This window comes from Phaseolus vulgaris, chromosome 9, assembly GCF_000499845.2.
Source record: "Phaseolus vulgaris cultivar G19833 chromosome 9, P. vulgaris v2.0, whole genome shotgun sequence".
NCBI lineage: Eukaryota > Viridiplantae > Streptophyta > Magnoliopsida > Fabales > Fabaceae > Phaseolus > Phaseolus vulgaris.
This window is the reverse complement of record NC_023751.2, coordinates 31,044,190-31,115,916: the sequence shown is the minus strand read 5'-3', so window position 1 is coordinate 31,115,916 and position 71,727 is coordinate 31,044,190. Positions and strand designations below refer to the sequence as shown.

Genomic DNA, 71,727 nt, shown 5'->3' with positions numbered 1-71,727 from the left:
TCTCATGAAATACACTCAGAAAATTATACAACAGACGAGTGTCAAGTGTTTGTTAGGGTTCTGTGGTCTGGCCCAATATTTTCTATATCTGGAAATGCGTTTTGATTGATTCTATTGTGGGTCTTATCTTATGTGATGTATCCCACATATACTCTTATGTGATATACTGCATTGGTTATTAGATTTAAACTTTTAGAGGCTGTATGCCACATTTCTATTGTAATGTTTCTTATGAAATCATAGACTCATGTACATGCTATATCATTAAAAAATATCATCAATTTTGAGTAACTTTATTGTCATCTAGAATTTCTATGTATACTCTATGATATGAACTAAAAAAATGTTTCAGAAAGCAATTTTGGGGTCGGCTGCAATGCGCCACTTTTTGAGATTTAAAATGCTGATATGTATCCTCTGTATTCTTCTTTCTTTCCTTATTTGTTTCTTTTATGTTCTTTGTTGCTGGGTTATTTAATGAGAAGCTTGCTCCTCATGTGATATCCCTAAAATCTGCAGTGAAATACCAGATTCTATTAGTTTGTCAATAATACTATTGGGATGATATCTGAACATGATTGGAAGATACCCTTTAAAACTACCTACTTTATACTGATGTTGTATTACTATTAATGATGTAAAGATTGGTTAAAGGTTTAGAAGAGAGGGTGGATCTTTCCACTCAAACTTCAAGAGGCCCAAGAGAAAGTTAGGAGAAAGAACCTTGCACCTATGAAGATTTGAATTGGGTTCTTGGAATGTTTATTATGACTAGGTTTGGTTCTGTCAAGGTCTTGGGAGGTAAGTGATGACGTCTAACCAAGGATTAGGGAGAATGAATTGTTTTTGACATGTCCACTGAATGATTAAGAAAATAGAAAACATGGAAGGAGATCAGATAATGAAGAAGACACCACAATAAAAATTGATTAATAAGTCAAATAAGATTTGTCACATTGAATTAGCAATTCATTAGAATCAAAAGTTCTACTCAAGAATCTAAAGAGAATTTTTCTCACAAAGACTACTAGGCTCATCCACTAATTTTACCTATCCAATAAGGAATCTAATTAACTAATAAATATAATGTCCATAAAATCCTCTAATTATAAAATATAAGAATAAATACAAAGGCCTGATAAAGACACAACACAAAAATAATCTTTTTATTCTAACTCAAGCCTTCTTCTTGGTCTTTTATCCATGCACCTATCATACTAAGAATTCTGACTTCGGATTTAGTTTTTTATTACCTACAAACATAAAAAAAAAAAAAAACCTACAAACATAAGTGTTAGGCCAATGTTAAGTGATCTAAAAAATAAAATCTATCTAAATTGAGATTTGAATCGTATGAGAGACAAATATCGTATTATCAATGTGTTTGTAGACCTTTTTCAGGATAAAACGCACCCTATAAAAAAAACTCAAACAATACTAAAATTAATGGACTATTTTCAAGTTTCACAACTAAGTCAATCCAATGCAAATATTAGAAACTTCCTCAAAAGCAACAAAAAAAATCTAAGAAAAATGTTTTTTAAATTCCATACAATGTTGGTTAAATTTAAGGCTAAAGGACTTGGTATTTAATACATATTCATCCATCATCTAGCTTGGTTCTTCTTTTATCTTCCTTTCTTCTCCAAATTATTTTGCTATTGCTCCTTAATATACAACTCTTTCCTTGGGCAATAAAACAAAAAGATTTATATGATTAGTAATTTCAAATATAAGTTAGATTCATAATTTGAAATAGAAGAAGTGATCCAAATTTTGCAGTCCCCTTTAACAGAATCTTTTTCAATAATGTCACTAGAGGACTTTAAAGTAACTTTTCCACTTCTCTTGTTTTTTTCTAACTTTTCTTTTTCTTCTTTTTCTCTAAACTCTTTCTCTTCCCCTCTTTTCTTTTTCCTCTTCCTCCTTCTCCTTTCTTCAGTTTCTCTTTTTAGCATTTCCTCGTTTTCTCTAAACTCTTCTTTCATTTCCCTCTCTTTTTCATCAAGTTCCTTCAATTTTTGTATTATTTCTTGGTATCTTCTTTCAAATCTTTTTTCTATCTTCTCTAATTTTGTCATACGTCAAATGAAATTGTCAAGAAAAGTAGTGGACCTCACCACACTTCTCATGTGTTTACACTCTAATGGATGGTTCCAGTGTGTTTACACTCAAATTGGCTTTTCAGTAATGCAACACTCTTGCCTTTTTCCTATTGTTCTCCACTTAAGTTTCTTATGATAATCAATAAATCTATAATTAGGAATTACTTTTAAGAGTGGCAATCACAAAATTTAAAACATAATTTTAGCACCAATGTTGAAGATCTCACATCGACTAGAGATTAGGACATTTCATTGTATATAAGTGGGTGCAAACCTCAACCCTATGAGCCAGTTTTATGGGGCTGAGTTAGGCCAACAAAAAAGTAGCAAAGAACAATTTGATTATCAACAAACAAGACAAACATGATTCCTATGGGAGAAAAAAAATTAGAGAAGACATTTGACGCTGAGGATAATTGACACCTTAGGAAAACAAGACAAACAATTCGGTAACCAGAAGATACACTAGAGACACTACTAGAACAAGGAAACTTAATTAAGATAAATTGAGTTCACTAGGTCCAGAAAATTATAAAAAAAAAGCTTCAAGAACTTAATTACCCCAAATAACAAATCTTCTAAACCAATTTCAAATGTCACCGGTTCTTCCTTTCTTTTTAACATCTACAAATTTCGGCCAGACATTATATAAATTTCAGCACCAAATCAACCCCCAATTCAAAAATTTTAACTCTCAAATTTGGCTTCAAACAAGCAGTTAATATTAGGGTTTTTGTAACACCTACTTGGCAGCCAATGTAATGACTTCTTGCAGCCTTCAAGCAATCAAGTTTCTATGGCTTTTTTTTGCGTTTTTTTTTTTTGTAGAAACGGGATGTTAGCAGCCCTATTTCCCACTAAATTGATGCCCAAAAACTAGCACTAGTAACAAGCTCTTATACCAAATGATGAGGTTTCTTCTATGCCTCTGAATTTCAGATCTAAGACATTACAAAACTCAGAATTGGGTGGTTCTAACACGAGGTGAAAGTTCACGATTTGATTTGCAATTTTGACCCCTAAAACACTAAAAAGGGCTTTGTAAAACTCAAATTATGATTGAAAGTAAATTGGAGAAATATGAACCCTAAAATTGCAATATTGGGAATTAAAGATTCTAACTTGTACAACTGCAATTAGAAAGAACGAGAATGTAAGGGTAGGTGCCACAAACAAAAAGATGTTTGATAAGTCTTGAGGATCGTCACAAAAATTAATAATTTCTTGATAAGATCAAATTGTTGAAAGAAGAACCCTAGCAAAGAAATTTCTCACACTCAGTGATAACTAAAACATGTTAATTCCATTCATTCCCAAATTATTTACACAATTTAGTTCTCTTGCACTTGGAAGTAAATACATGAAAAAAAAATTCCAACATTGCAAGCATAACTAATATGCCTAGCTGGTTAAGTGAGACATAAATAAGCTTGAGGCTAGGGGTTCCAATCTTACATTAATCATTTAATATTGGTTTTTTTTTCTGCACCTCCATAGCTTCACCTCCTTACATGGATTTTACAATCCAGTATACACGAAAATAAATAAATAAAAAATAAGCGAACAGAAAATGAACGGTAAAACACCATAAAACTTACATCCACCACCATCACCGGCAACCAAGAGCACTTGAAAATAAAGAACACACCCCACTCTCCATCAAACACAAAAACCCATACATATACTTAGGAGGGTAGAGTTGGAATTAAAGAAAAAATATGGAAGTGTAGGGATAAGGTACATAGGTGCAGGGAGAATTTGCATTAATATTTTGTACACCTTTTAGCTCTTGCACTTATCATGGACAGTCTAATATTTAATAAGCCTTGTATTAGGTATTGGGCTTCCATCTGGTCATGGGTTTGGGCTTGGTGTTTAATGTTCACTTCAAGTTTGTTCGCCTTTCTTATGTCTTGTCCCTATTCCTAACACAAAACCTCAACCAAAATCTTGTATTATGATTGTTATTTTTTGCTTAATTTTTCCTGTTAGATGATGATGATCAACAAATTACATACTGTACTTCATTGCAGTTCATCCCAAAGAAAACTGGGACTCCAAAAAAAAATGAGATTGTGTTCACTTCACCAACAGGAGAGGAGATCAATAACAGGAAGCAGTTGGAAAAATATTTGAAAGCACACCCTGGTGGTCCAGATGTATCAGAATTTGATTGGGGCACTGGTGAGACCCCAAGAAGGTCTGCAAGAATCAGTGAGAAGGCCAAGGCAGTGTCTCCAACAGAAAGCGAACCCCCAAAGAAACGTAGTAAAAGAACACCAGCTTCACAAAAAGAAACTTTTCAGGAAGAAAAAGAAGAGGACACAAAGGAAACGGATATGCAAGCAGCTGATGATATCACCAAGGTTGATGAAGATATAGAGAAGGAAAAGAATGCGGTAACGGAAAATCAAGATGACAAGAGTGCGGAGGATACAAATATCAACAAATCAACTCATCCTGGAGATGCTAAAGCTGGAGAAAATATTAATGACGAGGAAAAATCCAATGCTGATGGAGAACTACACGCATTGGAAGATAAAGTTGTTAACAAAGGAACTGAGGGTGCTGAAGTTTCTCTGAGAAAAGATGAAGAAAAGATTGGGCAACCACACGAAGAGAGAAAAGAATATCACAGATCTGGGGAGCCAGAGAAATCTGAAACATGCACTACTGCTGACAAAACAGTTGAAGTGGAAGGTGTGAACAAAGAGGAATACATCAAGAGTACTAGTAAACTTGAAGAAGTTGAGAAAATAGAAGGAACAATAGTGAATAGTGAAGAACATGAGAAGCTTGATGAGATAAATAAGAAGGTTGAAGCTGAGTTGACTGAGAATGGAAATCATGGGAGTTGAAGTGGTGAGGTCAAAGGCTGGAGCAGGCAATAGATTAATAAGCTCTAGGCGTCTCCTCATTCTGACCCTTTTAAATCTGTTTGATGATGACTGTAGTTTATGTTGATGTTACATAAATGATTGTTTATTGAAACTACAATATACAGTTATAGAGCATAGCCATGTAATAGTTGTAGTGTGTAGTTGCTGTTGTGACATGAGGTAAGATGTATGAATTATTCTATTTTTAAACCTTTAACTCACAAAAATCTGTTTGAACTTGTTCTGACTCAAAGACTTTTATGTGTGTCGAGTGATTAACTTCTCCCTTGAATTAGCCCAAAATAAAATTTGATCTCTTTTTCTCTTAATGGGGTTTCTTTTTATAGACGATACTAGACTCACATAAATTCTAGAAAAAAAAATAACATTAAAATAGATTAAGTATCTTCTAGAAAGTTGGTTGGGAATTTTTGTACTTAAAAATTATTAAGAGGTTGTTACGAATATAACTGAAATAAAATGACTTTTATTTTTGTGATCTTTTTTTGACCTGTTCTTACGATATCCAATGTCACATTGGAGTTTTCTGATGATATCAAAGTCGTCTAACTCCTCATGTGTTTGCTGCTTTCTTAAACTTGTCTAATCTTCCACACATAATTGCATATGCATGTTTTGTGCTTGTTGATGACATAGCTCAAAAATAAATTCACTCGGACAGTCAACCACTTGAATGAGAGAAAACCAGTAAAAAAATATCTAGATGGTTAACAAGGAAGAATCAAGAAAGAAAACACTCAGAAGATTCAAGGTGTTAAATTGACCTCAACTCCCACATCCATTCCTCCTCTTGCCATCTACCCATACTACATTGTCCTTCCTATTTTGTTGAGTTTCTAAAATTTCTGTGATATTTATCAATAAGTGATTCCTTTCCCAACCACCTATCCTCCCAAAACACAGTATTCTTCCCATCCCCTATTTCCCATTCCAGTTCTTCATCAAACCACTTACTCCCTTCCATATCTATCCACCATCCTGACTTGTTTGGAGACTAAAATCATATGATACCTTGGACTTGATTCGCACAATTAGAACTTTTCACACTAAAATGCACATTTAGAGATTCAATTGCCACAAACATTTTATAATAGCCCATTCAGGACTTGTTGATATGATAAAAAAAATCCATGTTCTTAAAGCTTTTGCAAAAGTTGGTTCAATAAAGATGCTAGATTTGATATCTTCTTTAGATTTCAGTCAGTCCAATAACCATTTTAAGATGTGATCTCATGTGCAGCCAAGAAAGGAATCCTGGGAACACTTCTGCTTCAATTGGCAAAATTAAGTACACTAATGAAAAAGCAAAAAAGGAAAGGCAAGGACATGTTGCAATTTTTTTCTTTCACAAAATTTTTGCTCTACCATTACTAATCTATGTGGACCTAGATTGTTGTTTCACACTTCATACTCGTAAATAAATGACATGCATCTTGAGATGTAGAATCAGCAACTGATTCCACATTGTTTGGCATCAGGTCCTTTGGTTTTCAACACAAAAGGGTCAACTCTCACCCAAACCAAGGAGAAGATAGAAGCCAAGAGCACAGACCATATGACAATAAGAGTTGGTGTTCTGTTCTGCCTACCCATTAGACCTTTAAGGAAAGGGTACAAATGGACAATAACCCATAAAGAAAAGAAGAGTTTCCCAAGCAGTGCTCCCCAAGAACTTCCACCACTGTTTATGGAATCTGTGAAGCCAGCCACAATACCAATGAGGTTGATTATTATGATGGTGGTTGGAGGTATTAGAAGTGCAGTCCATCTAATGGTATAGAGTTCACGAAACTCTCCATCATCTGGTGCCTTTGATACAATGCTGAAGTTTGTGTTGACTCTACCCAGTGGCAGGGCTCCCATAATGCCTTGCACAACGGCAAAGAGGTTTGCAGACACACTGCCAATCACCCAGAATTGCTGGCTTCTCCACCACTCCTCAAGGCTGACTCCACTCCATCTCAATTCAAGAATCGCCGAGGCAAAGATTGAGATGAACAATGAGATGAAAATTAGACTAGCAAAAGTGCCAACCTGGAAATCAATTACTCTTCATCAGGCAATGACTCTTTGATAGGAAGGAAAAAACAGTAAAGAAATTATTTTTACACTACGTTTTGCACCATTTAAAAGAGCATCTTTCACTTTCTCTCCAATTATTTTTTAATATTGTTTAGGGAAAGAAAGGGACATGTATAAATGAGTGTTTATACTATTTAGTTAGGTGTTCATGTATCACTGTTATTTACTTTTCTTCATTATGATTTGAGATTTTATGCGGGGTTTGAAAAATATGCAACAAACATAAGCATTAGAGTTGATTTAATCTAGCATGCTCAATTGAAACATATCTTTCAAGTTGGTATGTTAGAGGTTACTGATTATCCAATGACATATAATGTGTCTTTTTTCTATAAAGCAAATGAAAGTAATGATATAATAAATAAAAGGAAATAATTGATACCGATGGTGTGATGAATTTATCAGTGAGCAAGCATATAGCAGGAATGATACAATATATTAGGAGGGGTATTGAGCTGAAGGGGTCGACAGTGCTGTTAATATAGGCAATCCTTTGGAGTCCCTTGAGTTTTCCACCATTGAAGCCATACAGAAGAGGGCAATGGCGGCTGAATAGGATCTGAAGTGATCCCACTGCCCATCTCAGCACCTGGTTGAGTCTATCTGTGAGGTTGATAGGAGCTGTACCCCTGAATGGATCTCTTTTTGGCATGCAATATACAGACCTCCAACCATGAGAATGCATCTTCAAACTTGTCAGAGTATCTGCTGCTATAGATCCATAGCTTAAACCCTCCTGAGCATTCAAAAAATATTTCACCTCTTTTATCTACCACTTGAAATAATTTTTGTTATATTGTTTAGTTTCTTCAACTTTTGTCCAGAGACAAATATGAACAGTGATGATGACAAATAGGTAAGTTGCAAGTTTTTCTTTACTTAAAATGAGGAAAAGAATAAATAATACTTGACAGTGTAAAAGGCTTTTGTTTTGTCATCTAATTACAAATAACTGATAAATTTGATGACTTTTCATATTATTGTCATATCAAAGATAATTTAGTAACTGATTGGAAGTGTTAAAACTTGTGTTTAAATTACATATAAACTAAAATATTTTTGAAAAATATATCCATTCCACTTTGGATTTAAAATTTGCATTCTGTAATAATTTCATAAGCTGTAACCTTGTCTAGACTTCAGAATTTAAAATATGAGATATCCATGCTGGGAGGGAAGGGAAAAGAGCTTTCTGTAATACCTCATATCCCCAGAGAGTTCTGTCTTCATATTTAGAACTCATGACATGAATAGCTTCTTTAAGCAGGACTTCCTGACTGGAAGAAGGATCAACACCACCTTGTTCTGTTAATGAAGAGTTCATGGAAAGTGTGGACTTCCTAAATTTATTTTCATCATCCGTCTGTGACTTCAATAGCTCCTTTTCCTCATCTGTTGCTGCTGCAAAGGAAGAGTAGTTTGAGATATAGGAGATAAGAAAATGATTCTTTTGTGTGTTTTTGATAAATATAAAGGAATGTGATCACCTGTTATGCTAGCTTCTTCTCCATTCTCATCCTGTTTTGAGTGTACTTGCACCATACTTGGGCGTTTTGAAGACATTGGTGAGTCACAGCCAGTTAAGCATTTCCTTCTGAAGATACATGCTGAACCAACATAAACAGGTCCCTGAATTCCATCTAGGCACCGTAAGTTAATCTGCAGAAAAGCAAACACAAAATGCACCATATCAAATTTTACTCCAATGAAGCAAATAAATGAATTTAGAAAATAGAAAAAGGGTGATATAATGAGAATTAATTCAGTGCCAAAACTGTTGCACTCACATCAAATAAAACAGTGTTTTTGTTGGCATAACGATCATTCCTATCTAGGCTGTCAAATCTGAGTGGAAACTGTACAAAGCCAATGCCATTCCCAAGTTGTATGTCCATAAAGAAACACATGGCTTCTCGCACAACTTTGCTGTTATTTACATAGTGATTGCAATCCAAGTTGAGCACAAAAGGAGCATTGCTTAGCACTGCTGATACTCGAAGCTGGAAATTCAGAAGCAACATTTAGACCAGAAATGAAAGCTTGTTTTAGCTTCATGTCAAGAGAATGAGAACATGTAATCTTGAGAAATTATGGTGCTTGAACTGCTTACCAGGGCGTTGATTGCGCCAGCTTTGCCGTGGTGCTGAAAGGCAGGCCTTTTCTCACGAGATGTGTAGACAAGACAAGGAAGTTCATTACCTACATTGTGAGGAAGAAGGACCTGTATCATACTTGGATGATCTTTGGAGTTGTTTCCTGGCCATGGTGTCTCATCTTTCATAGTCCACCCTTCTGGGGGAACTCGCATAGATTTAGCCACTAGTGCATTTATTCTCACCTTAAATTCTTCGTATTCTCTCTGTCATGCAAATGCACACAAACAATGAAACCTTGTTCTTCCCATCGAACTAGTATAAATCAGTAGTTTAATTGCTAAATTAAAAGTTAGTTCTACCCTATATTTGACCTTTTCTAAATTTAGTTCTAGATTGTTACATTGAAAAGTTTGGAGCCTTAGCGTGTGACTACACAAAGACCTATGAGTATATTCTCTTTTTTTTTCATAGGGATCAAATTAAAAAAAGGGTAGACAAAATTTTCAATTTTATGTTTTAAAAGGAGAAATTAAGTTTAAGACTACTAATGCTAACCTTCATAGTACGGCGTTCTTTTACGTAAGTGGATTGAAGCTTATCCTTTAGAAAATCTATTTTCTCAGAGAAGTACTTTTCTGGTGCTCTAGGTTCTATAGAGAACTTCTTGCAGAAAGGTACCCACTTTCTGGAAAACTCAGCAGTTTCTTGAAGAGCTTCAAAGGTAAGCATGGAAGCTCCGTCATCAGAAACATAGCATGAGATTTTGTCAGCAGGGTAATCCAGGGCCAAGATTGAAAGAACAGTGTTAGCTGTCACAAGAGGAGGTTCCTTGATTGGATCCACAGTAGTGACAATGATATCTATGGGAGAAAGCATATTTGGCTTGTTCTCTTGTTCAAACCTGCAGTGCAAGTTCTAGACATTTAGCTTATCAATTTAGATTCCAACTCTTATAAAATGCAGAATCCATCATATAAACTCCGTTGTATTCTTAAGAATTATGAATAAGGAAAATACAGTGTCATGAACTTTGAATTATAACCTGACTCAATCATTATAATTGTTTGCACAAAGTCTTTCTCTTGGAAGTTACATGAAAATGAAAACTAGCTCCATTTAGATTACAAGTGCAGAGAAATTAATGACCTGATTGAAAGACGATCAAGATATGTCTCGCGATCAATGGGAAACCATTTGGGAATCTGATCAATCAACCAGGATAATGCAAGCCAGATTTCACACGTTACAGATATGAACCATAGTCCAACCGCATCAGGTACAGGGTGGAAGATTCTGTACTGAATGAAGAGTAAGAGAAGGAGGAATCTAGCCACAACCATCATTCTGTAAGGACTGAGTTTGCCTGATGGTATTGCTACTTTCCTTGACAATGGCTCTTTCCTGCATCATGGTTTATCACATAATGTTACATTAAAGTGGAATCACAAAGTTCCTTAGTATGAAAGGTTATTGTGGTGCTTACATGGCCTTTTCATGATCAACTGAGGAATCAGTTTCAGGCCATAGATTCCCTTGGCGCAACATCCACTCATCTATATTCTCCTTGTCATCCAACTTTGCACCTGCTTCTTATGAAGATATGTTAATCACGATAAGCGTCTTGGCTTCATTCTATTTCTCTTTATTTATCCTCAAAAAGTTCCATGATATCAAATCACAAACTTAATAGTTATATATATGTACATGGTTTGGTTTGGTTTATAAACTTTAGCTCAACAAAAGGTCACTGCATGTACTCCACTTGGTTCTTAATAAAAGAGAAGGCAAAAACATACCTGGTTCTCCCACACTAGTAGAAAGCAGCTCCCCATTCACCTACGTGTTACAACACAATTAATCTAATAATTCAACCAAAATAAAAATGAAAATCTCAAAGTTATAACTTTATACATTTGTATGTGCATTAGAGATTTCACAGTTAACTAAAATAAACTCATTTCATAGACTTAAAATTTGTAGAATACAATTCTTTCCTACTTCTTAGACTTACCTTTGCTAAACCTGATTTAGAATTCCCATTATCATCTCCATGGATCATGTGTCCTTTCTGCACCTGTTCATTCTTGAATTCATGTTCAATATCATCCACATCGTCTTCATCCTCATCTCCCTCCACTCTTGGACTTCCTTTGCACATCAAGAAATATCAATCAAAACTTAAGTTACAAAATATAAATAAAAAAGCATACATTATTATAGTAGAAAAAATTCCAATCACCTTTGATGCGCTTGTATCTTGTATGACACTGAGGACAAACTTGAGTCCCTTCCCTTCTCTCATACTCATAGCATGGCCTGCACACTGGGAAACCACACTCTTCACAAGCTACAAATAAGTCTCCTTCCACGGTAAGTCCCACAGAATCACCACATATCTCACAGAGCTGACCATCTAAGTTCTTCACCGGCTTAGGCTGCAACCAGTTATGTTTGGTTTATGTTATTCAAACATACAGAAAATGTTACCTTATAATTATGAAAAAAAGTTATTTTCCTTGTTTCTCTATGGTTTACCTCATCGGGTCCTTGAATGGCCACAAGCTCTTTGCTGTTTGGAGTACCTGCAAAAAGTCCAGTACTAGCTTCCATGGTGAGTGGGGAATGGAAGCAGTGCAAGTATGTGTGAGAGGTTGGGTTTTTGCATATATACCTATTCTCATGAATTAAGGTAAACTAAAACATACATGTCTCCGTTTTTCACGTGTCCACATAAGGTTGCTATTGATGGTTGTGGGGTTAATATTGATTTGAAGGGTTGAAGTTATACTGCAACAAAAATAAAAAACTGAAACTATAGGGTTAGAGTTTAATTTGTGTACATGAAATAGAGATTAATGCAGACACATCTTTTGCATCTGTTGAGATGATCTGTGAATGTTCTTTCCTTGTTAAGGTTCGTAGGTAGAATAAGCATATCATGTTTCATGTTTCAGTTTCAAAATATTATTGTAGAAACTTACGTTGTTCCTAATGCTTGACGTTTTATTATGCAAATTAGCTACCATTATTTAAATTTCAGATCATGCTGCTGCATAGTTTGAAACTCAATTTTTTTCAGGATTCTGATATCCTCTGTGGTGTCTGGTAACACGAAATTGATGTGTAAAACAACCCCACAAAACTACTAATGTGAGGGGTAAGTTTAACCATTGATTTGTGAAAATTGAGATGTGATAGCAACATTTAAAAGGATTCTGCGTGAAGATATGCATATGATATGAACCCATCTTCCGAATTTAGCAACGTCCTAACCCATTGAGACAACAAGAATATGAATGTTTTTTAATTAATTAATAAAGCATATACAACTTTCTAGACTTAGGCTATGAATGTTTAGAGAAAATCATATTGATTTAGTGAGAATGGTTCATTGAAACGTGTGCATTACATCTCATAAACAAAATACATAATGTTTTATTATTACTAGTAAAGATATAATCTCAACTGGTATGATATATGATATTTGTATCACGTAAAATTATTTCCTATGATAAAATTATAATATATATTTATATATTAACATGATAAAAATAAAACATTTTTAATATATATATATATATACACAAAATATCTACTAACTAGAATAAGAATAAGTGCAATGAGTTATTTCTTAACCTGTACTTTTTATTTTATTTTATATTAACAATTTAATAATGAAGTAATAGATGCAATTTAATTTTCTCTCATGAGAACATATTCGTGTCTTCTCTCTTCTCCATTAATATATATTATAATTCTAAATGCTTTTTAATTTTTATAATCATGTTAAATGAAAAATTAAATAATAACATTAATAAATAAAATATTATAATTTTTTGTGGCAATTAGTTATTCATATTTCAATTAATAAATTAAATAATGTTAATTATTTGTTGTAAAAAATAAATTATGTTTGTCAAATTTTTTTATAATATATATAAACACTTTCCAAATCAAAATATTATTATTTTTATCTTAATACATATTAATAATGATAAAAATAATAGTTAATAAATTATTATGGCCTATAATGTTAATATTATTGTGGACTTAAGTACTCATGCTGAGATACTTCTACGATGGAGTATACATTAAGAGGGTATAAATGAGAAAACAATTAAAGTAAAAATATAATCTAATTTATCTTAATTATTAATCTAAAATAAAATAGAAAATTTAGATATAAAGTTAATCATTGAGTGATAAATCTCTATTCACTATTAATAAATATTTATAATAATAATATATTTATAAAATATATTATTACAAGAAATTTGTTTATTACGTGGTGATATTTATATACTGATCTAAATTCCTATGTAATACATGAGTTACATACGAAATCAGATTCTTATGTAAATTGTTTATGTAGTGATCTTTTCGTATTTAACAATAAATAAATTTTGTATAATTTATTCATAGAAAGAATTTGTATGTAAGGTTATTGAGGTGGGAACATTTTTTAAAGCTGAGATCTGTATGTAATTATAAGTTAATCTGTACATAAAGGAAGACATTTATTACATACAGATATTGTATGCGGATTTTTATAAATTATTAAAAAAAATAAAAATTGTAAAGGTTATCTTTCAAAATCATTATTGTGAGTCATTATGTTTTTTTTCGAAAAGTTAAGCCATTACCCAAAATTCGAGTTTCTCCAAACTCTTAGATGGAAAAGTGGTGTGGCCATAACCTAAAATCGTGAAGCTAAAATAATGGTGTGTCCTGGGCGATGAAGCTTGATCGATGATCTCCTCAACACTAAGCTTCGATGAGAAAGTTGATTTCATTATCCCTGGAAATTTGTATTTCTGAAACTACTATTTTTCTTTTGTTTTAGGGTATTTTAACACTACAAGAAAATCATGAAATAGAAACTAATTTTTAGTGACAAAAAATAATTAGTTATTATAGTGACTAAATTAAAGACCACTTTAGATACTAAAAAAATTTGATTTCTAAATTAGTTTAAATTGGTAGTTAAAACCTTAGTAGCTAATTAGATACCAATTTAGAAACAATTTAAGGATAATATAAACTAATTTAGAAACCAATTTTTGTTTAGTTTCTAAAATAACCTCTAATTTAATTACTATAACAACTAATTATTTTTTTGTTTGTAAAATTGGTTTCTATTTTATGTTTTTCTTGTTGTGAAAGTTGTGGAAAGTGACCATAGAAAAATCAACCATCAACCATGACGAATGCTTGTTTAGAGGAAAGTAGTTGTATAATCCGATTAATTTTCTCTATTTTTTTATCTTTAATTTTTCACTTTTTCTCATCAAATTGATTGTCACCCAATTTTCACTCTCGGTAGTTGTTTGTAGGTTGCATTGAAAAGAAAAACAATTTTCAAACCTCTAGGATGGGTTGTCTTAAGCTAGCTTATGTGAGGTGTTGTAGCTACAATTGAGTCTACATTTAGTAAGAATTTGCAATATCACCACCATTTTATAAGGTATTGCGTTTTCAATATTATATTTTAGTGCATGTGTTTTCAATATTAGGTTTTTAGTGCATATTTTGATGAAGAATAAAAGACTTAAAGTTTAGAAAAGGGAATGTCTGAAAGCTTCTCGCTTCTCATGTGTGTGGAAATTCATAGTATGAATTTGAGAAATTAAATGTTTATCCTCTCATATTATCTGTTATTTAGTCATTATAGTAACTAATTATTTTTTAGAAATTAAATGATTATCCTTTCATATTATATATCTGTTATTTAGTCATTATAGTAATTAATTATTTTTTGTCTCTAAAATTAGTTTATATTTCATGATTTTCTGGTAGTGGTTGTTCTATTTGGAGTTCTACCAAGTTTCTTAGCAATTTTAAAGGGACTTGCATCATCTTCTTTATTCTTTTGTTCCCTCAACATTTCTCTTCTTCCAACATTTTGTCAGTCTAAAACTTAAAACAATCTTGACTTCAATATCAAACTGTTTAAAACGATATATCATCTTTTGTCTTGATAATTAATACACTAATTGAAAGAATTATTCCATCAAAACTCAAAATTATTTGTTGTACTCAAAATATTAATGATATTCAAGTCTTATCTTGATTGAACTAGATTGTTAGGATTAGACTCTTATACTTATGCACTGAAGTTGTGGGTGTCTTTATCTTTGACACTTAGAATCAACTTGAAAAGTTTGACTCCAAATTTGATAAATGTTCTTTAAGATATTTTGATAGATACAAATCTTATAAGTTAAAGGAAGTATAAATACCTTTCTCTAAAGACATTATTCTTTGGTAATTTAGAGATTCAATGAGATGGATGACTCCGACATCTCTATTTGATATATGGTTTTTTAGTGCTCTGAAATCTAATTAGATGAATGATAATCTAATATTTCACTCCTTCTGACTTACTATTATATGACCTCTCTTACTTGATGAATTTAAGGTAGATAAACATATGTACTTGTCAAGGAAAGGACTTTGTCTCTGCATTAGTGATTTAAATAGATACAAACCATATTATTCCATTAGGCCTATCAAATAACAATCATTATTAGGCAACTACTCCTCAGTTGTCCAATTACTATTTTATCTTTTAGTATTAATTTAATTACTTACACTATAAGAAATTTTCAAATTATCTTATCTACGAATTTGGATCCATAAATAAATTAAGACTTATCCACGAATTTTTTCGTATATAACAATAAAGTAATTTAGTGACAACAATCCATAAGTAAAATTCGTAATTTTAACGTGTTGGGATGAAAAATTTAGCTACAAATTTTATCCATATATATCATTGTAATCGAATCCGTAGATAAGTAAACTATGTTACTTACTAATTCTATATATGGATTATAAAGTGACTTGTTAAAAAATTAATATTAATATTAATAATAATATTATTAATATTTATTTATTAATATTACTATTAACAATCTTAATATTATTGATCCTGCCGGTTGACCTGAGTGCAAAAGTCTTGCCACGCCAAAGGTCTCTCCTCTTGATCAGCTTCGCACCACGTTAGCCTTTGCTCCTCACGCCCTAATTCCTCGCAAGAACCTGAAGAAAACAAAGTGGCACCGCTGCGGCCGATCGCGCTCCGACGCTCAAGTCAGTGACGAAATCACCAAAAACTCAGAGAATATCTCAACTCAAGGAACCGTGCGCAGTGAATCTCAATGTACCTCAAAATGTACCTCAAAAGTCTGTTAAGTGTTCCTTATATACCTGAGCACTTTCTCTCTCCTGACGGTTACACCTCTGGACACGTGGCTCGCATCCAGCTGTACACGTGTCACCATCTGGAGCTCCCTCCACTTGAGCGTCACCTCTACTCTTCAAGCCATTCGACTAAGTTACCCATACAAGGAGTAACTTGGTGCAGAGCTTACCTTGGAGCGCGACCCCTTAAGTGGCGAGCACGGGGTGTCACCTTGCACACCTTCTCTATGGTCTCGCCTGCCGCTATCACGATCTGCTTCACTTGCATACCATGCATGTTCTGGGAAGCTGTTCCCTTGCCCCGACCTCTAGTTAGGGAATGATCATCTGATAACCTCATCCTCCCCTGCTGCGTGACAAGCATATCGCCAGTCCCCGTACTTGTACCCCTTGGAAACCTTAAGCAAGCTTTCCTAATCTTCCGGCGATGTGCCCCTTTTGGCGGTCTCTAACCACCTGATCTCCTAGTACTCACATATGGCGACTATGACGCAACTCTGGTGACCGCGGGTTACACACACTAGAGATTGGAGAACGCCAAGTCAACGATCGGCGACTACACAGACTTCCTGATGTACTTCCCTTCTGTCAACCAGGTGCCCCGTTCAACACGCCCATATTATCACTTGTTGCCACGTCATCACTCCCGATTACCTGATCGGTACAATTATTAATACCAATAATACTATTATTATTATGAATATTAATATTATTATTATTAAAATTAATAATACTATTGTTAATCTTACCAGGTAGCAAGATTTCTTGATTTTAATGCATTTTGAACCAGATACATCAAGTACCGAGGTCTCTGGTTCTTGTCCAATTTTGACGGATACAATATTATTATTAATAATATTATTATACTATTATCATGAATATGATTATTCATGTTATTTTTATTGATAATAATAATTATTAGTATAATTATGATGTACTGATTAAAAGTTTGTTATCTCGATTCCCTCCACAAAATGGTTAACCTTATTAATAATATTAAAATTAAAAAAAAAATATTCATCGATATGTCTGTACACTGTATAGAAAGGACAAATTATGCTTCTTCTACTTCAAATATTGCTCTACCGTACTGTTCTATATGGAATCTAGTGAATCTCACCAATAATCTACCTATTTTAAAGATATTATTATCATATCACACAATAAATAATATAATAACTAACATACCATATTTATAAAATGTTAGTTTGTTGTCGTAGTATAACATGATACAGATACTGTAGCCTCTTCTATATGATGGGGCCTACTATTTACAATGGTTATGGTTAAGCTTTTGCTTTCTTCTTTTAATCTTTCTTTGTTTCACGATTACGCTACTTCTTCCTTTGTTCTTTATGTGCATGGTTTTTAATTTGACATTAACATACCAATCTTGCAAGCAAATTTTGATTTACTCTACAATCCAGGGGCAGTTTCAGCCAAACCATATATGGTAATCAATATACTTTTGAGAACATTTACAAAAATGATAACAATGGTTTATGCTACACAAAATTTTCACTCGTTCCTTATTCATCCTTGTTGGTTTGTTAAACCATGAATTACCCTAAAGACATCTCTTAAACATGGTTTAGCAATGAATACTACAGGGAAACTAGTCTTTCAGCAGTTGATTCCACATAGTTTGGTATCAGGTCCCTTAGTCTTGAGGACAAATGGATCAATTCTTACCCACAGCAAGGAGAAAATAGAAGCCAATAGAACTGACCAAATCACAACAATGGTGGGTGTGCGGTTTTGCCGACCCATCAAACCTTTAAGGAATGGATACAGATGGACAATGACCCAGAAAGAAAAGAAGAGCTTTCCAAATAGTGGGCCCCAGGATTGGTACCCATTGTTTATGGCATCTGAGATTCCAGCCACAACACCAACAATGTTAATGATCAAGATAGTGGTTGGAGGAATTAGGAGAGTAGTCCACTTAAAGGTGTATAGTTCTCCAAACTCCTCATCATCTGTTGCCTTGGATGTAACAGTGAAGTTGGTGTCAATTCCAGCCAGAACCTTTAGCAGACCTTGTATCACAGCAAAAAGATGAGCTGATACCCCACCAATCACCCAAAACTGCTCATTTCTCCACCATTCTTCAATGCTCACTCCACTCCATTTCAACTCAAGAACACCAGTTGCAATGATTGAAGAGAAGAGAGCAATAAAGTACAAACCCGCAAAGGTGCTTATCTGGATCATCAGCAACAGAACAAGTAGCATTATGAGTAAAGAATCTTAGTACACATGTTGTAAGCTCGTTGAATTAGGATTGAAGAACTTATCCTTTCAGCTATAATGGATTAAAAAGTTAGTCCTACTACATAAACATGATTAGCAAAAGTGGAAGGTTATACCTTTATACGAATGTCATGTACAACTAAGTTCATAATAGGAAGGGGAAGAATAAGATCCTTACCGGTGGCATGATGAATTTGTCAGTGAGTAAGCAAACTGCGGGAAGAATACAATAGGCAACAAGAGGAATGGAGGTGAATGGATACACAGTTGTGTTTGCATAGGCAAATCTCTCAAGCCACTTTAGCTTCTTTTCCTTGAGGCCATACCATAGAGGGCAATGGTGACTGAAGAAAATCTCAATGGAACCAAGTGCCCAACGAAGCACCTGATTGAGACGATCTGACAAGTTGATTGGAGCAGTTCCCTTGAATGCAGCTCTCTTTGGCATACAGTAAATAGACCTCCACCCGCGGCAATGCATCTTAAAGCCTGTTAGAATATCTTCTGTAATAGATCCATAGATCCAACCAAGCTGCACATTTGAAAAGAAAAAGTATTAATTGGATATGCTAATTCTCCTAATTAAAACACATCATAAGAGACATGTTATTAGCGTACCTCAAGTCCCCATTCAGTTTTATCTTCATATCCACAGCTGATCACATGAATGGCTTCTTTAAGCAGTGCAGCTGGACTCGAAGAAGGAGGCACACCACCCTCTTCCATCAAGGTAGAAGTCACAAAGATAGAGGACTGTCCAAATTTCTTCTCAAAATTCATATGGGACATCAGCACCTCTTTGTCATCATCCATCCCTATTTAGTTTAGACAAGTGACACAAGGTTGGAAGTGGTAAAAGGAAAGAAATCAACTGAGACAAAAGTTTATTTGTAACAAGAAAGACTAGTGATTTAAATCAAAACAAGAACCTTTTAGGCTTGCAGCAGCCTCTCCATTTGCATCACTCTTCTTCTCCTTGTACTTCTTGCGGCTTCCAAAACATGGGCAGCAATCACAGCTTACCATTTTTGGACGCTTGGGACCCTTTGGAGGATTATAGCCATACAAAGCTTGCCTCCTGAAAACACACCCAGTCCCCACATATGCAGGTCCTTGAATACCATCTAGACCCTTCATGTTAATCTGCAGAAAGACGAAGAAAGTTGAATGATCAAATATTCTGCTCACAATGTTTAAAGAAAGTCATTTGCAAGGAAAAAATCCTGCTAGCTTTGAGTTTCTTACATCAAAGAAAACTGTGTTTCTGTTGGCATAACGATCATGTGTATCAATACCGTCAAATCTTTGAGGAAACTGAACATAGCAAACCTTCTTCCCGATCTGGGGGTCCATCAAGAAGCACATGGCCTCTCGGGCAGCCTTGCTGTTATTGACATAGTGATCACAATCCAAGTTCAGCATGAAAGGAGCATTTGTGAGAACAGCAGATACCCGAACCTGTAAATTACAGCGTAGGGTCATCACATATTTGCTATGCATAAAGGTCAACGAGCTGGTGATGCAAGTAACAAAAGGTGTTCAGTTCAGAAACTCTACCAGAGCATTCATAGCACCAGCTTTCTTGTGGTGTTGAAAACCAGGTCTTTTCTCTCTGGAAACATAAACAAGACGAGGAAGCTGGTTTCCTTCAGTATCAAGACCCCCATTGCTTCCAAGAAACACTTGAATCATGCCAGGGTGATCCTTAGTGTTGTTTCCTGGCCATGGTGTCCCATCCTGCATAATCCATCCTCCCTGAGGAACTTTCTGGGCTTTTGCAACAAGTGCATTGATCCTAACCTTAAACTCTTCGTATTCCCTCTGCCATTTACACGATCCAAAGCAAATCAATCTCTCTAACAGATATCAAAAGTTTGAATCAAATGAGTTAGTACCATAGATACAATTCAATCTTCACCACATCAGTCCCTAAATGATGGAAATTATTTTGCGGTTCCTTAATATGCTTTTAGTTGCGAAATTCATGATGTGAAAACTAGTATATCATGTCAAAACTAAACTCTTTGATTATTTATTTACATTTTTCAACATTCTTTTATCTTCAACGAAAATTGGTATGGAAAAGCATCACTATTGATTACGATTCCAGCTAGTTCTCATAGTAATGCAAACCTTCATGGCTCGACGCTCCTTAACAAAGGTGGGTTGCACTTTGTCCTTTAAGTAGTCTATCTTCTCACTGAAGTACATCTCAGGTGCCCGAGGTTCTATAGAAAATTTCTTACAAAACGGTACCCACTTCTTAGCAAACTCTGCAGTTTCTGACAGGGACTCAAATGAACACATTGAGGCTCCATCATCAGAAATATAGCATGATATCTTATCCACTGGGTAATCCATGGCCAAGATTGAAAGAACAGTGTTTCCCGTAACCAGAGGAGGTTCCTTCATTGGATCCACGGTACTAACAAAGACATCTACAGGAGCAAGCATGTTTGGTTCACCTTCACGCTCGTACCTGAAAAACATGTTGGTAAGCAAGAAGTTTAAGATTTGAGGTCTCAACATAATTACCCTATAGAACTCCGTGTATAAATTTTACACACCCAATCACAACTTCAAAAAAAAATCAATTTTCTACTGAAGACTGTCTCTAAAATAACCCTTCATCTCAGAGCTGTGAATTTTTGCAACCTTTACCTCATGGAAAGACGGTCAAGGTAGGTCTCTCGATCAATGGGAAACCATTTGGGGAACTGATCCAGAATCCATGAAAAAGCAAACCATATTTCACATATGATAGAGGTAAGCCACAGCCCCATTGCATCACGTACAGGATTCATAAGTCTGTATCTGAGGAAGAAAGCAAGAATGACAAGACGGGCCACAATCACCATTCTATATGGATTGATTTTGCTAGATGCTATTGGTACTTTCCTTGAAAGTGGTTGCCTTGCTTCCTCTAACCTGCAATGCCCAGAATATCAGTAAAGGGGTGGCCATCATGGGTATATATTATTTCGTTCATGGTAGTTGATTATCAATAACTGCATAAACACAGTTTTCTAAAATGTAGTGCAGGAAGCATACATGGCTGCATCTGGATCTTCATCAGGTTCAGGCCCCAAATTGCCTTGCTGCAACTTCCAGTCCTCCATCCTTTCTTTCCATCCATCCTCTTTCTTTTCATCCCATCTGGCACTCCCTGCAGTAGTCATCATAGCATGCCACACATTGAAGAACACTAAGAAAAACATTTCAAGGAGCTGCATATATTCATGAGGAAAAAGGTTTCTATGCTACTAATAAAGAGGGCTGGCAAAATAGACCACTAACCAGGTTCAGACATTGGATATGGATGCACTCGTTTATGCAGTGAAGAAGACAACATCTGCTCCCCATAACCATTAGATGATATTGGGAACTCCCCACTAACCTGCATTCATGCATGCATGAAATTTTATAGTTGTATGAGTGAGAACAAGTTAATGGAGAGAAAATGGTGTGAAATCTTACAGGCCTAGAACGGCCCCCAGAAATGACTGGTATTGGGAACTGGGAATTCTCATCATCTTCAGGACCTCTTCCATAGCTCATTTTTCCATGAAGCATGGCCTCTGCAGCATGGCCATGCTTGTCCTTTTCGTCATCAATATTGAACTCATGCTCAATGTCATCCACATCCTCCTCCTCATCATCTCCCTCCACCCGCGGGCTCCCTTAATGAACAAACAGATCAAGATCGTATCAGGCTCCCTACTTGTTTTAATCACGAGTTCAAGTTCAACCAAATCAAAATAGTTGGAAAATTTGAGGGCTATTCTTGAGCTTATGCTTATTAAAAGAAAATGAAATGGTTCAGTTTAAATCACTATTTTATTCACTCTCCCTGGTCATGTGTTAAAATGTTCAAAGAAAAATTCAGTATCTTTCGAAAAAAGGATGTAAAAGGTGATATAAAAGCAGTATCATTCGAAAAAATGATGTAAAAGGTGATATAAAGTCTATCATAGCAAGATTTTGTATATCACTTTATAATGTGTAAACTAAACAACATCCAGTTATATGTTATATGTTATATATTATGAAATTTAGTTAGTGAGATCTCCAAGAACATGCTCCCTGCTCCCTGGCTTACCTTTGAGACGCTTATATCTGGTTTTGCACTGTGGGCAAAGCTGGCCCCCTTCTCTCCTTTCATACTCATAGCAAGGCCTGCACACTGGAAAACCACACTCATTGCAAGCCACAAATAAGTCTCCATCCACCGTGAGTCCCACGCCATCACCACAAATCTCACATACTTGACCATCCAAGTTCTTCAAAGGCTTGTGCTGCACCAAATCCCCATGACATAATAGTACTGTTAATCGAACTGTTCCACGAAAACAAACACACACACTCACAAAGAAAAGGGTCTTTGACAGCACTTGTTCTAGTAGTTTTCTTTCACTATTGCTACTACCACAACATTACCTCTTCATGGCCATGAATGACAACGAGCTCATTGCGGTTATGTGAACCAGCGACCAGTCCAGCGCTGGCTTCCATGTCTTGGTGGTGACTTGGTGAATGGGACAATGGGATATGATACAACACAGCACAATGGGGTTCTGTAAAGCTGAGGTTTGTGATCAAAGGTTTGTGTTTTATGAAGGAAACTTGGTGCTGTTGAACGGCTTGGTATCCCTCACCAAATATGTCCACATAAGGGTGCTATTGTTGGTTGCAGGGTCCCCATTGCCTTAAAGCTAAGCTTCGTCTATTTTTCAACCACCATGGCTTCGAAGCCTTCTCGAACAGGCTACGTTGGTGTGTATCTTTTTCAAAGCTTCCAAAAGAAATTACAAGGCTCTAAATATGTCTCTGTTATTTTCACCCTTTGATCAAATTTTAAGTTGATTTTTGCACAATGTTAATTTTTCGGTTGCTCATAAATCATAGTACAAGCTTAATTACTAGTGGGTAAGACGTGATAATGTGACAAATCAGTCTGATATTGAAAGATAGACTGATGTGAAAGGATGGTTAATTAGTATCAATCAAATTGAGTTTTTTTCTCCTTTCATGTTGGTCAGTCTAAGAACAAGTTATTTAAGAAATTTAAGCAAAACACGGATCAAACGAAAGTAATTTCAGGTGGGTCGAAGTCATTAATGTAATGCATGAATATTATATATAGATAGATAGATAGATTGTTATTCATTAGTATGCTTCTATGGTCAAAGACTTTCTCAACATGGAACGAATGAAGTTCATATTTATCTCATCAAAGGTATCGTATTTAATTTCTATTACTTATTGTATGTTAATTAGTATATTTTTTTTATTATTTTAAATGCATATAAAGGATAGATGGGAAATAGGATATACTTGGCACAGTTAGTCCTTAAAAGACTGAAAAAAATATTTTAGTCATTAAATGTGTAAAAAAATTAAATAAATCTTTAATATTAGTTTAATAACAAAATAGTCTCTAATATACTATTAATTGAATATAAAGATATTTTAATAACAAAAGTAATCCAACAAAACTTAGCTATAGAATGTAATTGTAAGACATTTATACATTGAGAAAATAATTTATATATATATAATGACTAAATTGGCATCATCTAACACATTTAAGGATCATATTAGTGCTTATTTATTCTTAAATAAATTTTAATATAATGTTTTTCAAATTAACTTATGTGACGAGATAAATTGGTGATTATTTATCCTTAGATAAATTTTAATATAATGTTTTTCAAATTAACTGATGTGATGAGACAAGTATAATCAAAATGTTCACATGTATACATTTTGATCTTACTAAAGGGTAATTATCATCATGTAATTGAGTTATGGAACGAACAAATTTTCCTCTTCCACCTAGTGAACTCCCTTAATTTGAGTTTTGGTTGTTTCACTAAGTAGTTGATGGATAGTTACAAAAGATTTTATAACAACAACAAAAATATTTGTTGTCACATAACTCTTCAATGAAAAAATTTCAACATCTTCATAAAGGATAACTAAATTCAAATATCTCTCTTCAGAGCAATTTTTCCAACATTAGACACTTTAGGGAGATCGTCTAATGGGTGTCTATGTGAAAACGTCTAATAGGTGTATAAGTGAGACTGTCTAGTCCTTCTTCAGTGAGACTTTCCAGACTTTAACGAGTTGTAATTCTTCATCCAAGTTATCATTAATAAGGTCTAGAATCTATGCAGATTGTCAAAATCAAGATGAGAGCAAAATGTATTTAAATACCATATTTAAGAAATTATTCTAACTATGATTAAATTTCATCCAATTACACAAATCTCATCTACATAGTGGGTTTTACTCTCAATTACAGTCTTAGAAGATGCTCTAAGAGTGGATAGAAATGAATTCATCGGTCCCTCTGTAGTTCGACTAGACACGAGTAGTGGTTGATGAAACTCGAGATGCTATTGCTCGAGTGTTATTTTTGACTTGGCCAAGACATTTGGTCATGTCAGTCTCAACAAGGACAAATGTATTACGTTGTTTTATTTTTTGTTTGTTTTTCATTCGTATAATTTTTGTCAATGTTGAATTAACATTTCCTTTGTTTAGAAATTTTTCTATCGTGATAAGTAGGTTATGAGAGATAACCTATTATTGATGATGATAAGATGGTAGAAGCTCATGATGATCCAATATCTAAGATTTTGACCATATGGAAGAAGAGTGATGCAAATAATGAAAGGAAAAGGTGAAGAGATGAAGAAAGCTTATGAAAAAAGGAGCAAGGAATCACGCCACTTGAAAGGTGAAAGAATTCCAAGATGAGTGGTGAGGAGTCACCACTTGAGGTGCACTACTCTCAAGATAAGACCCATGAACAATTTGTTTGATTCAAAGAAAACCCAGCCAAGAAATGAAAAGTTCATTAACGTATTAAGTAACATATATCATTACTAAAGTTAGAGTTATGCTTGACACAAGCATTTCAAGTAGAAAAAGTAGAACAAAGTCATTGCAATTCATGTACCTTAAGGTTAGACAACTTTTAATACATATAATAATTATTTTATATATAAGTTGCATGGAAATAATTTTGTCACTTGCTTCTTGTTTTAGTATCATAAGCAAGCACATTTATTTGAATGTGACTACTACATCATGTACTGGATGAGAGTCATCACTTATACAAGTATTGTTGATTCTTGGACAAATGTAACTCGTTTTGACATTTGCTAAAATATATTTTACTTTTTTTAGTATTGCATAATAACATGAGTCAAGTGTCTTAGTTATTTAATGATCAATCTTCATTGTTCCAAGATGACATGCAACAAATAAAAGAATGAAGGGCAACATTTCTTCTCCAACATAGATAATGTAGTTAGGTTTATTATGTTGTTTGGCTCATTTAAGTTACATAGAGTTTTTTATTCAACTTTTAGTACAAATTTTTGGACTATATTGCATTTATATCTAAACAAGTTTACTATGTATTTTAGGTTCTCATTTTAAGCCAAAAGTAATTGAATTTTTTTTTTTAAATAGTATCAATTTTTAGGTCAAACTATGCAATGTTTAATGTAGATTTATGTCGAATATAGTCTAGTCAGATGTAAAGTTATGTTAGACATTACATAGTCTAACATAAAAAGGCTCTATAATTATCCCTTGTATGATACCCACTTACGGCTATTGTGGATTAGTCCAACGTAGAAATGCACTTTTTACTTGTTAAACGTCTAATGTAAAGTTATGTCTCTCACATCCACGTTGGACTTTTACATGACGTAGTTTGCCTCAAAAAAATTATGTAAAATGCTTCTATTGTAGTAATGATAATAATAATAAGAAGAAGTTTGTGTAGCTTCTTTGGACAATAACGACAACAAAAAAGCAATGGTAAAGAACTCTCACAGGCATCAAACTTGTGACATGTGGATAAAGGAATCTCGTAGCGACATAGAAAAACGAGACATCACGATAGTGAGAATTCACAAGCAGACAAAAGTTGAGAGTGAAATAAAACAAGTGAGAGGCACGCAATGCATTTGAGGGGCAAAATGAAGGCATATTATATCGATTGTTCCTATCAATCAATGTAAAAGCTCAATTAAAATAATATTGCATTGGTTTTGTATTCTAACCATTGTAATGTAACTCTCCTATGACATCAAGGACACATTTTACATCAATTACATGAGTAATCGTTCAATATTATCACTACGTCATTTTTCACTTTCGACCATGCTGACATGACAACAGGTAAAAAAGCGTTGTCTAAACCTAAGTTCACGACGGCATATTTCACGCCTGAAAAAACGTTGTCTAAAGTTAAGGCAACACTTTTCCTACCTTAGGCAACATTTTTTAGTTGTTGTCTAAGATTAAAAAAAAATGGTGTAGTGTATAAAATTGTCATTGTGTTTTAATTCATATAATGATTTCCTCCTATAAGTGACATAATATATCGATATAAAAGTCTATTTCACATTACTAAAGGTTCGTAAAAAAATTAAACTAAAACAAAGAAAGAAAATTTGAAATTCAAATTTCAAAAATAAAATATAAAAAATTGTCTTTCTAAAAAAAATGCTCTTATGCTTTGATTGTTTTACCTTACCGCCTTAAGAAAAAACTTTTCTTACTTTGATGAGTTCCCTTTAGTCAAATTTTTCTATTCTTTAATGGGTTTTCTAACTAGACTTCAATTACGATGTGTTTAGTTCTAGGAGAGCACTCTTCACATGAACTAATTTGAAGTGACTCCCCCGTTTGTTTCACACGATTTACAAAGATTTGAGATAGTAGATCTGCAGGTGACCCCACTTTGGAGTCCCTCGTATGTGTGAGCATATTTGAAGGGAAAACCAGATAGATAGTAGAGAGATTGTGAATTTGTCTTTCTTTTCTACAAGCTTTATCACTCTGCATGACAAAGATTCTTAGCAATGCAGAGATTCCTAAAGGATTCTTGAAGACCAATACTTATTGTGTTGATCACGGGTAGGTAAGACTTGTGTTGATCACGAGTAGGTGAGACTTTTACCATGACATTAAAAACCTATACTGATTAGTGTGTTGGGTTCACTTTGAACCTTCAAATCTTGACATGCAATGTTGTGATTGGTGTAAGGTGCTTTGTTCTATTGTCATCAACATATATATTACTTGGTTGGTAATGATAACTTTGAAGATAGATAGTACTAAAGGTGTGTTGATGTTGTTGTGTGAAGACGAGTTATTGATAGAACTTGATGTCAAAATGAATGAATAAAGTGAGATTCATGATTTCGTGATTCATAGATGAAGTTTGATGTGTTTTGTTGAAACAAATACACAAAGTAATGAAAAGCATAATCGGTTGTGAAAAGAAAACCATACAATTCATTCTCATTCTCATTCTCATGTAGTATCTTACATGTTTATCACCGTACAAATATTTTATATCCAATAATCAATCTTTATTAATCAAATTTATATTATTAAATAATAATGATAACAGACACATTGTGCATAATGATGTGAAGGGTTTGATCTTTTAATTCTAAACACCTATTATAACGAAAAGTAAGTTAGGAACGAATATTATACGAAAACATTTTAACTATAATAGAAACGAATCCTCAACAAAAAGGCTTTAACATCACAGCTATAAAAAAAAGAGTAAATTTGAGAATCAATGGTAGATTCCAGAGAGAAAGAAGAGAAAAGAAAATTAATAAAAACAAAAACAACTACTATAGTATACAACGTGTTGCTTTAAGGAGACTACGTTGTTTGCAAGCTAAAAAACATGTCAGCATTCTTGGAAAAGAAGCACTTAAAAGCTAAGCTACCCTCAGATCATTAGGTACGTAAGTTACAGCTTCTACATATAGCGATTGAGTACCCTCTCTCTGACTCAGACCACAATATATATAATAAAAAAAAAGGCATATGAAGAAGTTTTATTGATCAGAAAATGATGTTTTCCCAGCAAATACGTACACTTCTTGTGATTTAAGACTAATACTAGTCACCAGTTTTGACATGAACCATTGAAAACTATCAATATTACACTAATTTCAACCATTCAATGATAATAATGATGAACATGAATAACTTTCATAGATGATTGATTAAACCAACCTTAATCAAACGAATGTGAAAGAGCCTATTTAACTTCACACAAAGTTTTCAGTTACGATAGGACATTGGATATTTTTTTTTAATAAAACTCATGTTAGGTGGTATGTGTTATTATATGACAAATAATATAAAATTAAAATTATAAAAACATCAAAAACTAGATCAAATCTAATATAAAGGAAAACAAATAAAACAAAATTTTATCTTTTTTCCCACCGACAATTTCACAATTGATCTTACATTTGAATACTTTAAACTTGAACTAATTTTATTTTAAATTATTTTTTTTAACTCTTTTATTTGAATGAAATATTTCACTTACCACCAAATGTAAAAAAGTTGTTTAAATATTAAATAATTGTTAATAATTAAAAATATTATTGATGATTTTCTTTAATGGATTGTGTTGATTTTATTTTTTAGTCAAAAATTGTCAAGATTTTTCTAACTAGAAACCTTTTTTCGGATTGATGTTGACGAAAACTGTTTTTAATTATATTAACTATTATTATTATAAAAACTTATTAAATAACAATAATTTAAAGATAAAAAACAATTTATCATTATATTAATTAATTTAAATATTATTTTATAAATTAAAAAATTATTAATATTTAAATTAATTTTTATTCCGAATAAAAATTTATAATATAGTTAAATTCTATATTTTTAGTAGCGATGATCATAAAAAATATTGAAAATTATTTTAGTCTCTTATTAAGATTTACTTAGAAACCATTTTTTAAGTTATATTTAATCTATTTTAGAACTAATTTTGGTCAATAAAAAGAATAAAATTAAAAACTAATTTTTTGATTTCTAACTATCATATTACTGAATACTTAATTTTTAGTCATTCTTGTTTGGATTTAGATACTGGTTTGGAGTAACTAAACTTTATAAAATTAATTGTTAATTTATAAATCCCTTGAACTAATATCAAAAAAATTTCTAATTTGTTAATTTTAGTATAATATTGAAATAGTTAATATCAATTTAAAAAAATCAAACTAATTTTTTATTTTTTAACTTTATTTAAACATAAATTAATAATAGTAAATTAAAAATATTATTTAAATTAAAAGTTCTACAAATTAATTTAATTTATATATCCAAATCTAGTGTAAGCCTCTACATCTCTTCCACTGTTGAAAGATTCAGTGAAAGATTCAGTAAAAGATTCTCCTGAAAGTGAAGGATCTCTGCATCTTCTCGGCCAAAAACGCTTGAAGATAGTCCTATACGAGGTATTGTTCTTTGATGCGCTGAAAAATCTTAGGTTTCGTCATTTCTTTCATGTTTCTCTCGATTCTCTCCTTACATTACAACGTCTGAAAATCAGTTTAGAAGGTTACCTGATTGTGACATTTGGAGGAAGATTTATAGTGCCTGACATGCTTGTAATGTAAGTTGATATTTGGGCAATTGTGTTTGTCACGCATTTCCTTTTTTTCAACATCATATGAGGGGACAGATATTAATATGGGCTACTTTCATTTCTATTTTGTTCATGTTCCTCAGACTCTGTTTTCTCTGTATAATATGCGTGACAGAGAAAGATCAACATGTATAACTTCACTCACTCAACAATAGCTTCCCACCAGTACCTCCTTCGTAAATGAGAAAATTTATTGTCCCTGTAGCATTGTGAATTCAAGTAACAATCACTTAGATTGTAGTACTATTGAAGTTGCTGCAAGCAAGAGATTTAATTGCTAAAGATGTAACTAAAGTGCTTAGGATTCTAGGGGATGACAAGAATATAGAGTGCTTATGTTGGCTTGCTTACTTCACCACAACTACTAATTAATAAGTACCAAATTTATATTGTTTCAAGAAAAAACTAGTCAAAATCTCTCATCCAACCAAGAGAAGAAGTATAAGAAAACTTAATTAATTTCACATATAGTAATGATGAGGTTGGCCAATGAAAACGGTGTGGTGATTTTCACAAAGAGCTCTTGTTGCCTCTGCTATGCAGTCAACATTCTCTTTCAAGAACTTGGGGTGAAACCTCTGGTTCATGGGATTGATCATGACCCTGAAGGTAGAGAAATGGAGAAAGCTCTATTGAGGCTAGGCTGCAATGCTCCAGTCCCAGCTGTGTTCATAGGGGGGAAGCTAATTGGATCCACCAATGAAATCATGTCCCACCGCCTACTTGCACTACAAGAAATTTTGATATTAACCTCTCAAAAAAACTCACACAAAAACTAAAAGAGAGACTAAATGATAGTTAGAGTGAGTTTAGTGTCCTTTTAATCTTTGTGTGAGTTTTTTGGGAGGCTAACATCAATATTTCTTATAGGGTGGTTCACTCACTCCATTGTTGAAAACGTACCAGACTTTGTCTTGAAAAGAATAAGCTGGCTTGAATCATTAGAGTAGTCAGATTTGTACCATGTAACACTGCATCGTTAGTTTGGATGACACACATGGATATGCCCTCGGAGTTGGAGTGAGTGACAATGGTAAGAATGACACGATGTAGAGGATGGGGATGAAGATAACTTGGATAAAAATCACAGTGACGACTATCATTTGATCAGAAAATCAATATCTCTGTTGGCAATGAACTTTTGAGGATTATATTCATTTCTCGTTGACTGTATAGCTGGAAAGGAAACTTCATGCATTTCGCCAAACTATCGGGTATGGTAAGTATGGGAGGTTGGAACTTCATTATAAGGAGTATGGTGAGGTGACACCTTTATGATGAAAAAGTTGAAGAAAAGGGTGTTCTGGCTTCTAGTTTGTTCATTTGTTCGTGCCAGTGAAGTAAATAACTTATTGATGATTCATATTTAGATCCAAAGACTTGAACATACTACAGAACACTCTTCAGCTTTTTATAAGATTATGTCATCACAACCAACATTTCATTCCATCAAACTGCTTACAATTTTATAATATATAACAGTTGACAATAATAAACCAATAATTGAAAAGTAATAAACTGTTACCTTTTAAAAGTCAACTCAAAATCTGTGTATAAATTATTTTCTTTCTCTGCTAGTACCAACATACTTTTGGATTCCAAAATGAAAGCCAAAGTGTCATATTTTGGGTTGGCCAAGCAAGGGAATGATGGCCAGTCTCATCTGACCACAAGGGTTGCTGGGACATAGAGTGTGCTCTTTATGGGCAACTAACAGAAAAGAGTGATGTGTACAGTTTTGGCATTGTGATTCTTGAGATGATGAGTGGAAGAAAAGTGCTTGATACCATGAATTCATCAGTTGTTTTAATCACGGATTGGGCATGGACACTCGCAAAATCAGGGAACATTGAGGACATTTTTTACCAGTCAATAAGAGAAGAGGGGCCAGAGAAGATCATGGAAAGGTATGTTGTTATTGGAATACTTTGTGTTCATGCAATGGTGGCTTTAAGATGTTAGAGGGTGACGTTGACATACCCCAATTACCTGACAGACCAGTGCCACTGGTTCATGATGAGACCTTCCAATCTTCTTTGTTGCATGGTTTGCAAAGGATTCGATTAATTGTTGGGGTTCTTGTCACGTTTGTTTTATATGAATTTTTATTACTGTGTCATATGAAAAATTAAAAACATTAAAATAATAGAAATTAGTCTTAGATAGCTAAATAAAGAATATAAAAAAATATTCCCTTTTTCATTATAGCATTATCAGAGTGTAATTTAAGTTACTATTCCTTTGTCAACGTCAATATTATGACTAGCATCTGTCTTTGTGGTGAAAGTGGCCACTTAATTCAAGTGCTTACATCTGTTGAAGATGATGTAACTCGCATGCCGTACACATCAAAAGAAGCTTTGTAAGTTTGTGGAGACACTTTTTGTGTTATTCTATTTCACTCCAAGCCTAGAGAATCATCTGGTATACACACTTAGCAATCATTTTCTTAACTTCGTTATTTGATTAATCAACATGCCTTTGTTATCTATTATATCGTTTGTTGGAAGTTGGTGAATGAGATATGTAAAATAAAGTAAAATAAAAATTTGTGTGATTTAATTGAAAAAATTGAGATTAGTGTTCATCATTTTCTTTATTTTTTTTATTTTAAAAAATATATAATATTATATCTTTGATTGATATTGATGTTTATATAAAATTTATTTATATTGATTCCTCGCATATAAAATTATTAAAATAATATTCTAAATATCGATTTCTCACATATTTATAAAAACTCATTATCATTAAGAACAAATGTTAATAGCAATTAATATTTTAAATATATTCCTAACATTCAAATATGTTAAGTTTTTCAATTATCATTTAGGTCAGATGCTTATAAGTACTTTCCAATTCAAGTGTTAAGAATAAAATGAAAATATTAATCATCAATCAAGAACAAAATATTATGTTTAAATATCAACTCAATACATAAGAGTTTGAACAGATTACTCTTAGCTATTCATGTTGGTCATTACAAGCATGAAAAGCAAAAAAAGAAGACCTAAGACATTTCTCCTTTACGACTATCTCCTTTACGACTATCTCCTTTAGGATTTTCTATCTCTTTCTATTCTCCCAGTGATTTATGGAGTTATCTATCACGCCTCATATTTAACTTAGTTGGGCTTTGCCTAAGTGACTTCTCGTTTGGGCAAGTCTGGGCTCGCTTGGGCGAGTTTGACAAGAAAAAACCCAATTACACTGCAGTGAACTCGCATAGGTGAGCCTGAGCGAGTTTGAAGCGAGTTTTCAATGTTTCAACTTTCCCTTTTCATCTTGTTTATTCTCCTTTAGCCTTTTCATCTCCATTTTCCCCTATAATCCTGAAATTAACACAAATTTGGAAATAAATCGTGTTCATTCATATTATAATCACAAAATATGTAAAAAAGTTTAAATTCATAAATTAGGGGTTAAATTATAGCTAGTTTATCAATAAATATCCATAAGTGTTTGTTTTCTAATATGAAATATGACACTCATCACAGTATATGACAACAAACCATGAGAAAGATTTGGCTTCTTGTCCTCGTGATGTTCTACCATGGCTTTCCTTCCATGGGAATCTTCCCTGATATACTAATGCCCTTATCTTTGGTGAATATCTAGTCTAATGCTTTGAAAGCAAGGAACCTTTTTTGCCTTGTTAACCAATGAGGTCAACTTGTACCGTACATCCAAGCTTAAAATTTCATATATTTCCATTTCTTCTATTTTTTTTTATACAAAACATGTTTACAGCTTGTTCTTGTTCCCTCTACCCCTTTGTATTATACACAAAAGTTATTCATACTTTGTGAACATATGTATATTTTAACATGTAGTAAGCCAAATTGGTCGAAATACCTCAACTCATGCGTGAGACTATATATTTGGATGGTTCGATAACGGGTGACCTCATAAGCTCAAGAAACTCAACAAGTATTTAGAAAAATTAGAAAACCCAAATGTAAGCTTAAGACTACTTAAGTGTTAGAGAAAAGCCCAACATCCCATGATTTTGGTAAGTGTTAATAACAACAAAGTATAAAACATGGTTATGTTTTATCTATAAGACGAAATATTTATTCAACAATAAATCATGTAAGACGCAAATGTTTCATCTGTCAAACAATGCAACATTGTATAGTCTCTGTGCATCCACTCTTAAACTAACATAGTACTTCAAGAATATCTTTATGCTTATTCTATGTAGCAAAGAAGGTCAATTTCATTTGTCTTCCAAGAGGATATGGAAAAGTTTATGTCACATCAATGATCTCTTGGAAATTGAACAAAAGTTGTTTTTGGTTCAATAACTCCCTAATGTATCTAGTGTATGCTTTGGCAATCCTAGAAAAGTCCATTTGCTTCGTACTGCTCCCTAATTTACACACTTTCAAATAAAGACACCATGTCCAAGGAGAGATAAGTACATTGGGATGTTTCTTAATGAAGAAACACCATGTCCAAAAAAGAATTTTCAATGACTCTTTTCTTCAACATCTATAAAGACATCCTTTGAAGAAAAGAACAAGAACAAGTTTGGTTTTCAAAGTGCTAAAATATTGTAAAAATATTTTTTGTACCCTAAAAGCTCTATAAGAACATTGTTGTATGTTTGGCAAACTAGTATAGTGAGTTTAAAACTTGTAAACGTCAAAAGGTGCTACCATTTTCTAGTGAGCAAACGTGTGATCTTTTGATCACACCTTAGACAATCTTTATCTTAGTCAAGAGTGATTATTTGTTAAGTAATACTCGTTAGGTTAGTCAGGTGTGACTACAAGCTAAAATAGTACTTATGATTTTTAGCCAGAAGTAGCTAAGTGTTTGAAGAATACTTGACGGGTTAGCCACGAGTGACTACGTTCCGAAACAAGACTCGTACAAAATTTTTCTTATGAATTTCTTAATTTAAAGAATTAAAATCATAATTATTTAATTTAATTCCTTCTATCTTTAAACATCATATATCAATCTTTGCCATCCAATTCCTAATGCTTTGTTTGTATCCACGAATGTACTATGCATGTGAATGGACAAAGACAAATATCCCCTATTTGTATCCAGTCATTTGCACGGACGTAGAGGCGAGGAAAGACGAGTGAGGAGGTGCAATATATCCTTGTTGAGTTGAAGAGGAAATGGAACGAAAGATCAATATGATTGGAAATTATTTTTATTTTTATTTTAATTTAGGTGAAGATCATTATTCTATTTTCAAATTTGATGAAAATGATGTTTGGCTGAAATTTTAGTTAAAAAAACTAAAAATCATCAAAATTCATACAAAATAAATTTGAGATGACTCCATATTTTAATATGATGCTCTAATTGTCTCTTCTAAAGCTCACCTTCCAACATCTAATATAAAGACATTTTCACTTTCCAAAAAAATATAAGTTAAATATATATTTGGTATTTATAAAATATAAATTTTGTAAAATTTAATTGTAGTCATTTTAATTTTTTTTCCGTTTATGATTTCCTTAATTTTGAGATGTATATTTTTTGTTTTTAAATGGTTTAAATAACATTTTATAAAAAAAAAAACTGATCTAAATGGTGTTTGAAAAATTAAAAACGCTGTATTTCTAAATTTGAAAAACGAGCTGTCAACAAGATTAGAAAAATAGAAAAAATACTATTTCTTATACGGGACATACGAAATTTTTAAAATAAAAAACTAAGCTTTAAATAGTTTAGTAAATATTTATTTTCGTGATAAATTTTTTCCCAAATAATATTATATAACATTATTACTAATAAGTAATCCACGCTGTAGTAAATGGGTTTGTTATTTTCTCTGTATCTTCGTCATTGTTCATCAACACAAAACTGTAGTTACCGAAATCACATCCACTCTTTCCTTCCGTAAGCACTCGTCTTTCTGTCTCTCTGCAATTCTGATGTTCTATCTTTCTAAAATGTTTTTTTTTTTTTTAAATTTATATGATTATATATGTATTAATTGAATATATGTTCTTGAATTGAAGCTTTTGAGGTGCAATTCGTCTATGGTGGAAGTGGTGCAGTTTCAAGAATTCATCAAGTTGAAGCCTTTTCAGTTCTGATTCATCTGGGTCTCTTGATTGCTAGGTGCTGATTTAGTACTTTAGGGTTTCAATATAGAAGCTTTGTACTATGTCTAGGTTCTCGTTTGCAATGAAATGCTTCTGGGCAGCTTTGTAATTTCTTATTACCCTTTTATTGTTTCGTGTTTTTGTGATCAAAGTTCATAGCTTTGAACGTTTCACCCAAATAGTGTACAATCAACAATTATCACAGCGTTGCTACAGTGTTCTTTTTTCTTTTTTAAGATTTTTTCCTCTTCCAGTTCTATCATCTTCTTTCTATTTGATTATGTTTGGAAAAGAATTGAAAAATATCATCGATAATTGATAACTCTCACAGCTGCTCGCTCTCCCTATCGTTGAAACAAAATATATTGTTATACAATAAAAAAAGGAAAAAAAATTGTGTACTGTTTGTTCATGGGAATCCCTGGATTGAGCAATCAGAATAATGGGCAGCAAAGATTAGGCATAACTGAGCCTATTTCATTGGCTGGACCAACTGAGGATGATGTGATCAAGACGCGAGAACTTGAGAAGGTGTTGTTTGCACTTATTTTGAATTCATGTATGTATTTACTAGGTTTTCGAGTGTTACTTTATGCTGAATATGGATTCTGGGTGTTCAGTACTTGCAAGGTGTTGGATTGTACGAGAGTCAGGAGGAGGCTGTGGGTAGGGAGGAAATTCTTGGCAGGCTGGACCAGGTGGAATTTGTTTGTGATTAATGCAAATTTATTTCATAAAGTTTTGTCCACCCAAAAGAAGTACTTGGAACTGTAGTGGACATCATTATGAATATTCTTTTTTATTCTGCTGTTGTGGTGTGTATTAGATTGTGAAGATTTGGGTTAAGAACATCAGCCGAGGAAAGGGGTTCAATGAACAACTGGTGCAAGAAGCAAATGCCAAGATTTTCACCTTTGGCTCTTATCGATTGGGGGTATGGAGCTATTCTTATCTTCCTGTCTTTTTCATCAGTGCTACGCGATTTAATCTTTTTGCCTTGCATTTTTATTGTATCCGAGCATATAGTGCCTGCTGAGAAAGCATGTATAGAGAAATGATCTGGGACTGAGTTGAAGAAACATGATACAATCATTAACCCTTTATATATTTCACAATGATTATTTTATATGTTGCATAGAAACTATTGAGACAAACCACTAGCTTTGACCTATGATGAGGTGAAGACAAGAATCTGTCACACACAAGATATAGTTGTTGAAACCTCGTTCTAAATCTCCAGCATTATGAGCCTGCCGACCCACAGTAGCAGTAAACAGACACTTCTGCACATCCATTGAGTTTTTTTTTTCCATGTTTCCTGAAACCTTGATAATGGATACTGGGTTGTACAGACAAAATTTTCTGAGATTGTGGGGCAAATATAGAAAAACACACAAAATATGAAATTAGGACCAAAACTGAGATCAAAGGCTATGCAATCCAATATATTGCAATATTTTTTTCATTATGTTTATTATTTTACTGAATTCTTCACTCCAAAACCTGTAGGTGCATGGCCCTGGAGCTGATATAGATACTCTTTGTGTGGGACCTAGACATGCAACCAGAGATGTATGCTAATTCTTTCAATTTTATTGTGTACATATAGTTTTTCTAGGTCATATCTTGTATCAGCTAAAGTTGTTACTAAATGGGCCTCAGGAAGATTTCTTTGGGGAGCTATGGAAGATGCTATCTGAGATGCAAGAAGTAACAGAGTTGCACCCTGTGCCCGATGCTCATGTCCCTGTAATGAAATTCAAGTTTAATGGAATTTCTGTCGATCTCCTGTATGCTAGATTAGCTTTGTGGGTTATTCCTGAAGTAAGTGATTTATATTTTATGCAAAAACAACTAAAATTGTTTTAGGCACAGTTGTTGTTCCTGTCTGTTTTATCTCCACATCTCATTCGCAGAATTTTAGACAATTTGAAAGCATTCTGAATTGAAGAAGATTACATGATATACGATAGATGCTTTTGATAGTATCGTATTTTTCTCCCTGAAATGTTACAGGATTAAAGATTAATAGATTTTTCATCAGTGCTTACTATTAGGGAAGCAACTATTATTTTTTTGATGATAGAACATTTAGGTTGTATCTTGATTTATTCTTTAGTTTTTAAATACTATTTTATAAAACAACTTTTAGAATCTAATTTTTAGAAAGTAGAAGTAGGGAAAGAAGATGTGAGGATGCAAGGAACACGAGTCATAGAAAACTGACAGTAAAAATCCGAAACAACTTATAGACTTTATAGTTTTTTATTTAAGAACTGAAGAAAAAGAGATAGTTTTAAGAAATGACTCTTATTGTTGTTTTTTGTTTGCTTCTATTTTTTAAAATTAAACAGATTTCAAAATCAGGAAAGAAATAGACCCTTAAGGGCTGTTTACTTGGAGAAAACATTTCCTCTTTTCACCTTTTACTTTTAATTTAAAAAAAGTTACCCTGTTTTCACTTTGTTTCCTGTTTCTAAAAGTATGCACTGGGAATAATGTAAATAATTTTCTGTGGTTTTCTATTTTCACCATTTCCTATGCAAACTTTTAAATACAGGAAATAAAAAATGAAAATAATTTTTTTTCCTCAAATGGCCCTTTAGTTCCTTTGAGAATTAAACTTCTACAGATGTGAATACATCTCCTTTCCCCCATATGTGATTTCTTCAGGCTTTATGAATCTTGTGTAAATTGTATCTTACCTTTAGTTTACCATTTAATACTGATGGATTTTTTGTGCAGGACTTAGATATATCACAGGAATCAATATTACAAAATGTTGACGAACAAACTGTTCGTAGTCTTAATGGTTGTAGAGTAACTGATCTGGTCCTGCGATTGGTTCCAAATATTCAGGTGGTGGATATAATATTTATACTTGCATACATTTGTGTTTGGTCGGCTTTTCTGTGGCATTATTATCATATTGATTGTGAAATGCAGACTTTTCGCACAACATTGAGGTGCATGAGGTTTTGGGCAAAACGTCGTGGTGTTTATTCAAATGTATGACATTACCGCACAGGATGGCTTGTTTGCTATTCTGAATTTGTTCACTATTTCTTGACATGCTCTTCTGATTTTCCTAATTCATTCTCTGACTATTTCTGGCGCAGGTTGCTGGTTTTCTTGGTGGTATAAATCTGGCATTGCTTGTTGCTCGAATATGCCAGTTATATCCTAATGCACTACCTAATATGTTAGTGTCTCGATTCTTTAGGGTATATACTCAATGGCGATGGCCAAATCCAGTCATGCTTTGTGCTATTGAAGAAGGATCTCTTGGACTACCAGTTTGGGATCCTAGAAGAAATCCCAAGGATAGATATCATCTAATGCCTATAATTACCCCTGCTTATCCTTGCATGAATTCTACATACAATGTGACATCAAGTACATTGCGTGTTATGTCAGATGAGTTTGGGAGGGGAAGTGAAATGTGTGAGGTATGGTTTCATGATTTTAAGAATGTTTCTTAAAAAATTCTGGAAAAAACTCAATCGATCAATCTAGTTCATTGTCTACAAATATAATGTTTAGAAATCGAAACAAATTTAGTTCAAAATTGTTTCTCTTGTTTTTTCCTGTTAACTGTATGGGGGCTTCACCATTGTCCCAAGATGGTTATATGGGGCAGTTATACTGTCTTCAAGTTAGATTTCCCATGATCAGATGATTCGGCAGTGGGACAGTTATTATATTGAAGCTATGCTAGATATCTAGGGTGAAATTAACTTATTTGATAAGTTTGCATATACTTTTGAATTATAGGCAATAGATAAGTTTATATTTTTATCAAAATAAAATACTTTTTCCAGTATTAAAGTTTTAGTAAAAGGAGTGGTTGTTGATCCATGTTAGATGAGATAAGTCTTGGAAGTTGGTTGGTTGCTTGAAGTTTTCATAAATGGAATGAATGTCGATATTGTGGAAGCAACAGTACCCTGTGGAAATTGATATGTTATGGCTTTGATTTTGTTAAATATAAATTTTTGGTATATCGTATAGTTTTTTTGTGATGATGATTGGATCACATCAGTTTTATGTTTCTGGTATTTGTAGGCTATGGAGGCTAGCAAGGCCGATTGGGATACTCTTTTTGAGCCTTGTCCCTTTTTTGAATCTTACAAGAATTATCTACAGATAGACATAACAGCAGAGAATTCAGATGACCTCCGACAATGGAAAGGCTGGGTTGAATCTCGTCTCCGCCAATTAACATTGAAGGTAAGACACTGTATAATTTATTTATTTTTTGTTAAGTCACATTTTCTTCTACTCAAGGGGTTGCATAAAACTGTGTATTGTCTGTTTCCAATTTATATATAACTAATTTGGCTGTTCTTAAAACTTCTAGATTGAGAGGCACACTTATGGTATGCTTCAATGCCATCCACATCCTGGTGAATTCTCAGACAAATCTAGACCTTTTCATCACAGTTACTTCATGGGTCTGCAGCGTAAGCAAGGAGTTCCAGTGAATGAAGGTGAACAGTTTGATATAAGGCTAACTGTTGAAGAATTCAAGCATTCTGTTAATGCTTACACACTATGGAAAACTGGAATGGATATCCATGTGTCTCATGTGAAACGCCGCAACATACCTACATACATATTCCCTGGTGGTGTCCGACCTTCCTGCCCAGCAAGGAGCTGCAAGTTGGAGTCTCAAGGAGGTAAAGGAGCTGCAGTTGGAGCAGATGATATGAAGAAGAGAAGGAAATCAGAGGATGACGTGGATAATAATTCAAAGAATTCCAAGTCCCCTGTATCTTCACCTCTCCCCAGCAGGGAAGTTTATGAAGATACGACTCCTATTAAATTGGATGAATCAGAAGTCAATGGTATTGACGGACAAAAGAGCAAGAAACTTTGTCTGAGATCTCCAGGGGAGATTCCTTCTGGGGATAGTGAAACCAATGGATTTGTAACAACCAACCAACTAGTGAACCCTATTATTGCTGCTACTGATACATCTAGTTCTAAAGAAGAAGAAAACCTAGCCATTGAAAAGATTATGTCCGGTCCTTATGATGCACATAAATCCTTTCCAGAAGAACCTGAAGAGCTTGAAGATGACACTCGGTATAGAAATCAAGTCAAAGATACTGGTGGGAACATAAAAAATAACGTAACTGAATCTTTAGTCCCAAAGCCTGGAGTGGCAGAAGAGCCAATTGTTTATATGGAAACTAGTTCAACTCGTTTATGCTCCTCTGAGGGATTGGAGGAGCTTGAGGTTAGCTTCCTTTTATGCTTCAAATTTCAGAAAAATTGGTTAGATTCTTCAATAAAATATGCAGCAATTTTAAATTGTAGATATCATTTCCCTAGCTTGCTATTTTATGTACCGAAGTTGCTCAAAAGTCAGTCCAATCTGCATAGGAACGGATTTGTTGGACTTGTTTTCATAATCTGCCTTATGTAGTACATATGCATGCACAATGTCTGGTTCCTTCTGTTGGTTGTACTTTTGTATTACTATATTCTAGAGAGAATCTGCTTGCAATTTTTCCAATGTTATGTAGTACGAGTAACAACAGCATGATATATGTTAGTATACAAATGTTTGATGAGGTTATCTGGGTCCATATAGATAATAGATAGTGTCCGGATATCTTGACACACTCCCATGTGGCAAACTCCCTCTTGACAATTGCCAATTTGGGATTTGTTTTTAATGAGTTGTGGGGCCTGAATGGTTTCAAAAAATTGGAGGTATTGGCATAGGACAATTTGAAATTGAGTTTGGTCTATTTGGGTTGTTTCTTGGTTTCATGTCTAGGGATTGTCCATCCTCTTCTCTGATTTCGTTCCAGCAGCATTGAAGGTGGTGGGTTCATTGCGGAGTTCTAGTTTGGTGTGGTCTGGTGTATTGCTTGGTGCGTGGTTGGTGTTTGTTCATGTTGCTGCTGTGGTGGTCGGTTTTGGGCTGTTTGTTGGTAGTTGTGTTGTGGTCACCCAAACTAGATAACCATGATGATAAGATGAAACCAGCTAGTGACTAGCAGTAGAAATTAGTATTGTGCAAAATAAAAAACTTAAATGACCAAACCACATCTGCAATACTGCAGGAGTTAAATACATGGGAAATGTAAAGACTTTATATTGTCCTCTATCATGTTCTTAAAGGATGCCACGTCACAGTTGTTTTCTGGGTGTTAAATTGCATGAATCTGATAGGTTCATTTCTGAATTTAGATGAGAGTGTCAATTTGTCATTTTCTTCCACATATTCTAAAATATGCATTTGATACTTATTTTATTTCTTGATGAATTCTGTTCAGTACAGCAGCATTGAATGTATGAAAATAGCAAAGTTATTTTACCATGCAGTAGCATGCGGTTCTGACCATTCTTTTTTCTCTCTTCACTTGTCTCTCTTCCTTTTGGCAAAAGCCCGCTGAGCTAACAGCACCATTGTTAACCGTGCCTCCTGCTCCTGCACTGAAGAAGCCTCTTATCAGGTATATAATATCCGCTATTAATATTCTACTTGTCCTGGTTTCCAAACTCCTACTTGTACTTGAGACTTATTTTGGTTGAGTCTTTATTTTGTTCTGGTTGACTCGTTATTTTCAGGTTGAACTTCACTTCCTTAGGAAAAGCTGCTGACAAGAGTTCTTAGACACTTCAAACTTAATCTGCAGCTATCTGATTTGTGTAAAATTGACATTTCGAGTTCCTCCTTTATTTATTATGATGCAGTAAATAAACCTGAGCTAGAAAAGCGATCAATTTTCTTTGATATGTACGTGAGAATATGTTGCACCGGGAAAATAAATACAGATTTTGATAAGTTGTGTGTAGTCTATATATATTATTAGCATGAATGTTTCTTGGATGAGGAAACCCCAAGTGTCAGACCGACTAGAAATAGTTATAAAATGCAGCATGTAAGTGTAATAATCTTCATTTCACAAACCAGTTTACAAGTCTATTTTTTAAAATTTAGTTAGATTTAAACACTATAAGATCTTGCACATTAACTATTACACTATCAACAAATTGACTAAAATTTTATGAATTGTTATTTTTTTAAGTACACTTTTTTGTGTGCGTGTGTTTAGTTTTGTTTGGAGTTTTTTCCTCTAACTTTTCAGCTTCTCTTATTTTTATCTCAAAATCCCTCGAGAATACTTAAGCACTTGATACCATCGTGTTAAAGTGTTAACAATGATGGAGAATATCTGAATAAATGTGGAATAAATTTTAATAAAATATAGACAAGAAAAAAGGGAGAAGAAAATGTTTTTAGAAGATAAATTTTACAATTACAAAATATTAACCCCAAGAGTTTCTTCTGTAAGCATATAAAGTTATCCTTCTCATTATTAGTGTATTGATAAAATAAAAAGTAAACTATATGTCCTTATATGTCACTTATTTTCATTAAATTAGCAATAAATGATAAAGAAAAAAAAATCATTAAATGGTAGCTTCATCATATATCACACATAATAAATATTCTAAAACTCTAACTGTATTTCATGTTCTATATTAGTATATATTTACCACTGTGATATCCGACATTGAGGACATCAAGATAATGGTCCTAATGGGTGTGTTAGACAAAACAATTAGAGATATTGAATTAGAAAGAGAGAACTGTGAGGGAAAAGTACTAGTATACAAAATGATCCCTGCATAATATATTCAAATAAAATCATAACTGTAAAACAACCTATATACCCAAGAGATTAAAAACTTCTGAATGTTTGACTTCAATGCTGGAACTAAAGATCTAGGAGAAGAATCCCCACAATTCCCCATTCCAACCAAAGCTTTACTGAAATGGTTTAACAATCCAGACATTTCTCCTTCACAAGCCATGGATCAGTCAATTTTCACTGATGAGTAGATTAGTTTTATGAACCAGAAGCATGAATAGAAACCAATTGTGCCAGTCACCACGAAGAATCCATATGAAAGAAGCAGCATGTATCCAAAATACAAGACTCCAGATACTGGTTTTGTGATCTCAAGCTTTGTGAAAAAGTAAAATGCAGCATACAGGAAAAGGTAGAGGGCAGAGGAACCAGAAGTCAGATATGACCTCCACCACCAATGGTAGTCCTCACTACACAGCTGGAAGTAGCAGAGAACTATTGTGATCTCAGCACAAGTAACAATGAGGATGATGAACACAATGAACAGGAAACCAAATATATAATAAAATTGATGTAACCAGATTGACGTGAGAATGAAGAAAAGCTCAATGAAGACAGCACCAAATGGGAGTATGCCTCCTATTAGAACAGAAAAGACTGAGTTCATGTACCAAGGCTGGTCTGGGATCTGCCTAGCAATCTTGTTTGTCTTTACAGGATCCTCAGCCAATGGCGTTTTATAACCAAAGTGACCACCAAGAAACACAAGTGGGACTGAGATGCCAAACCATAAGAATACAAGAGCAAACATTGTACCAAATGGGACAGCCCCAGAAGACCTCTGGCCCCAGATTAGAGCATTTAGCACAAAGAAAATTGAAAAAGCAATGGCAGGAAACATAAAGGCTGTCTTGAGAGCAATTTTTTTCCATTCTGGTCCCTTGAACATTTTGTAAAGACGCCCTGAAGAATAGCCACCACCCAGTCCCATAAGGACCCAGAGCAAGAGCATGGCAGTCATTAACCCCCCTCTGTTTGAGGGAGACAAGAATCCAAGTGCGGCAAAGATCATGGTGACAAGAATCATTCCAAAAAATTGAACACCAGTTCCAACATATACACATAGTAGATCTGAGTTGGAAGGAGACCTGAAAACATCCCCATGAACAAGCTTCCACCCTGACTCTTCCTGAGCTTCTTCCTGAGTCTCTAATTGATTGTACTTAGAGATATCTCGGTAAAGTGTCCTCAACATTATCATAGCCACCATGCCCGATAGGAAAAGTACAATCATTAAAGAATTAACAATCGAAAACCAATGAATTTGATCATCAGCCATCAGTAGATAGGAATCCCAGCGAGATGCCCACTTCAAATTACTCTCCTACAAAATATACAGATTTAAAGAAGAAATGAACATCAAAACTCAATTCTCCCATGCACCCTTATTTCATTGCCATGAACAGCGCAACTAACCTGGAACTCAACATCATAGGTAAAAATAATCTCCTTTTTGTCTTCAACCTCTTGAGGAAGCTCAGAGCCTGAGACTAACTTTTTTGCATGAGGATCACATGTAGTTAAGCGCGTGCCATTATCCCATTCACCTTCATATCCATGCTTTACGCTGTATTCATAGGAGTAATTTCAACTTACAACTATTATTAACTAGACTTTTGGTTTGAAAAAAACATATTTTGTTTCTTGTTTCAAAGGGTTGGGTAAGAAATAATAGAAGTAACTTTTTATCGTCTTTCGTTTTCAATTTGTCCAGTGTATAAAATTCAGAAAATAGGAAATAAAGAAAAGAACAATTGTTTTCTCAAATCAAACGATGGATGAAACCAATAAGGAAAGAGACATAATACAACCTGAAAGGCTTAACCTCAAAGCCTACAATCCTCGAAGTCTCTGTCACTGGATCTCTGTGATACTTAACTATAAATGTTAAGTGGTTGTGGACAAAATGCTTTTCATCCTTGTTCTGTCAACATTTTTGTTTGAAATGTCAAAATAAAATACAAACCAATGACAAAAACAAAGGTCATTAAGCTAGCACACTTACACCAGCATACTGTCCTTTAAGGCCAACGAGGAAGCCATGCAGATACACCAACGAAGACTCATGGTCAGGTCGTCTTAGTGGGACAACCAAAGGAAGATTGTCTAAAATCCTGCAACATTGAAAGTATACAATAGAAGACATTTTTTTGTCAGGTAAAATGGCTAAGCAAAATACAACGTCATCAGTGACTCACATGTTAACTCGATATTCATCATCTATCTTTTCCTTGAACTCTTTGGCTGATTTTTCATCGAGAGTTAGCCGACAAACAACATTGCACATCTGGGGTTCTCTCATTTTGAACTTGAAGAATAAAACTGTTTCAGTATTTCGTAATTGTACATACTAAATGGTACATGGAAGAATGATGCAAAAATTAAACCAACCACGTAAGGAGAGTTTTCTATTCGGTCACCCCTAAGGACTTCCCCAAGATTCTCTGCACTGTCAACAATGTGATCTGGATGACAATAAGGCAGTGAATAGTAGGAGTAAGGAAGCTGTGTTTTTGTGGAAGATAGTTTGTTCACTTTCACCCTCAACAGATCCCCCTGTCACCAATGAACAACATAGGATGTTTTACGCAAAAGTATGATTAGAAAAAACTATTCTGATCAATGAACATTAATTGCATCATGTGAATAATCTGTGAAGTGTCATTTACGTCAACATTACTTTGGAAAATAAAATGTGTAAAACAGTCATGGAAAGGAAAATATTCATGCACAAGCAATCTCATCACCGTTGCAACTAATCAATAATACAATCACGTGAACTGCAAAATTTAGATTCTTCAGTATTTTGGATAACGAAAATTATAAAAAAGAAAGTGTAAACGATATCAAGTAAAAAGGACTGCCACAGGAACACGTTCACTTCTGGTTATAAAGAATTTTATACCCAGATACCATAATGCTCGGATCTCTCAAACCAACGTTGAATGTTCCAACAAGCAAAAAAAAACATCATCATTGGCCAACTTTTAGAACTGAATAAGGATCTTAATTAACAAAGCCAGAAAATAAAAATCATACAATGGTGGTTTGACCACAAATTCAAAAGAAAGAACGAAACTGAAAATTCAACGACGACACAAGCAGTTTTTGAATGAAAAAGGTAAATGACCTTATGGAAATCCTCGGGTGCAACACCAGGAAGGTAAAAACAAGTTCCGAAATGGACACGAACAAGTAGCAGCAAACACACAGAGATCCATAGACCCAGATTGCGTGCGAGAAGCTCTCTCGCCATGGTTTCAAACAACGTAGATCAACGTACCCTTCTCTCTCTCTCTCTTTCCTCGTTCTCTTCCTCTTCCCCTCGTTCCTCGTACTAGTTTGCCTTTCAAGTTTTCTTGCTTTGTTCGTTACAAAACGATGTTTTAGTTGTTGGACCAAACATTATGTGGCCATTTGTACGTTTTTCTATCATAATGTAATAACTATTCTCGTATGTAAAGCCGTAAAAATTAACATATTTTTCTATGCAGTTTCGGGTACGTGGGTGGTAATTTTGTCTTATTCAACAAAAAAATTGCTAAAATTTTCCAGATATGATTTTCGAAATAAATAATGTGATGTTTGTTTGGTTCAAACACTTTGTAATAAATTTCTATCCATTTAATCTTTGCCCTTGACCGAAAATAAGTAGTTATTGATTGTTCATATATACAAATAGCACCCTAAGTTGATATATTCACTCCAGATAAGAACTTACACATTTTTATGAGTTATCCTTATATAAAGAATATGGTGGGAAAAACTTCGACAAACACTTCTTTTCGGTAACTATATGTCCAAACAAAACATATAATACACAAATATTAGGGATAACTAATTGAACCGGCTTGTCTAAAGCTTTTATAAAATTGTTCACAAAAATCTTTTTTAAAACATTTTTACAGACAAAGAGAAGCATTGTGTGAGTCATAAAAACAGAGATTGGAGACTTTTAGGTTTAATAATAGTTCATCCTTAACCTCAACTACATCAAATACAAAAATGTAAAGGATTTCACAAAATAATCAAATGTTTACAAATATTTTGTTGACTTCTGACACAAAGTTCGTCCAAACTATCATTTGATAGTAGTAAATGATAATGTTTTCACCATTTTTATTAGTCAATAGTATAACAAAATAAACTTTTATTTATCTTTTAACTTTCCTAGTTCCCTTTCTAATCTTTTTTTTTTATAAGTAATTGGATATTTGTTACTCCCATCTAATTATACCACTAATATCTTTTAATTTTTGTCCAACAATTGAACACGAAGCACTTAGGTAAACCAAGCAATAAGAAAATCCATGAAAGTATTTAAGGAAGGTCAAATATGATATTTCTAAAAGATAACTTATGTTCGGTGCCATGATAAGTGCCTAATTTCCATAATATTTCATATTAAAATATAGACACTTATGAGTATTTACATATAAAATAATCCCTAATTTATTAATTTATATCTTTTTACATTTTTTATGATCTTTAATTGAATAAAAATATTTTATTATCAAATTTGGTGTTAATTGCAGATTTTTAGAGAAGAATGGAGATTTGGACTAAAGAAAAATGATATATGCTAAAAAGAGAAAGCTGGAAGGCCTAGAACGCACAAAAGAGAAAAAAAAGAGTCAAACTCAGCAGCGAGAATGCGTCAGATTCGTTGGGTTATTTTTATGTTTTTATCATTAAGCCCATGAGCGCGACGCAGGAAGTCACCTAACCCTAGCAAAATTAGGTTAAATAGGGGGCTAGAGGCACAACTCTAGTGTGCCGGATTGAGAGGAAAACACCATTGAGTGAATTGTAACCAATTGGGAGAATGGAAGGTGCTAGAAATATGCGTGACTAAGTCTATCCTCTGGTATTGGGAGTAATTTGTTCAAATTCTTAGGTATTGAGGTGATATTTAATTATGATATAATATTTTGTTCTTGATTGATTATTGGTATTGTTGTTTTGCTTCTAAATATTTGCGACATGTTTGAGAATCTTAAATTTGTCTAGAAAATATTTTTAGACTTATGACCTAAACAACAATACTTAACATATTTGAGTGCTAAGAATAGACTTAAATTAAATGTTAATTGCTATTAACGTCTGAGCTTGATTCTAAGTTGTTCTTGTAATTATGCGATGGATCGATATTTAAGGAACATTCTTAAGAACTTTATATGTGAGGAATCGATATAAATGACTTTTATATGGGCATCAATTTCAATCAAAGAACATAATGTTAACATGTTAAGCAAAATATATAAGAGTGAGACAAATGAAACATAATCCCTATTTTTCCAACTTGAAGCAATCAATTCTTTGATTGTTTTCTTAATGATCATCGCCAACACAATCACTTTCAACACACTTTTTATTGTTCTATTTTATATTTAACGATTATTATACTTGATAATTCACCGTTCCTTGTTGGATGATATCCGTCCTTGGGGACAAATTATTACTTTTGACAACGTGATGCACTTGCCGTAGAAAGTCATCAAGTTTTTTGCGTTGTTGTCGGGGAACAACTTGATTTTTGAGTATGAATTCCTAAATATTGTGAATATTCTAACTATTTTTATTTTTTTGTTAGTAGTTCTTAATTCTTGTTTATATTTCTTTAGTATGTTTATATTGTTTACTTTTTTTTTATTTTGTTTATTGTTTTATTTTTGTTTATTTTATTTTGCATATATGTTTTAATTTATTTTTATTTTATCTTCAAATTTATTTTGAATTTATCTTCTTTTATTTTTTTTAATTTTAAAAAAATACTCTATTTTTTTCCCATTAATATCTTTCAGGAAGAAAGCAACATGACAAAAGAACAAGAACCGCCTCTTAAAAGGATACTTGGAGATTATGTCATGTACCAAGGGACAAGACATTTTTCTAGTATTGCAATACTTGCTATTGCCAAGGCCTAGGAAATAGATCCTGATTTTCTCACTCTCATCAGTGTTTATCAATTTATAGTAATGGAACATGATGATCCATATTCACATTTGGACACATTTTATGAATTAGTGGGAACAATGGGTTTTTAATTAGCTGATATTGAAATTGTTTATATGCGTTTGTTTCGTTTTTCATTGGCATGAAAGGCTAAGGATGACTCAAATCACTTTCAAATTAGAGTCTCACTTGCTGGGAAGATGTAGAGGAAAAAATTATGCAAAGATTTTTTTTCAATCTCTCACTACATTAAAGCAAAGTTTGAAATCTCTATGTTCAGACAAGGAGCAGATGAAGTCTTCAGTGAGACATGGGAAAGATTTAAGATGATATTGAGAAAATGCTCAAATCATGGGTTTGAAGATATTGTTCAACTGAGCATATTTCTTAATGGTCTCAAATCTAATACACAAATGCTCCTAGATGCTGCAATTGGCGACACAATGATGACTTTTGATGTAGAACAAGCGACAAGGATTATTGATGCATTGGCATCAACTGATTTTCAAGCCCCACATACAAGGTATTCAGAAACTCTTGGCTTAAAATAAAATTTTGACATAGCAGATTGAGCAACTAATCGCACAAATGGCTAAATTGCTCCAACAATTACATGTTGTTTATTCATATCAAAGCCAGAGTTAAGCGATCAGGTTTGATTTTTGTGGAGGTGATCATCCCAATGGTCATTGTTACTTCATCTGAAGCATAAGTAAATTACATGGGTGATCAGGGAAGGCAAGATAGTTTCTCCAACAATAATAATTATTCTCAATGTTGGAGAAGCAATCAACATCAAAATTTTGTATGGAATCAAGATTATGGTTCATCTAATATGCAAGGTCCTTTCCAACAACAACAACAACCTATATATCCTTCAGATACTGAAAGACTAAATAAATAGGAAGATACCTTGGAAAAAGTCATGAAAGCTACTATAGCCAGTCACGGAAATAATATGGACAGACAGAAATATAGATATTCAAATGGAACAAATGGCCAAACAAGTAGCAGAAAGACAAAGTGGCCAGTTTTCAGCCAATGTTTAAACCAACCCATAAGAGCATTGTAATAAAATTGCCTCTGAGAGTTGTAGAATAGAAAGAGAAAGGGATGGTAATGAGGTAGGGGTTGAAAAAGAAAAGAAAAATGAGACTGAGGGAAAGAGAGATGAAAAAGAAAGAGAGAAGAAAAGAAGTGAGGAGGAAAAAAGTGAAAATAAGAAGAGAGGTGTTCTTGAAAAATATTTATCATATCCTCACGCTCCTTCAAAAAAAAGAGAAGGAGAGAAAGTTTTTTGACAATTTGCTCCCTAGAAATTATTTGGCAGAAAATCTGAAGTAAGATTCAACATTTGAGAGATTTCTGAATAATAGGAGCTATATTGAAGAGAGAAATAGAAAGCTGAAGGCTAGATGCAGTATCATGACTCAAAAAGGCTTGCTTAAAAAATCCAAGAACCTAAGAAGTTTTAATCTTCCCGTGTCTATAGGTGCTTTATCTGTGGACAGGGTCGTACTGAATTTAGGCGATTTGGAGGTTCAACCCACCAAGATGCAGTTCGCAGATAGATCCATCAAATATCCTTATGGTGTGGTTGAAGATGTTCTTGTAACGAGGAATAATGCATACAACAGGATGCAACAAAGGGAGTTGTCTACTTTGAAATAAATAAGTGTCAAGCTAGATGACGTTAAACGATCGCTTATTGAAAGACAACTCAGTCCACATTTTAGTTTTATGTTGTTTTTTATCTTTATTTTGATTTTACCTTTCAAAAATCATGTTTTCTTGCAAGGATTCTCGTCCAGACAAGTCCGATCTTGCTTGTTTTTATATTTCTTTCCGTCATTCTTTAATTATATATAAAAAAATTATTTGTTGAAAACGTACATGGTATGATCTGTACCCGTTCTATTTGAAAATCGTATTTTATATATACGATTTCTTAATCAATTGAACTTTTAAATTTCGTTTTTGAATTGTATATATTTTAACTAAATCGTATTTTTTTTATATTGTAAAATGTAAATCATTTTGTGTCAAACTTGTATATGGTAAATATCATTTCTTTTAATTTTGTAAAATCCTACAATTTTCTTTCAATTAAATCGTATTTTAATATATGATTATCCAATTTTAGAATTAAAACAAAAATCTTTCCATTTTATAAATTCGATTTTAAATTACACTAATTTCAAAAAAAAACTTATATATAACTTTTATTAATTAATTTCATATATTCAATTATTTTATATTATTATTTAAGTTATTTATAATTTAATTATTTAAAACTCTCTACATTTAAATGTTCTAATATACAACATTCACTAAAAAAAATATTTTTAACAGGTTAATTTTTACATTATTCAGGGTTAAAACCTCTATTAAGTCGTTTACATAGAGTTGTAATTTTTCCCGCTAAATCATTCTCCGTGATTTTTTTAAACCTCAAGAAAAGTCTTTCAAAAGCCCGGTTAAATACCATGGGTTTAAAAACCTATGGGTTTCAAAACCTCCATAAAATACCACGAGTTACAAAATTTTCGTAAAATGACTTGCCATTTGAAATATTTCAGCCCCATTTTTACCATATCTAAAGATCCTTCTGACTTCTCTCTCCCACCATAAACACACTGTACTCCGACATAGGTTCAATGACTGTCAACGGTAGTCATAACAAGGAATCACAATTCATGAACACTTATGTCTATTATACCAAAGGAGAAGAAACACTAAATATGCACTATCTTCTTCTTACTCCAATATTGCTTCTTCCATCCCCTTACTGCCCCAACTTTATATATCCTAAATAATTGTATTATTTGTCAGATGTGGACTTCAAAACCATGTGTTCAAAGCTTGCAAGAACATATTGCGATGAGAAATTAACTTTATTACTTCTCACTTTCAAAGTAAATTAATTATTGGATGCATTTTAAAATAAAGTCCTTAATTTAAAATATTTCAAAATTATGAGAATTAAATTTTAACAATTATAACTTAAACTAAAATTGCACATAAAGTATAGGTACATCAAAAGCTAAAACAACATAAGTCAGGTTTTTTTGAAGTATGAGCTTGTAACAAAAATGACTAGGAATTATATAAACAACTACCATCAATCATAAAAAATATGTAAATCATAAGAAATATGTAAATACTGATGAAATATTTATTATCCAAGATTAGTTGTCAAAATACTTATTATCCAAGGTTATTTTGCTTTTAAAAGAAATTTTTGAAACTTTGAAAAACTTATTTGTAATGTAAATTTACACTTTCAAAATTTTAGGAAATTCAGTTATAAAATATATTAAAACTATATAATCTTTAATTAGTTATTTATAAATAGATTTAATTATATTTATTTATTGAAGTTTTAAAAATCTAGATTGTTTTATTGAGGTTCTACACTAAATCTTTGAAATTTAACCAAGGTTAAAACATCTCCGCTATTTTTGTTGAGGTTAAAAAAATCTCTATTATTTTTCTGAAGTTTTAGAATAAACCTTTTGAATTTAACGAAGATTAAATTTTTTTCATTATTTTTGCTCAAATTTTAAAATAAATTTTTGAAATTTAATGAAAGTTAAAAAATGTTATTTTGTCAAAATTTTAAAATAGATATTTAAAAATTAACGAAAGTTAAAAAAGTCTTCGTTATTATGATTAGGATTTAGAATAACTTTAAAACATGAAGATTTAAATAACATCTGTTAATTAAATCAATTCATATAATTATATTAATCTTCGTTAAGTAAAACTTCCGTTAAAACTATTTTTTTTTTATTGTAGTGATTATTTCATATATTTTTAAATTGTTTTATTTAAAAAAAAATCTTATAATTTAATAAATATTGTACGATATATATTTTTTTATATTCAATTTTTTTTTAATATTCTTATATCATTCAATGATACTTCAATAAATATGTAATATAATGTCACACGTTAAATAATTCTTTTAACCAATTCATGTTTATTCATATAAATCTAATTTTATTTTAAATAAAAAATTCCCAGCTATATAATTTATTTCATATCTATAATAATTATTTTCCAAATTTTAACAAAAAAATGTATAACAAAAATTTAGTTATAATTTTTTAAAAGAATTAAATTTATACAACACAATTAATAGTAAACTGATCGTATTTTATTATTTAAATTATTTTCAATTAAATTCATTATTTAAAAACCAAAGACCATACTATAACTATAAATTTCTTATTTTTTATCTTTTTAATCTATTTTTTTAAACTTTTTTACAAAATAAAAAGAAAATAGGCAAAAATTTGATTCCTGAGAAGTTAAATTCCCGCCAGTTTTTCCAAGGATAAATGCCACTCTCCAGAGTTTAAAATTCGAGTTGCTGTGTACCGATTTCGGTAATATTATATTATTGTAAATAGTTATACTAGGGTTTATATTAATTATTTTTTGAGTAATAATAAGTTTACATATTATATTAACTCGAGAAAAAAATAAATTATTTACTCGATAATTAAATAAATTAATATTTTATTTCAAAAACCAGATTTACAAGAGTTACTTTTTAGTATCAAACAAATTTTATCCTTGATTTTGTTTATTTATCGAAGGTTTATTAAAAAAAATCCCGTTTGTTTAGGCGTAAAAGTGCTTAAGCCTGAAATTAAGGTGGGAACGTGAATTAATAGTAGAACATAACAGAGAAGAAGAGCATGATGTATCTTCCTTTGTTCCCTTCCCACACTCTCTTTCTCTTTCACTCACCCTTTCCCATTCCCATTCCCATTTTCTCTCTCTGCTAAGACCCAAAGTGATCTCCAATAATCAATGAAAGAAGAAACATGGAAACACACTCTCACATAAAAAAACCAGGGTCTTGATGGACCAAAAGGATGGGAAGTACAGAAGAAAGAAAATTAGCTTCATACATGGCTTCACATCTTCATCACTTTCTCTATCATAAAAATGTGTTCCCCTAATTGCCCTTCTGCAAAACCTTAAACATTCGCATCTTCTTCACTTTCTGTCAAAACAACACTATTTTTCACCCTTGCGTCTTGTCCTACCACCTACTCAGCATTCACCTTGTCATTGATCTGCTTGTTACCTTTCCCTTTTTTTGTTGTTGTTGTTGGTGGTTCTTTGTTTGCTGTTTGCTCTGTTATTTTCTGATCTGATGAAGAAGATGAAAGGGGTTGTGTCTGTGGAGTATGCACCTTATGTTGTGTGTGAGGATCAGACGGCTAGGTTCAGACATCAATGTCTTTTGCACGATTATAAGGACCTACAGGAGGTAACCCTTTTTCTCAATTTTCATAAAGTTTGAAAATTTTATGATAGATCTACTCTTTCTTGTCATGTCTTTCTGCCTTTTTTACTGTAGTTTGGCTTTGCGCTCGTTTGTTATTGGAGGAAGGAAATAGAAAACCTTATGTTTTATGCTGAATTTTTGAAAAAAAAATATATTTTTATGTTCTGATCATGTGAAATTGTTGTTCCTTGTCTACCGATATGAGACTGTAGTTCGGGCTTGAACATCAAAGTGTTTGTCATTCTCTAGTTTTTGTTCCCAATTTCCCATACAATCAAGGATTGTCATGAAAACCATATTGCTGTTTAAGAGTTTTGTCGTTGTTTTGAGTATTTCCTATTTGTTCCTCTCATTATGCCACTAACGCTATTTCCTTTGCATGATGCAATAAATGTGAAACAGTTATTACATACATAGCAGTGTGATTTGTTCTAGTTTTCTTTTTCTCTTTTTATTTCCAGTGTTTGTCTGTGATTCACATAAAAGAAGTCTTTTCTTCCTGAAGCTACTTGGCTTTATTTTTATGTTTCATATAATCATTTGGATGGCTTCTGATCTCCATGCAATCTTTAAGGATGAACTTAGTTTTCTAGGAAGATTTTATTCGGTGCTTGTTTTTAGCTCTTTTTTCTCTCAAATTTGGCAAACTATTTATCATCACTTAAAACCTTTTTAATATGTTCAGGAAACAAATGCCATGAGAATGAAACTGCAGTCTGCGAAGCAGAAAAACTCAATACTGTCAACAGAACTTCGGTAAAATAACACATGCATTTCAGTTTAGTACTTTCTCATAGTGGAATAATTTTATATTCATTCATAGGAGTTTATCCTTAGAATTGTCACTCTTGTAATTGTAGATTTTTGAGGCAACGTTACATATATTTGATGCAAAATCCTTCTCCAAAGCAAGACATTTCACACCAGAAAAAGCTTAAAGTCCATGCTACCCTTATCCGAAAGGGCAAGAAACATAATAGAAAGCAATCTACTTTGAACCCTGTCACAACCTCTCATTTGAATTCTAAAGAAAGGATTTCCAATAGAGTTGGGATCACAGTGCAAAAAACAGTTCCTATGTTTGATTTAAACCAGAGCGCTTGGAGTCTTAGTAAAAAAGATCCTTCTTTTCTTAATTCTGCTCCAGTGCCTGACTTAAATCACGAAGATAGAATTCACAGTGGGAAAGAAGCTGCAAAGAAGAGCATCAGTACATTTTTTGACTTGAACCAGATTTCGGTAAATAATTGTACATGTTATGTTTTAATGATAAGTAGTCTTTGTTTATATTTCATTCCAGTAGGCTTATGTTTTCCATCTATTTTGGTGCCATCATGAGCAGACAGAAGAGGAGGAATTGCTTGGTACTGAGGCCATGAGGGTTGAAGAACAAAAAAGAATGACACCAAGTGTGATTGAAGAGCAGCACAATGACATCAAGTTGTCAGTTTGTAGAAATGTTGGGAATGGTTCAGACAGGACAGTGAAGAGGAAAATCTCTTGGCAAGATCAGGTGGTGTTGAGGGTTGGAACTTAACCAGTTGAGTAGGTCAAATTCCTGCTCTTTTGGAATGTGTATCTGGTCTTGATAATATGTAGAACTTCTTTTTTTGCATTTGCTAACCCTTTTTTAGTTTTATTTTTGTTTTTGTAAAGATAGAGCTTAGCATTATATGTTTAATATGTAAAGATAAGATGAAATGGGGAATTTATCACCACAAATCATTGTTTATAGTGAGTTAAATTTCATCTACTCTGCTAAATCGGTTTTTTTGCCAAAGTCGTGTATATTTATTAAAAATTACGATTTTGGATAAAAAAATTATAAAAAAATATACTTTGATTTCAAAGTGGAACTTGCATCTCATCAACACAATTTCAGAATTTTTTTCTTTCAAAATTATATCTATGGTGTATACTTTTATGGGTACGACTTATCCAATTTTATTTTATTTTTTTAAATTATTCAAAATTATAATTTTTGGAAAAAAAATTACACTTTTGTGAAAAAAACCCTGCTAAATCATATCACTAACGTTGTTTAATTCCATGCTCCTGTTCACTGGAATTTCATTCACCACAAAACTTACTAGATAACCAACAAATAATTGTATTTTTGAGTTCTTGCGACTTTGATCGCCAAATTCAGCTATCTTCTAGTATTTCAAGTTGTGAAAATTTACATTCACTGGAATTCTGTTATAAGTCTTAATAAGAAGACAAATATTGAATAATGAGTTTCAGTAGTAGATATGATCGGAAGATGAAATAGTTATTATGAAAGAATATTTCATTAGTTAAAGCCATTTGGAGTGGAAGTTAGTAAATAATTAAAGTAGTGAATATCTACACGCCACAATATTTTTTTATTCTGGGCTACTACCTTTGTAAAGGCCGCCAATTTCTTCCTTCACCTCTATGTTTTCTTCCTGCACCTCTATAGTATTCCAAACTTTAGAGTTTGGAAGGTATTTTTAATCTAGAAAATACTTTTTGAACTCTAAAATTCATAATACAACTTTGTATTTTGAATTGTATAATTTAGATGTATTTTTTAATCCATAAAATATCTTCTGAATTCTAGAATTCGAAATACAATTTTGTATTTCAAATTTTAAATTTTTGAAAGTTCTATGGATTGTACAATTCGAAAATGAAAAAAAAAATAAAAAAATCTTCCACCTTTTGTTCAAGGGGGTAATTTTGGAATTGAAAGATTCATGGAGGTGCAGGAAGAAAATATAGAGTTGGAGGAAGAAATTATGTAGGCCTTACTTCTTTTTATCAAATTTTCTAGGCAATTGCTTCTTGCACCCAATGATTTTACACCCACCCAATTAACTTTTGAAATTTCAAAATCATCCCTCATTCCTGAATTAAAAAATAGATTTTGAAAAGGGAAATTCATAATATATATACTGAAAATGAAATTATGTAATAAAATGGGAAAATCAAAATCTTATTATGGAAAAGCAGTTTTGGAATACACAAAATACATTATGGAAAAGAAAGTTTGAAAAACAAAATTTGAAAACATATTCCAAAATCCAGGAAAGTGTTTCAACAACTCAAACCCAAAATTGTATTTTGGAATATAAATCCAAGATACATTTTGAGTTGCACCCCACACATATTTAAAATCTATAGAGAGCCTTTTGGTCATTTTGGATCAATGATTTTGTTAGGTGCAAGGAGCAATTGTCAAATTTTTTGTGTAATCATTATTTTTTTTAACACAAATATTGATTGATATGTATAGATCACATCTATAATGTGTTGGTTTTCAAATCACAATTTTTTAGGTTTTGCCTTCAAAACATCAATAAATCAAGATAGATAATGTGAGTATTAGTTATAACATCAAATTAATATTGAACTAAACTCATCTTCCAATATCTGACCCCAAAACGAAAAAGATTATTAGCATTAGTATATCCATTAGTATATCTTAACACCACCAAACCAATCATTCTCAAATGTTTTCATTCCCATTCAAACTCCACATTAGTTGTCCTTTTGTGTTCTATTATTCTCTATGTTTCATCATCATTGAGAAAATAGAACGCATTCAATGACTAACATGAACACACCGTGATAGAACACGTTTTGTGAATAAGGCTTAACATGATTGAAGAATGAAGAAGAAGATTAAAGGATAAGGAAATATCAGTTACATATAATGTTGTTGACGATAATGAGGGAGGGTGGACAAAAGATGTGATGAGAGAATGGGATGGCGAATGGATGATATTGGTTGGGTTCAGTGGCAACGTCAACGATGTTTGTTGCTTGTTGTCTTCTATTATGTTTTGTCCTAACATGTTATGTTCTATGATTTTACACTTGTATTAGGAGTTTATGGTGGCCTAGCATTATGTTTTGTTCTTATGTGCAAATGAGTATTACATTTTCAAGATTAATCACTTTTGGTAGTTAAAAAACTGTGCATATATTATTAAGCATAGCAAATTATATCCTTGAATATAACATGAACATGTGAATTTATGTCTAACTCAATCTCATTAAGTGGTCTTATCTTCTGTCGATGTTGGATTTTCAACGCATCCTCTCACACCAAGAATTGGACAACTCGAAGTCATACCATATTAGAAAATAAGTTTAAGTCTAATTCATCATCATAAAATTAACTTATAAGTAAGGGTTGAACCGTGCTTATATATTACAATTTGGTCTTATTTCTAGTCAATGTGAGATTTCTAAGGAAAGTTATCTTTCTCATTTAGCTTGCTAATATCACACATACTCAACTATAATATTCTAAAAGATAGTAAGCACATGCATAATTATTGTTATTATCATTATAAGAAATCAAAATAGACAATTTTAAACAATCTAAAATATTTATTTTTTATATATGACTTATTTCTATTTTTTTCCCTTATTTTTGTTGATTGTTGTTAATAAAGTATCAATTTTTGTTTAAATATTACGTATAAAGTACAAGTACACGTTTGAATTACTGAATACAGGGATCAATGAAGTATCAAATAGACTCTAAAAGGAGGAGTTGAATTAAGCTACTAGGCTTTTCTTACAAAACGTTTAAACCATTTAAGAGATAAGAGTTTTCAAAACAATACAATAATTCACATTGGTTCAATCGCAACTCTGGGACTATGTCCAATTCTACTATAAAAAAGCTCTAAAAAGGGCTTCATTAATAAAAAAATTTATTATAAAGAAGTACCCAACTAGTCCTGATTATGCCTTTCTCAATCCCCTCTCTCGGGTATTCTTAATTGTCACTCATGGTTACAATCACATGAGTATATGACAAAATATATTAGGATTGTGTTCAAATATACTTGCTATGTGTTTCTTTATTTCTTTCAATATCAAGTGTTTCTTTAGAAAAGCTTGTTAGAAAAAAGTTCCAACACTATATGATTGAGTGCTAAAAATAGCTAAGTATAAAAACATGGTCATGCTTCGTCCATAAGACAATAGTTAAGCTCAACACCAAAATCATGTAAGATGCAAGTGTTTCGCCTAATATAAAATATAACACAATGTACTCTTATTTTATGTTTGATAGAAGACATATGCGTTCAGATGATAAACACATAGAAATAAATTAACCTCGTATTTCACAAAACATGTATGTTTATTCTATGTTGTAGGGAGTGTTCGTCTGCCATAGAGATATGTTGAAAAAATAAGCTAAAGTCAACATCAAAACATTTTTTGGAGTTCGAGCTAAAGTTATTTCTTCTCTAAAACTTCCTAGCATTTAACATTGATAGCTTTGGAAAGACTATTTATCTCATACGACTATGCATAAGTAGACAAAATCAAGTCAAGGCACACTGCCCAAGTAAAGATAACTTGATATGGGAAGATTACGTATAATAGATTAAGAGAATATTTAATCTTATAAAAAGTGAATTTAATACATTATAGTCAAATCAAGTTCATCAGACGAAAGAGCATGCAAAAGAACTGAAGTTGATTCAACTTGTAGATTTGTTCACAATGATCACTTCTTTAGACCCTATATAAAACAAATCAAGGAGAAGAAATTTATGAAAAACCATGTTGTATAGTTTTGAAATGTTGCTCATTTTTGTGTGCCCATAAAACACTTCATAGAAGAATATTGATCATGTTCAAATAAACAAGCTAGAAGGGAGAACATTTATCTCACACACGTCACCAGATGATCAAACTCTCTAGCAAGCAAACTTGTAATAAGTTAATTACCATTTATACAACTTCTTCATCTTAGCTAGGAATGAATGTTTGGCAAAGAATACTCAGTTAAGACAGAAGTGGTTTGTGTCCAGAATATTTAAGGGACTAGCCAGGGGTGACTTTGAACCCAAAAAATACTCATTTAAGCCAAGAGTAGATTATGTTAAGAATACTTAAAGGGTTAGTCAACAGTGTCTACGAGCTCAAATAATATTCTCATTGTACTTTGCAACATTATTATGCTTAGTGAAATTCAATCAGTTGATTGAGAATTAGACATAAGTTAAGTGGTCATACAAACCAATATAAAAATACAGTGTGTCTTCTCCCTTTCTCACTATCTTTATCTACGAAAACATTTAATTATTTTTAAGAGAAACAGAGAAATGAGTTGCAGGGTGCACTAGTGCAGAAACATAAAACAAGTGCGGCTATTTCGAATTTATAAATGCGGCTTTATAGCCGCATTTGATTAACACGCACTTGTAAATCAAGAAATACAAATACGGCTATATAGCCGCATTTATAAATACCATTTACAAGTGCGGCTATTTGATTTAGCCGCACTTGTATATGCCAAATCATTAAAAAAAATTAAAATTTTAAAACATCATCAATCTTGTGTGAAGGCAACGTTGATGAAGGGTCACGGGAGCGCCAACAACAACGACGACAACAGAAGCGGCGGCGGACAGGAAAACAGCGACGGAGCAAACCAAAAAACCCACAAGAACCCACGAAGACAATGAAAGAGTACTAAGCAATGTAAGAAACCAAACAATGTAAGAAAAACGAATGTCAGCCAACGAAACTGTGCTTCGAGACCACCAATGCAAGGAAAAAAACATTTATAAGAAAAACGAAAACATCTATGCATATATTTGTGAAGATGAAGAGGAAGGAAGAGAGCTCAAAAAACTTACATTGACACAAATGGAATGCAGATGCAGCAAAAGAGACGAATTCAGAGTGCGAACACGAAACGAAGGCAAAGACGAGAAAGAAAGTATGAAATTGTGTGTGGCACGCTTCAAAATTTAGGGTAAAAAAGGATTTACGAATGCGGCTAAAGGTAAAACCGCATTCGTAAATCAAAACGTTTTGATTTACAAGTGCGGTTATACAAATAGCCGCATTCGTAAATCAAGCGCTTTGATTTACAAGTGCGGTTATACAAATAGCCGCATTCGTAAATCAAGCGCTTTGATTTACAAGTGCGGCTATATAAATCAAGCGCTTTGATTTACAAGTGCGGCTATATAAATAGCTGCATTCGTAAATCAAAACTCTTTGATTTACAAGTGCGGCTATATAAATAGCCGCATTCGTAAATCAAAACTCTTTGATTTACAAATGCGGCTATACAAATAGCCGCATTCGTAAATTAAAATAATTTCAAATATGTCACCGTGTGTTTTACGAAAGCGGGTAGCGCAAAAGCCGCACTAAATAAAGAGTATCATTTTCTTCTTTTTGCACTAGTGGTGGTAAATTCACCCAGCTAGCGTCAGTCTTGCCCAAACACCCACCTAACAGATAGCGTCGACATGGCCCTAGCATATGCTCATCAAAGTATCATAGATCTAACCCTAGCATGTACCAATTCGAGATAGCATCGGTCCAATCCTAATTGCACCCAACTCCATGATAGAGTCAACTTATAGTCATAGCAAAATCTTTCATATTTTTGTTTTTCTTTATGTTGGTTTAGCCGACATAAGTTTGTTTTGATCCATTTGTGTTTGTTTACCGTCTGCATAGTCGACACTAAGCTTCATGTTGATGTTTGTGTCAAATTGCAGACGCTTTAATCTAACTCTAAATAGCCTATGTTATTTGATCAAAGTTGAACTTTTGTCTTTATTTCAACTTATTCTTATAGTGTTTTATCAAAAATAAAATATTTATTATTTATATTTATTTATATTTATTGGAATCTATTTATAACAATGAGATAAAAACACATAATTAGACATTGAAACTCAACCTTTCACCTCCCAATATGTAATGAGATAACCAGTTAAATTTCTCAGCCAAAATGATACAACATTTTTTAAATTTGTACCAAAATAAAGTAATTTATAGATATCTTTTCTTTTCTTTAAACAATATCTTAATCAATTATGTTTAGTCACATAAACAAAATATATTTGGAGAGGACATGATATTTTGGTTGGTCCAACGATAAACTGCAGTTTTTTTAACTATATGTAGAAATAAAAATTTAACGAGATAACCAAATGAATTTCTTACCCTTTCTCAAGATGGAACGAATTTTTAAATTTTGAACAACAAGAAAAAAATATTTTTTTCATTTTTTAAAATAAATATATCTTAACCAGTGATGTTTAGTCACAAGAAAAATAAATATAGAGAACACACGTTAAATTTTTGGGAAATTAAAACTCACGTTTCACCTTCCAAAATTTAGATTGAGAATTTCATATGTTGTAAAAAATTGAAACTCACTTTTTTTTACTAGGAAAAATTTTATGACATAACCAATATAATTTCTCAGAATTTCTCAATGAGACAAACTTTTGAAATTTAATAAAAGATTTTTTCTTGTTTTTTGAAAATAAAAAATTGTTAACCAATAATGTTTACACATAAGTAGAATGAATAAATCTAAAACGATATGTGACATTTGAGGAGGTGTGATGAATTTTAATTTTTATAAATATAGATTTATGGAGAAATTTTTATAAATAAACCCACAGTACTATTGAAAAGAGCCATTAAAAAAATTTAAAAGTTACATATTTGTTTTGTAAAAAAAAAACCCTAATAGTTCATAGAGAAAAAATCATTAAATACAAATTAATTCTAAAAATAAAACATTAATCAAATATATTGATTAAATTATATATTATTTTATAAATTAAAAATATTACTAGATGTAATTTTTATTATTAAAAAATAGTTTTTATTATTAATAAATTATTTTTAAATTAATATTTAATTAGTTATAAAAAATTTAGTTATCAATTATTTATATTGTAAAATTTATAGTTAAAATTTTGGTGACTAATTAGATACCACTATTTATTAATAATAAAAATTATTTTAAATACCAATAAATTTTTATTTCTAAAATAATATTTAATTTAGTTAATATAATAATAAAAAAATTGTACAATTAAATTTTATTCAATAATTTTTTTTATTAAATGTCCTCTTATTTATCATAGAATTCTATTCCAAGAAGGTGCAAACTTTGACAGCTATATCTATTATAAGAGTGATGATGCTTGTACACCACTAAAATGTACACCACTAAAAGATAAAATACATTCATTTAACACATTAAAGATAAAACATTCATTTATTTTTAATATAAAATCATAATATATATCATCATATTATTATTAAAGTTGATGGTTAGTGGGAGTATTTATGTCTTAGGAGGAGTGTCAAGTAATTTTTTTATTATAAGAATAATAATAATAATAATAATAATAAATATAGTTTTCATTTATAGTGTGTGTTTGCATGAATGTGGTAGTAGTAACAAGATTGAGTTGAAAAGCCTTTGAATAATATAATAATAATAATTTGGTGTCTCTTTGCATCATGCAACAATTTAATGCCAAGTGTCTCTTTCTTCCCTTTTTTATATCTTTACAAAAGTATTGGCAATAAAGTTCTCCTCAAATGAAAATATGCTTGGGTTGCCACATAGGAGACCCGCCATCAATCCCATCGTCCACTCATCACACCACTTTAGATTTAGATAACAAGCTACGAGACGTGGTTGAGATAAAGATTGCAATATCTACTTGTTATGCATCAATTCCCTTTCTTCAAATATTCGAAAGCAACACAGCTACGATACCCACCTCCTCAACAAACTGTAACCACGCGATCCTTCATCGCCTCTCCACCACACCCACAACATCTTTCACCCCCTTTTTCTCCCTCTATCTGCACCTCTTCCATTTTTACTTACCTTCCTCCATTTACAATTCAAACACTAAATACTCTTTTTATTTCTGTCCCCTCATCAAACTTATGCGAATCCTTCACTCACTCTTCTTTTCCTCTTTGTGGACTATATGTCACAATACTCTCTTCATCATACCTTCACTCTAATTGTGCTACCTAACTATCTAACTAAACTTCTTTAACATCTTGATCAATTCCTCACACTATCTCTAAACAATAATGTCCTACCACTACACTATTCACCTTCACCACCATCACTATCAACACTTCCTGTGCTCTGGGGTATTAGTATTCGGGTCTTGAATCGTGCATGGAGTTTAAGATTACCTCTTATACACTTTTTTTTTTTTATCAGCAAATAACAATGAAATTAAATAAGACCACTTCAGGGGTGGTCCAACCCTTATACAACAAAACAGATTTTCTCAAAGAGCCTTTCCATCTACATATCAACCAAAAGACCTCCTACTCTCTTTCCCATCTCAATCAATAATAAAAGAAACCCAAGAAACAACCTTTTACATAAAAACTAAACAGAATACATACATACCAAGGGTTCAAGACACCAATCAGAGAATGAGAAATTAGCTGACGGTATCTTTGATGAGATCCATGACCAAACCTTAATCTGTGTTAGAGAGAAAATTTCAGTGTGATCAACCACTCCACCTTTAAATAAACAATTATTCCTGTGCCTCCATATCTCACTAACCAACGCAATCCACAGGTTTCCCATAATAAGATTAACTGAAATAGGTGCATCCAGAATCTTAAAATGTTCAAAATGAGACCCAGGATCCATACAATCCACTGATCTTATTCCTAACCAGTTATAACAGAGATTCCAAATTAGCCAAGCAACTCTGCATTCGCAAAACAAATGATTTGTTGTCTCCTCTGACCTCCTACACAAGCAACACAAATTACTCTCGATCTCAATTCCTCTTCTCTCTATATTAACCCTACAAGCAACCTTGTTTTCAATCACTCTCCAAGCTGTGACTTGAGCTGAGGGAAGCGCCTTAATTTTCCAGAAAAATTTATACCTTCTTAAGTCTTCCTCACTACCTTCTCCCCTTAAAAACCCATAAGCGGACTTAACTGAAAACTCAGTTGAATCGCTATCCTTCCAAACCCAACTATCCACTGTTTCTGTCTCTAGTGTCTTATTAGAGATCAACTCTAAAAGTTGACTTTCTTGCTCCTCTTCCCAAGCGAACAGACCCCTTCTCCACCTTAAGTTCCACTTCCACGTCCCGTTTTCCCACAATACACAATCACATAAAACTGCCTCCTTATTAACAGATAAAGAATATAGCCTTGGAAAAGTGCTCTTCAATTCTTCTGAGACAATCCAATTGTCTGACCAAAACATAATCTCTCTCCCGTTTCCGACCTCCAAATTCAAACGATCTTCAAACTTCCCTCCCCAATCCTCAGACCTCCAGACCTTCCTTAAATCTCTCCACCACAAAGAGACCTTACTTTTATTATCTCGCTGCTCCTTCAAACCTCTCCATCCTCCATACTTAGATTCCAATACCTCCTTCCACAACCCTCCTGCTTCTGTTTTCAGGCGCCATATCCATTTTCCCATCAGAGCCAAATTAAACTGTCTGACATTTATAATACCAAGCCCTCCTGCTTCCTTAGGTTTACAAACCTTATCCCATGCCGCCCAGGCAATTTTCCTTCCATCTGACCCCCATCCCCACAAAAAATTCCTCTGCAGACTCACAATCTTCTTTAAAACAATAGACGGAATCTTAAAAAGAGAAAGATAAAACAGTGGTATTGACGACAAGACTGACTTAATTAAACAAATCCTCCCCGCCATCGAGATAAATCTTCCTTTCCACCTGCCTAACCTTTTCTTTACCCTGTTAACCACCTCATCCCAGAACTCACCCCTCTTATGACATCCCCCTACAGGCATCCCCAAATATTTAAAAGGAATGCTCATTACCTCACAATTTAGAATTTTCGCAAAGTGAAGAATCTCCGTCTGCTCCACCCCAATCCCACCAAGTCTACTCTTGGAAAAATTCACCTTAAGACCAGATGCCAATTCAAAACAGTTCAACATAACCTTTAAATTAAAAACACTTTTGCTCTTTGCCTTACAAAAGAACAAAGTGTCATCAGCATACTGAAGCATATTTACTTTTACCGACTTATTTCCAATCTCCAAGCTCTCAATCAAGTCCTTCTCTACTGCAGTTCTAGATACCCCAGCTAACCCTTCGGCCGCAATAAGAAACAAGAATGGAGCTAATGGATCACCTTGTCTCAGCCCTTTCTTCGGAATAAACTCCTTAGTAGGACTCCCGTTTACGAGAATTGACATCGACGCTGATTCCAAGCAAGCTTTAATCCAGGAAATCCACTTTTCACAAAAACCAAGCTTTCCTAGCATATAGTATATAAAATCCCACCTCACAGAGTCATATGCTTTCTCATAATCCACCTTGAAAAACACACAACTTTTCTTCTTCCTTTTCAACTCTTCTAAGGTTTCATTGGCTACCAGAATACTATCCAATAACCCCCTTCCTTGAAGAAAGGCAGATTGCCTAACATCGATAACTTTACTGATCACTTTTTTCAACCTGATAGCCAAAATCTTCGAAACTGTTTTATACACACACCCTACCAATGAAATCGGTCTATAATCATTAAGCTGTTGCGGATTATCATTCTTAGGAATCAAACAGATGAAAGAAGCATTTGAACCCCTAGGCCACTTACCATTGACCATAAAATCATTTACTGCTGAGATAAAATCTTCCTTAAGACAATCCCAACAAAACTTAATGAAACTGAAATTAAAACCGTCAGGACCAGGGCTCTTCGAACCATCACAACTCCAAACAGCATTTTTAACTTCTTCTTCAGAGACAACTCCGACTAGAGACTCATTATCTCCTTTTGATAACGAGGAGAACTGAACATTATCCAACCTAACCACTGGCTCGGGCTCCCCAACGAATCTAGCCTCGAAAAACTCCCTGACCTTATTCATTACCACCTCCTTCTCCTCACACCATTGACCGTTCATTTCTACCCCGTTAATCCCGTTTCTCATTCTCCTCCATTTCACCGATGAATGGAAAAACTTTGTATTTAAGTCACCTTGTTTCAACCAATTTTTCCTTGCTTTCTGTTGCACAATCGCTTCTTGTTTAAATAAGTTCTGACTTTGTTCAGCCAACAAAAGTCTCCTCTCCTCCCGCCCAAACTCATCTAAAAAACCTTCGTCATCTCTTGAGTCCAACTCTTGAATTTTCTTTTGTAATAAGATACCTTCTTGATTGACATTCCCAAAAACCTCTATATTCCACTTCTTCAAATCAAGCTTTAACTTCTTCAATTTCTCCTTTAGTACAAACATCCCTCCTCCCAACACTTCATAATTCTGCCATTTGCTCCGAACAAAATCTAAAAATCTTCCATCTCTTTGCCACACATCTAGACTTCTGAAAGGTTTCGGCCCCCAATCTACCGATGTTGTTTGGAGCACTATGGCACAATGATCAGAAACTGATCTACTGAGGACTAAATGTTTACTGTTCGGCCATACATCCAACCATTCCCTTGAAACAAGAATCCTGTCAATTCTGCTCTTAATCGTACCATTCGGCTTGTACCAAGTAAACTTTCTTCCAACCATCGGGATATCCAACAATTCTGTACTTTCAATAAAACCATTGAACCCCTTGATTTCTCTACTATAATCTGATACTGAAACTGTGCTTTTTCTCTCCTCCTTCCTTCTAATTGAATTGAAATCCCCAACAACACACCACACCCTGTTTTGTTGTCTCTTCCTGATCTCACTAATCTCCTCCCATACCTCATTCCGTGCTTTCAACGAACCGGAGCTATACACATTCACTATCGTAAGTTGTACCCCATCTCCTGCTTTCCAAACTCCTTCAATAACCGAATAAGCTTTTCCATTAAAAAATCCCGTCATATCAAAACTGCTTCTTCTCCACATAGTAATAATTCCTCCTGCATTATTAACTGCCCCATTCTCTAACCATTCAATTTCGTTTGAACCCCACAAATAATAACATAGCTCCTTGCTAATCTCTGAGCACTTTGTCTCCTGTAGGCATACCATTCCAACCTCCTCTTTTCTAATCAAGTCTCTTAAGTATGTTCTTTTCGTGCTTCCACCAATCCCCCTTATATTCATACTAATTAGACTCATCATCTAAAACATTATTCTCCATCTGACAACATCTGTAGTCCCGACTCTCCAAGGTACTCAGTCTATTTAAAACTACCTCTTCTTCTTTTAACAACGTGAAACCCATCTCCTTACCAGATTTCCACGCCCTCTTGATTTCACCCTGTTCATCTTTTAATCTCAACATTTTTCTATATTTTCTAACATCTCTAACTGAGATAGAAATTTCTGACCTTAAACCCTTTAACGAATTTGACTTAGATAATCTTTCAACCAACGGTGACTTTCCATCTCTTAGAATCGATATATCGCCTACCCCTCCTCCGATATTGTCCAACAACCTCCCTACCGGACAACTAGCAGAAATTAACAACCTCTTATACACTGATTTATATGCTCAGCAACAAGTGCAAATTCACATTTAGAAATCAATGGAAGAGAAGAGGTGTTGTGCTTTTTCAATAGCAGCCAAAATAACTAAAGCAGTAGAATATCTATCCATGAACATGAACCCTAGAGAGTCGCTTTCATTAATCAAGCCTCAATAGTCGCTTTACTCCAACTTTTTTTCTTCTCATTTCCTTTGTTATAGTTATCATCGAGTTTCCAAGGAGGAAAAGGAGCTCGTTCTTAGGGTACTGCTCCATAGAACTCTAAAATAAACCTAAACTCAGGATATAATATTTTAAAAGTGTATTTTTCACATGTTTCACGCAATTATATTGATTTAAGAAAAATGAAATGTTTTATCTTTGTTTTAATAGTACTTGCATTAACCTAGCTATTACAAAGCAAACATGACATGTGTTATTACTCTCTAATTCATTATATTCGCCTCCATCAATAGATAAACCAGATACCATTTATTTAATATTACTTGTGTTACCAGTTGAGTGTTACACCTATTTTCACTCGTCAGCAAAAAAACAAACTGTTTTCTCTTACTATATAATATAATATGCTAATTATATACTCATTTAATTACTTCTTAACAATTTAATAACAAACAAAAAAGGTGCACCTTCGACAAATCAATTCTAGGTTATCAGTTCCAGAATACTAACTACATTTGTACAGAAATTACATTCTTTCTGTGGGTGTGAATCTTCCTATCAAACCATACGTTTCTGCCAGAGTTTGAATCCAATGATATCACGCCTGGGTTTGTGACTTCCTATAAAACAATATAGGATCGCAGGTTTCATTCTTGAAGTTAAGGTTCATCAACTGTTTTGGAGTGGAATTGGCATGTGGAGAAATTTGGAAAGAAGAACAGTGGCCTTTTTTCTGTTAAATCGGGCCAAAGCTTTATATGTATGAGTGTGTGTGGTTGAAAACAATAGTACAGAGGGTTTTAATGAATTTTAGAAAAGAAAGTCCCACAGAAAATATTGGTTTCTTGGGAGTTGCTTAAACTTGTTGTGTAGAAACAAAATGAGAAACCAATTAACGAGGTAGCATGTGTTCTTTACTGAGGAAAATGAGGATGTAATTAAACCAGTTGTTTTTCTCCTGTTAGGATTCTCAACAAATTGGTTTTATGTACTGGGTTGGGAATGTCTTTTGATTCTTCTTATTGATTCAGTGGCTCATTATTTCCAGCATCACACTATCCTTAGCCAAGAAGTTCCTGAATTTCTGCCATATTATTTGGAAATCTGGTTGATGTGCTACTAAATTTTGTTTCAACAGGTTGATATGGTGAACATCTCTAGAATCTATTTTTAATCCGCAAAGATATATATTATATTGAAAAAAGAAATAGGTAGAAGAAGTTCCAAAACTTACAAACAACCATGGGTATGTCTATTGGTTCAAAATGAATGAGAATAACATGCTCTCTAGCATTGTAGAGCAAACGAATACAAACCATAAGAAAAGTTAAGTCTAGGATCTTATTAATAAAGTTATATTTATGGGTTATGGCAACGAAAAAAGAAAATTGGTTTTGTAATTTTCAAATTGTATTTCCCAATAAGTATTATAGTGTTCTTATATCCTCTTAATAATTTTTTTCTTATTTAAAAAAATATCAACAACTCTAATCTTCTTATAAGTTGAGTTGTAACATGTTAATCAATTTAACATATATATTTTTAATGAGAAAAAAACCATGTGCAAAGACGTAAAATAATAATTTAATGGGTTACTACGGATGATACATATATTAATTTTTATAACAATTATGTTAAAAATAATAATCAGTGTAACATTATTATTCCATATCAGCAGCACATAATTATTAAATTAATTTTCATTTAGTTAATTAATTATTTTGATCACAGGTATTTTTAATGATTTATTTCAAGCACGATCTAATTAAGGTAATTCATATATATTTGTGTAGTAATTTAAAATAATTTCTCAAGCTTGACATAATCAAAAAGTTTATACATGTTCTTTTTATAACAGTTGTCTATAAAAAAAAGCTTTAATTTTTAGAATATGTTTTGTTTCATTTATTTTTAAAATTGAATGTCTTTTGTAATTTCTTAACTCTATTATTAACTCGTTATATTTATTGAATTGAAAGAAAGATATAGCCTTAATGGGTTTAAAGATTTTGAGAATTTTAACATAAGACTAGTCAAATATAATTTTACGTTTGAAATGGAGGCTATTTTTGTTTACTCAATCATGTCGCTTTAACCATTTTGTATTATGGAAATTCTACTTTTATTTTAAAAAAAAAATTGATGCAACAATCTCTGAATATCAACTAC

At 32.9% G+C, this 71,727-nt stretch overlaps 6 protein-coding genes and 1 pseudogene across 7 annotated transcripts in view; 3 read left to right on the top strand and 4 right to left on the bottom strand.

The window, feature by feature from the left end:
• LOC137820996 (methyl-CpG-binding domain-containing protein 11-like) overlaps positions 1–5,223 on the top strand; it is a 5,890-nt gene extending 667 nt beyond the window's left edge. The window contains exon 3 of the mRNA XM_068625380.1: positions 4,139–5,223. Coding sequence (XP_068481481.1) covers positions 4,139–4,963 — 825 coding nt within the window. The 3' untranslated portion in view covers positions 4,964–5,223. The remainder of the gene's footprint in view (positions 1–4,138) is intronic.
• Positions 5,224–6,165: 942 nt separating this feature from the next.
• On the bottom strand, positions 6,166–11,832 carry LOC137822675 (cellulose synthase A catalytic subunit 7 [UDP-forming]-like). Of its 2 annotated transcripts, none has more exons than XM_068627618.1 (13): positions 11,719–11,821; positions 11,423–11,618; positions 11,195–11,331; positions 10,980–11,019; positions 10,667–10,766; positions 10,330–10,584; positions 9,739–10,084; positions 9,198–9,446; positions 8,875–9,087; positions 8,575–8,746; positions 8,289–8,485; positions 7,470–7,823; positions 6,166–7,039 (listed from the first exon to the last, which is right to left on the bottom strand). In XM_068627618.1, the coding sequence occupies exons 1-13, from the start codon at positions 11,791–11,793 to the stop codon at positions 6,452–6,454; spliced, it is 2,922 nt and encodes a 973-aa protein (XP_068483719.1). In that variant the 5' UTR covers positions 11,794–11,821; the 3' UTR covers positions 6,166–6,451. The 2 variants fall into 2 exon arrangements, with proteins under 2 accessions (XP_068483719.1, XP_068483720.1); XM_068627619.1 differs by having other exon boundaries at positions 6,168–7,039; positions 8,289–8,488; positions 11,719–11,832.
• Positions 11,833–17,819: 5,987 nt separating this feature from the next.
• LOC137821190 (cellulose synthase A catalytic subunit 7 [UDP-forming]) lies at positions 17,820–23,427 on the bottom strand. The gene is made up of 13 exons (XM_068625665.1): positions 23,077–23,427; positions 22,739–22,934; positions 22,117–22,319; positions 21,937–22,036; positions 21,691–21,805; positions 21,301–21,567; positions 20,773–21,118; positions 20,197–20,460; positions 19,885–20,097; positions 19,569–19,782; positions 19,258–19,454; positions 18,818–19,171; positions 17,820–18,591 (listed from the first exon to the last, which is right to left on the bottom strand). The coding sequence occupies exons 1-13, from the start codon at positions 23,149–23,151 to the stop codon at positions 18,010–18,012; spliced, it is 3,126 nt and encodes a 1,041-aa protein (XP_068481766.1). The 5' UTR covers positions 23,152–23,427; the 3' UTR covers positions 17,820–18,009.
• A 12,444-nt stretch (positions 23,428–35,871) lies between these two features.
• On the top strand, positions 35,872–43,021 carry LOC137820577 (nuclear poly(A) polymerase 1-like). The gene is made up of 13 exons (XM_068624723.1): positions 35,872–36,010; positions 36,133–36,750; positions 36,840–36,917; positions 37,046–37,153; positions 37,729–37,791; positions 37,882–38,043; positions 38,965–39,078; positions 39,166–39,228; positions 39,339–39,668; positions 40,285–40,449; positions 40,580–41,461; positions 42,622–42,689; positions 42,805–43,021. Exons 2-13 carry the CDS (start codon positions 36,631–36,633, stop codon positions 42,848–42,850), a joined length of 2,199 nt encoding a protein of 732 aa, XP_068480824.1. The 5' UTR covers positions 35,872–36,010; positions 36,133–36,630; the 3' UTR covers positions 42,851–43,021.
• Positions 43,022–43,788: 767 nt separating this feature from the next.
• Positions 43,789–47,276, bottom strand: LOC137820575 (transmembrane 9 superfamily member 10-like). Its single transcript, XM_068624720.1, has 7 exons — positions 47,023–47,276; positions 46,284–46,448; positions 46,091–46,200; positions 45,898–46,006; positions 45,704–45,816; positions 45,309–45,459; positions 43,789–45,216 (listed from the first exon to the last, which is right to left on the bottom strand). Exons 1-7 carry the CDS (start codon positions 47,146–47,148, stop codon positions 44,059–44,061), a joined length of 1,932 nt encoding a protein of 643 aa, XP_068480821.1. The 5' UTR covers positions 47,149–47,276; the 3' UTR covers positions 43,789–44,058.
• Positions 47,277–50,099: 2,823 nt separating this feature from the next.
• On the bottom strand, positions 50,100–50,205 carry LOC137823223 (small nucleolar RNA R71; annotated as a pseudogene).
• Positions 50,206–54,549: 4,344 nt separating this feature from the next.
• Positions 54,550–56,791, top strand: LOC137820576 (uncharacterized). The gene is made up of 4 exons (XM_068624721.1): positions 54,550–55,134; positions 55,838–55,908; positions 56,013–56,391; positions 56,495–56,791. The coding sequence occupies exons 1-4, from the start codon at positions 55,018–55,020 to the stop codon at positions 56,687–56,689; spliced, it is 762 nt and encodes a 253-aa protein (XP_068480822.1). The 5' UTR covers positions 54,550–55,017; the 3' UTR covers positions 56,690–56,791.
• The last annotated feature ends 14,936 nt before the right edge of the window (positions 56,792–71,727 follow it).

Excerpts from the sequence above, each read along its gene's own strand:
- LOC137820576 (XM_068624721.1), top strand. The coding sequence starts at position 55,018 with ATGAAGAAGATGAAAGGGGTTGTGTCTGTGGAGTATGCACCTTATGTT. Across the intron at positions 55,135-55,837 it reads ATTATAAGGACCTACAGGAG|GAAACAAATGCCATGAGAAT; the intron begins GTAACCCTTTTT and ends TAATATGTTCAG. Across the intron at positions 56,392-56,494 it reads TTGACTTGAACCAGATTTCG|ACAGAAGAGGAGGAATTGCT; the intron begins GTAAATAATTGT and ends CATCATGAGCAG.
- LOC137822675 (XM_068627619.1), bottom strand. The coding sequence starts at position 11,793 with ATGGAAGCTAGTACTGGACTTTTTGCAGGTACTCCAAACAGCAAAGAG. Across the intron at positions 11,020-11,194 it reads CTAAATCAGGTTTAGCAAAG|GTGAATGGGGAGCTGCTTTC; the intron begins GTAAGTCTAAGA and ends TGTAACACGTAG. Across the intron at positions 10,585-10,666 it reads GTTGATCATGAAAAGGCCAT|GAAAGAGCCATTGTCAAGGA; the intron begins GTAAGCACCACA and ends ACCATGATGCAG.
- LOC137820575 (XM_068624720.1), bottom strand. The coding sequence starts at position 47,148 with ATGGCGAGAGAGCTTCTCGCACGCAATCTGGGTCTATGGATCTCTGTG. Across the intron at positions 46,449-47,022 it reads CACCCGAGGATTTCCATAAG|GGGGATCTGTTGAGGGTGAA; the intron begins GTCATTTACCTT and ends CATTGGTGACAG. Across the intron at positions 45,460-45,703 it reads TTTGAGGTTAAGCCTTTCAG|CGTAAAGCATGGATATGAAG; the intron begins GTTGTATTATGT and ends CTATGAATACAG.
- LOC137820577 (XM_068624723.1), top strand. The coding sequence starts at position 36,631 with ATGGGAATCCCTGGATTGAGCAATCAGAATAATGGGCAGCAAAGATTA. Across the intron at positions 38,044-38,964 it reads CTTTGTGGGTTATTCCTGAA|GACTTAGATATATCACAGGA; the intron begins GTAAGTGATTTA and ends TTTTTTGTGCAG. Across the intron at positions 42,690-42,804 it reads CTGAAGAAGCCTCTTATCAG|GTTGAACTTCACTTCCTTAG; the intron begins GTATATAATATC and ends CGTTATTTTCAG.
- LOC137821190 (XM_068625665.1), bottom strand. The coding sequence starts at position 23,151 with ATGGAAGCCAGCGCTGGACTGGTCGCTGGTTCACATAACCGCAATGAG. Across the intron at positions 20,098-20,196 it reads CTGGTGCTATGAATGCTCTG|GTTCGGGTATCTGCTGTTCT; the intron begins GTAGAGTTTCTG and ends TGTAATTTACAG. Across the intron at positions 19,783-19,884 it reads GAAACACAGTTTTCTTTGAT|ATTAACATGAAGGGTCTAGA; the intron begins GTAAGAAACTCA and ends GTCTTTCTGCAG.